This window comes from Dermacentor variabilis, chromosome 7, assembly GCF_050947875.1.
Source record: "Dermacentor variabilis isolate Ectoservices chromosome 7, ASM5094787v1, whole genome shotgun sequence".
Taxonomy (NCBI): Eukaryota; Metazoa; Arthropoda; class Arachnida; order Ixodida; family Ixodidae; genus Dermacentor; species Dermacentor variabilis.
In genome coordinates, this window is record NC_134574.1 from 70,608,621 (window position 1) to 70,680,709 (window position 72,089).

Sequence of the window (72,089 nt, forward strand, 5' to 3'; positions counted from 1 at the left end):
TTTTTCAAATGTGAATCCGATGTCCTTCATCAACCTCCACAATGTTGTTTTCTTGAAGTTCGGCAGGTCGTCGTCATTGACAGCCTTTAGCGTTGTCCAGTGTTGGGACTTCCGTTTTCGCATACATACTATGCACTTTCAGATGGATGTCATGGATTGTGAAGCTGTCATTCTTGACTGTTGGCGAGCTTGAAATCTTCACGTCGCAAGGTCTTTTCTTCGGAGATGCCAAAGGCCCACACAGATGCTCTGCCTTGGTTTTGGCAACGGCATGGGGAGGTACTCTGGTGTCCTCCCTCGCACCACTCAGTACTTCCTGAATAGACTTCTCCGGAAAACGGATCCTGGTACAGGAGCACACATTTGCGATTACTTGCTTGGCGTGCCTTGACAGCTTGGATGTAGGAACCTTGGAGAAAATACACACAGGAGAGGTGGCTGGGGCCGCTGAGCTGGGCGCCATTTTCTCAAAGGTGAAAGAGAGCCGGAAAGAGCAAACACGGCGGCCAGGGTTGCGGGGACAGCGAAAATGTGAAATGGAAAAAGACAACAAACGCAAAATACAATATCACAGATCTCGATCGATTCGCTCGCAATAAGAGTGTTTTTTGTCACGCTGATGACAAATGTATTATCCACGAAGCCTGCCGCCAAAACATTTGTTATTTTTCGCTCACCACAAGCAACGCACTACAGTGGAACCCCTTTCATACGTTTTTCACCGGACCGCGAAAAAAAAAACGTAACAGCCGGGAAACCGCAATAGTGAGGAAAGGTCCGAAAATTAATGAAAACAGTGCAGCTTTGCCTTGAAACAATTTATTTCGACATCAAGTGAGCTTAGGTCTTTAAAAAATCGAGAATGGTCGATTGCTGTTTTTTCCGCTCGCTGGAAAACACCACGCGTTTCTCGATGGCCTGGAAAGCCGCATTTCTCTCAGCGTCGCTTTGAGGCGCGACCTCCGAAGGAGGTGCATCTTTGAGGTGCGACCTGCAAAGGAGGTGCAGAGCCGCGACGGCTTCTCCAAAGCTCGGGTCCGCCAACTCCCCAGAATCATGCGGCTCGTGCTCCTCGTCGTCATCACAGTCTGAGGCTTCACTCGCGACCGAGTCTGCAACGATCTCGACGATACTCTGACACTCGTGGACGTCACGACAGCAGCATCCACGGCGACATAGTCGTCATACGTGACTCCCGTGGCACCCAGCGCATTCCAAGCTTCACTCAGCTCTTGATCATGAGAGGCTGCTTCCGTCTCTTCAGCTTCCGTGGCAGTTTCCTCTCCGCCGTCCATGCGAAAGCCACACCGCGCGAAGCAGTGCTGTGCAGTTGACGCGCTCACTGCAGTCCACACTGAAGCGACGTAGTGCATAGCGTTCAGAATTGAAACGATCGTAGGCTGCTGTCCGCGATCAATACACGCCAGACAGCGCTTTACGATGGACTTCCTGTACGAGTGCTTTAAGTTCTTTATGACGCCAGCATCCAACGGCTGCAAATGGCTTGTAGTGTTTGCAGGAAAAAAAACAAGCTTAACGTTCCGAAGAAACGACGGGTTTCTCGGGTGGGCAGCACAATTGTCCAGAAAAAGGACAACACTCCTGCACTGGGAGCCCATCTTGTTGTCGAAGTAACGAAGAAATTCTTCGAACAAAGAACCCGTCATCCATGCACGACTGTTGCTTCTATAGTGACATGGCAGCAAGCGAATGTTCTTTAAGCACCGTGGGTTTCGGTATTTTCCAATTACCCATGGCTTCAGCTTGTCCGAGCCATCCATGTTGCAGCAAAGGAGCACCGTCAATCGTTCTTTGCTGCATTTGCCTCCGTGGCATGCTTCGCCCTTCAGGCTTAACGACTTGGATGGCTGCACCCGAAAGAAAAGACCCGTTTTGTCGGCATTGTAAATGTCACGAGGCTCATACCCCTCAATTATGGCAGATAGTGTGGCCTTCCAATCGTCGATTGTTTCCAAGTTTACACTTTTTTTTGTTTATACCGTCTTATACGCGATGCCGTGCCGCTTCCGGAAATGGGCGATCCAGCCATTTGACACTGCAAAGTCACTGATGCCCAGTCGGTCGGCTATTTCCATCGCCTTCTCGCGCAAAATGCTGCCGTCGAAGTTAACACCGGCAGCGCGAGCTTGTTTAAACCAAGTAAGAAACGACTCGTCAAGGTTTTCCATACTTGGCGCCACGAGCCTGCTTAGCTTTCGGGCCGAAGAGCGCGGCATTCCCTTGTATCTCGGCATGCTTCGAGACGATGCTGTTAACTCTTTCCGTTACGGCAGAAAAGTGGCGAATTTAGAGTGCTTCCAGAAAAAAAATTTTTTCTCTTGAACAACGAAACGCATTTAACATTACTATGCAGCAAATCGTAGCTTATTGGTGTGGCTTTTTATATAAACAAGGACTGTGCTGTGAGATTTAGAATTGTTCACATTTTATTTGTCAAATAAATAATGTGCACATAAAAGTATAAACAAAGAGAAATCAGTGACTGCGCTTAGCCAGAAAATTATTTTGAGAATTCTGAAATATACAAACGGTTACTAGGCCCCTTAGCTATGCTTCCAATATATATCAATCCTGTACACCACGTATTGCATTTATCGGGGCCCATCAATCTAGCAGCCTTGACAGCCGTGCCACTCGGCGAAGCAGTCCCGTGAGGGCAAGAAGCAAAGGTATATTTCACAAGTGGAGCACATGACGTTTGTTCTGTTCTGTGTCTTTGTTTTTTGATAGCAGATTTTGCAATTTCTCCTCTTCTTCATTCTTTTTGGTTGGTGCCGAATGGGGTCCAAGGGCGAGAAGGGGGGTGAGAAAGGAGCATGACCTTCTGCGACTTCATCATAGTCAAATATTTGCTGAATCAGTTCTTCCCTAAATGCAAGCTGGTCAAAGTAGGTGCTTCGAGAAAGTTCTCCAACTGTTGGGTTGTCTTTTCGGTGCTGCTGGAACAGTATCAAACTGTTCACACACGCGATATCCACACAGTGAAAAAACAGCGTCTTCCACCAACGTACGCATTTTCTGAGGACGTTGCATGTGGCAATTATTTGGTCTGATTTGTCCACGCCTAACATCCTGGCATTGTAGTCGTGGACAAGGAGCGGCTTTCAGATGACTCTCAGAGCCCATTGGCGCCCCCTTTTCTCTCTTCTCGGCAGGCACATGCTCATTTGCTGTGTGCATCGTGCTCATCAAGTTTACAGCACGCCGGTCTTTCCACTGCATGTAAAGGATGTTGCCGTCGCGAATCCATCGGACATCTCCACGCTCTGCGCTTTTTTCCCATGATGAGTCTTTCAATTCAACTGGAAAACAGCGACGATCTTTGCGTGTTGTTCCGCATGCAAGAGTTTTGTGCTCGAGGAGGTGTTCAAAAAGTTTTTTTGAAGTGTAGAAGTTGTCCATATAAACTCTGTAGCCTTGATCAAGGTACTTTGTACAAATCTTGCTCACGACGTCAAAGGCTAAGCCATGCGATCCTGGTGCCTCACGCTTGCCAGTATACACCGAAAATTGAACGGTGTACCAGTTCTTGAATCTGCCAGCACCCACAGTTTATGTCCAAATTTCGTCACCTTGTCTCGAATGTATTGCCTTATACCTGATCGAGCCTTCGATTTCACCGTGCGTTCGTCAACGGCGAGGTCGCGCTGTGGTCGCGGCGCGCCGCGCGGACGGGATGCCATTCTCGCCGAACTCGAAACCACGTTCGGTTCAAATTTCACTTGCGGCGGCGCCTCCGCACGCAGACAACAAAAAAACAAAAACGAAACTGAAAGAGGAGTTCTAAATGAATCCGCCAGATGGAGTTAGTTGTCTGTAGCGCGGCGGTTTAAAATTTTGCGGGAGATTCAAAGTCATCGGAACTCTGTGTCCGATGGCCTATGGCGCCGTACTGAAAGAGTTAAGCATCGAGGGTGGTAGACCAAGATCCTTGGCGATGTCAACTCTTTTCCGCGCTGGCTGCCTGTCGACTGCGTTGAGAACATCCAGCTTTTCCTCGAGGGAAAGCGCCTTGCGCTTGCGCGACGCCATCAAAGGACGACAAATCGCTCGCGGTGTTAGCGAGGCCCGACGAGGCGTAGGCTGCGCAGGTGTTGAAGGGAGGACACGGACGACTCGGATGGGTTGAACCGCATAAACAAGAAAGACTGGATTGCTGCGGGCCCGCGGGTTTTACTCCCTTCGGCTGACGAAGCAGTGGCCATCTAGTGGCAATCTCTCCAACTCGAGTGTGGCTTTTTATGGCCTCCCGAGATTACCCACGCGCGTGCAAGGGGGTGATCTTGGAGGCCATGGTCTTGTAACCAATTCCGTAGCCAAGCCTGGCCAAGACTCGTCAAAATGGCGGTTGGTGCGCGTTGCCCGGCAGGGGTCGGGGTGCCAGGTTGTGACGTATCATGCGGGAACGTTTTCACAGCTACAACGTAACAGCGGGGTACCCAATACATTGGATCCTATGGGAGCTATGCCGGGACCGGACGAAAACGACGTAACAGCCGGGAAAACGCAGCAGTGAGGAACGTAACAGTGAGGTTCTACTGTATTTTGTTTCGTGGATGCGGGTTGCGCGAAAAAGAGCGCTACCTTTGCCAGCGTTGCATCTGATGTATGAAACGGAGTATAGCAGTAGGAGTGTGTGATCATGGAGCCATTCCTGGAGTGCAGAGGCACCACCCACATTACTCATTAATTCGTCTCTCTACGACCATCACCTTGTCTCTACACGTGCCATGAACAATGCTGACTGCAACAATGCTTCAGCATGACAACTGGTGTACAAACAATTACCAAGTGGGGCACCAAAAAGCTGTCACATGCATGAGCCAAGGAACCTACCTATATTTACTCCCCTTTTACTCAAACCATTCCACGAGGTTTGTAAAGAACTTTTAATGAATGCAGCTTGGTAGGTGCAAAGCCTCTTCAACATGCCGAGGGACTGGCAGTTGTGGGATCACAGAGAACACCTGCGAAAGAATTAAACAGGCTTTGAAGAGGCAAAAACAAGAGTGCAGCTTTCTTACAAAAGGAATAGGACAATTATCTTTTAGTGGTCTAGGCAGTAGGTGTGTGTTGGCTGGTCACAATAGGAAGCCATACAATCATTGCCCTGGAAGCTGTCTGCCAAGTGCCTCAGCCTGGTCAATTGAAGACTGCCTTCCGGCACAGGCACTTGTTCGTAGCTTGGGCTTGGTTGCTGCAGATGTTTGTTTACAACATGGGAAAACTCAAAGCGCAATTGCATGCTGGTTAACTCAAAAGAAGCAGCAGGTATTACACTCAGATGCAAGTGCAGATGGGTGTGACTGGCCTGGACACCTGTGTGCTGTTTGTATACAGCAAGGAAGAGTGTGTGCAAATTATCGATCCCTTTGAGAAGAGCCTTTTTTTTTTTTTTTTTGACGAGTTCGGGAAACATTGTGCATTTTTTACCACCATATACTTGCTGCTGCACATTGCCAGCAACTGTTGAAGTAAATCTAGAAAATATTTTCCATAGGTGCCTATGCGCTTATTTTGTCGTACCATAAGTGCTGATAGGCAGCAATAGAGCTTTGTGAGGTGAGGGTCAGCAATTTAAACCTCTTTTATACAGAAGTAGCCCAGCAGACTTGGAGCTGTGCTTGTGAAGTATCTTTTTTACCTGTGTACTGGAAGTTCCCACAAACACCATTCCAGCCTAGGCAGTGTTGCACCATTACGCTGCGCAAAAACAGGACTATGGGCATGCATATACTAGCAACCATTACCTAATAATTTAGCCGCAATGACACAATACTATGGATGTTGAAGCTATCAGGAATAATAATGTTCATAGCTGGATTGTGCGACAACACAGTATTAAACATGTGTCTAATGCATTATGGAGAAATTTGAGGCGGTCATCATAAAGCACTATGAATTCTTGCACTTTGGGTGCTGTTAAGTTCAATGCACTGGTCAGATCACAGCAGTCATGATCTGTGCCACCACTTCGGCAAAAAAAAAAGCATGAGATAGAATGTGGGACCAGGTCCAGCTTACATACGAAATGTCTACGATAACAATAATTGCCTAGTTATCACTTCTACTGTTGAACCTGGATATAATGAAGTTAACAAAAGTTCACAATTTTTCGTTACATGCAGGTTTCGCGTTAAGGCTCGCGTGAATGAAGCAGAAACGAAGCCAAAATGCTACATGTCAGTGAAGGTGAATTCGTCCTTCAAGTATTTATTTCACAGTGAAAAACTGCATGATTTGCGCATGCTGCTTCTGCATGAGCTTAGGCACTACACGGTGCTCCAAAGAAGTACAGTCATTTAGGGCTTCTTCATCATGCGAGTGGACAAAAAGGTGCAACACGTCCATTGCGTTCATCACCTCCTTCGCACTGGGCACGTTGCATGGGTCTGTCTTGCAGGGACAGTCATCAGAGACAATATATACTTGACAAAATATATACTTGGTACAAATGGAATTTGACATGGCCAGGAGACGTTAAGGAAGGGCAAACTGATGGAAGTCTTTTGGCCAGCATCATCCGTGCTTGTTCAGAGGTTGCAGGTGCATCTGAATACGAAAAATGTCTAGAAAGTATTTATTGAGGTACCTGGATGACTCGGCCACTACCCATGCTGGTGGAATGATGGATGAAGCTCTTTTACGTCGACACAGTTCACCGTAGACTCTTGGTATCTCACCCAAATACTCCTGCATATGCTTCTTTCTTCTGTACAAGCGTTGCAGATTCAGCTCCTGTCCCTTCCTGTTGGTGTAGATAGAGGCTGCTGTGATGACCAAGATGTGCTTGGTGCACACTGCTGGGGCAGAACAGTAACACAAGATATACAGCACAGATTAGCCAAACTCATGTAGTGTTTTCTTTTATGTTTTAACCAATTGTGCTGAACCATAAATATGAACAATCATATCATCTGCTACAAACAAATGACGTGTATCTCAAGACTAGCAAGCCAATACAGCATTTATCAAGCATACTTACTTTCTGAACCTGATGTAATTTACCCTGCAGGAGCAGCCAATGTTCACACATTGGCCTTGCAGTAGGCAGTAGCTTCTCTTTAGTGCATGGAGTGTGTTGCTTTACACTGGTGCCGTCCAAATTACTGCATGTCTGGACAGAAATTTCGGCTTCATCAGATTTTGAAAAAGCACAATTTTGCGATATGAAATGCAAGAACGTGTGAAATATTAGTACTGGTTTGTGACTACAATATGCATGCAGATGTACACTTTGTTCTAGGGCGCTTAAGCAGCATGTTAAATATTGCTTCTGTCTATAAAATTATGTCTGCGTAACTACAATGCATGTTAACACTTAAGTATTAAGGTCACAAATGAGAACATGTGTTTGCTCATTGATACACTAGAAGTGATCACACTGCTGGTTCCACAAGCAAATGCATGAAAGACGAAGGTATTAGAACTGATGCGTTCTTTTTCTGCATGAAAGTGACACTGCTTCGTGAATGCAAGAATAAATGCCCTATGGTAAACCAAACTGAACAAAGAGCATTTGGAACCAACAAGTGCGAAATATAGGTGAATTATCACACATGCAACTGTTTAATACATTAAATTGAGTACTTCCACTTCACTTTAGCATAGTATCATTCAGTTTTGTGGATGAAAGAAGTTGCTGGTGAAGTAAAAAAAGATATTGTAACGCGGTTTATTGAGCACTCAGAAATGCGACCGCCTCAGTCGAGCGTCAAACACCGAGAGCGCGAGCCCCTCTTCGTCGGCGGGCCGATGATGATAGTGCGTCCATAGGGCACGCCAGCCTTCTTCGCTACAATATATTGATAAGGCTATACAGTCTCCTATGGCAACAGCTACAATAAGATGAAAAATGTGAAACGCGTTCTGATATTGCTGTTTCATGATTGTGTGTATATAATGATGGCCTCGTTATAAATGTTTGTTTTGGAAACAGCAACGGAGGGTCCTGACTGCCCATATGGAATGCGAGATCTAGTCTGTTAACTTATTTCTGCCTGCAAATTAATGAGACACATGTTACATATCAGTTCAAGCAGCCAAGCTAAATGGCTGACTGATATTGCCGTCGTCAGTCGCAGCAGAATTTGGCTACTGTCCAGATTCCATTTCTATGTAGACTTATTCTGCAGGGTTCGTGACTGAAACATAGCTTTCAGGCTTACGTCTCCGCTCACGACTCGTCACTTTACCCCAAGTTAAATAATGCGAGATATCGAAGCGCAATAAACTAGTTTTAGCACAAAACAAGCAACCAGCTTAAGTGTACTGAACAATCAATCCGTGCCTGTCGTGCACGCGAACATGCCGGGAAAAATTTTAAATCCAGGCCACAGGTCATGTGGGAGGTTGATAATGCTGAATGCTATTTTGCACTTATAGAAGCAAAAAAACAACAGAGTTACTAATAAAAAGTAGAATGTATAATTAGGAATGATAATTTTGTGCTCTTTGTCATGTAATAAAAACCTTCAATAAGTGTGGGAGAAAGTTCGTAGGTTAACTCTTTCCGTACCACGCCCATTGGGCATCATTAGCCTACTAACTACGGTTTTAAACGTCGGTTTCGAGACTTCCCATGCCGCTCACGAACAGACTGCGCTATCAGACGTGAAAGAGGAGAACTATATTTTTGTTTTCTAAGCAGTTTGCTTTTTCTTTTCCCTACCAGGCGTTAATTTTTGAACATGCTCCGAAGTTTGGCAATCGTCAAAGCAGAAAGTAAAAATGGCCGCTTCCGGGAGCAGGGCGCGCGCTTCGAAAAATTGCAGATCTGGCAGTTCCGCTGCGTTTGCGGCTGATTTTATCCATGGATCGAGGAGCAGCAAGTCTGAAGATCTGCCTTTTCCTTGCCCAGTTGAAAAAAACAATTGGGCCCAATCGGAAAATTTCCACTTGTTTCTAATTCGTCCCGTTTTTGTATTAGTACACAATTGAGCCACTTGGAACAATTGGGCCAATTGGTTGTATACCATTTGCATCTAATGGTGCAGTTGGCATGGAACCAAATGGTCGAAATGGAAACGCTCGAGGGGTCAAATGGTTTGTACTGTGCACAGTTGGCCCTGTGTGAATCTGTCAAATTAGCACAGCAATAAGGAACAACCACATCACTACATGTTGCTTGGCTATTTGGTTCATATATATTCTGATCTAATATGATGCAAACAGTATGAACAGCACAGAAAGAGAATCTCTTTATTAACACTTTTTCCTGTGCTTTTCTTACTTCACATCATATTACGCAACTTAACAAGGAGCCACCATTGCCTTAAGATGATAACTACATGTGACATAGAGGCAACAAGTGAAAGATAGGATCAAAAGCTTTATTACTAACAAGCACATCATGCAGGGTACTGATCCATTGACCCTTTCTGGTCTAGTGACATCACAACCTGCAAAAATGGATAAAACAAGAAAGACAGGACTCCAGGAAAATCTGTTGCCCTCAAAAGTTGGCAACATTCTCAAGGTGAAATTGGATAAACAGGCACCCCAACTTTAATATTCAGTAATACACGCAAATTTAAGAGAGTCACAATTAAGTTTGCGGTTTACAGCTAAAGGTACGGACACACTGGTGGGAAAACGCGCGGCAGAGAGGCCACATCGGTTGTGCACGCGGTGGCAGCCGCGGAGTCGTGTGACAGTGCTGATCTCGCCTTGTCTCGCACTGCGCGAGCATAGGCGCGATTTCGTGGTTTTCGCGCACTTTTTCCTTGCTCGATTAGCAGACTGCATACCAGCTCCTCGTCCCTCATCATCTACCGCGCTGATCGCGTTGACTCCTGCAATGGCAGATGCAGACGACGATGAGCGTTTTGGTCATTGTGTGTTCTCTGCTGTTGCGACGGCGGCGCACACAAGAGGCACGCAGACGAAGGTTTTGGGTGCACCCCTGCTGGCGCTACCGAGTCCTACCACTCTTAAAAAAGAGTGGTAGGACAGGTGACAGTGGTGAAGTTATCAATGCCAGGCTTGAGTTGGCGCAGATGGCTACACAACTAAGTTGCCTTTTTTTTTTTTTCTTTTTACCTTTCCACATAATGTGGTGTGTTCCTCAGCATGCCATCCACGATGTCGAAAAGTGTCCACTTCGTGTGGACTTTTCTGGCCTCTCCTCTGGCGCCACTTTTCTGGGCCCCCTCTGACGCCGACACAATTTTAAGCCAACAATCTTTCACATTTTTAAATTTTGCGGCTGCTTGCAGTCCTACAGAAATGCCACTGTTTATCACCAAGAAAGGTTGCAAAATGAAAAGATGAGCAACTTGCTTGAGTGCTCAAGCAGCGCTGTACGAAGCGTGCAGCCTGATACGACATGCGAACTGCTCAGGCAAAATCACCATGCTCGTAGGAAACCGAGATTCCACATCATTTGCTCTGCAGCATACCGCTAGAGCACTCTAAATAAGTGTGCTCACCCCCGCACATTCCTGCCGACGTGAACATTCAGCGGAAGCTCAGATAAAGAATGAAAACAACTCACCAGTCAGATCGAATGTTCTGCCGATAATCGCCCACCGGTTCATTTTGGCGTCCTTATCTTTGTACTCCGGGTGAGTTTTATCATACAAAAAGGGGAACACGCGAAGAGTCTCCCGAAATTGTTCCATCATGTTCTCTCGGCTGAAATTAATTTTGCAATGTGGATGCACACGAGGAGAAAGCACTAGCGCTGTTTGTCGCGGCTGGCTCGGAGCGCTCGGTCGTCGATCGTGGTTCCGCCGCCGCCGCTGGAGGTTAACTTTGGCAGTAGCCAAGAGGTGGCGCTTAGGAGAAAGCCCGGGTGTCTCTCATTGGTTCGCGGCACGTGGCAAGTCGCCAAAAATGGCTCCTCGACCTATCCTCTGCGCGGTAGACCAAACCGCCTCCGCGGCAGGTTTTGCGGCACGCGGCGCGCTGGCGTGCCGCGCGTGTTTTGCCGCCAGTGTGTCCGTACCTTAAGGTTCAAGCAGCAAAACATGAACGCAAGAAAACTGTTCTAATCAGTATGCCTTTTGCTGTTCTATCAATGTCGGCAATTTTATCGCCCACATAGTGGTTGATCCGCTTCAATAGCATTGTCACCACGCTCTCAGGAAACCTTGCTTCTCCAAGCGACGCTTGAAGCAGCCTGTCAAAACATGCATTTAAATGATTAAAAACAAACAGAGGTAGTTAAAAATGTAATGCAGTAAAGATTAATTTCAAGGAATGAAACAAAAGAATGAATAAGAGTTTGCTTTGGGTACCTGCTGAGTAATGAAAATTTTACATTGCATTTTCAGTTGTGGAAAAGTCAATGGCTTCTTGTAGGAGCTCTTGTAGCAGAATAAACATTCTCAATTGTAGACATTTTAGCTTCCTTAGCAGGGTACTTTAAATGAGTAACTGACACAAAAACAACATGACACAAGCAATGGCACCCTTAAATCATTTCACAAAGCCATCGAGACAAATGGCATTTAGAAGAAATTATAAAGCGGAGTTTAAATAAACACATCTCCTACAAACTTCAGAAATTTACCATTTATGGAAGGAATTTCATCTTGCCAACTGTAACGTGTGACTGGTCTACTTAAATTTTTCAGGAAAAGGGCAATATGTAAGGAGGAGGGATGGGGTGCACCTTGTAGACTGACTGGAAAGTGGAAACCTGATTGTTTGTTTTATTACCATACCTTAAAGGCCCATTCCGGGCATTACATAGGGGGGTTACAGTTGCTGCTGTGTCAAAGCACCACACCATGCATAGGCACACTGAATAAATGGGGTATATGTTAATAGATGTGTAGTTGCCTTGCATGACAGACACCTTCTATGGTGTCAAAAGCTCCTTGGATGGTCTGGGAACTTAGGACAATGCATCCCTGGCAGAAAGTAGCATGTATTGAGAAAATTCAAACAGTACATTTAGGGCTGTGAAAAGTAAGTTGTGGCTACCCAGAAGAGATCAGCCTTGCAACTGGGCTGGCTCCCAGACTGCCGCAAGCAGGTCCTTCACAAACATGGAGTCTTTTTCACGGGCCTGTGTTCGCCACCACGTCTCTGCTGGCACACCCAGGCCCTGTCCAATGTCAATCTGGACAACAGAAAATGCACAGAAGTCATATTCACTTTGCACCAAATGCTCAGTACTCAATTCGAAGGTTTATAACTAAGCAAAAGATTAATTATTTTGTGAAGCTGTTCTCAAACACATATAATTGAAGCACTGAGGCTTGCTTAGGTTGGAAGCCTTGACGCATACGTTTCCTGAAATGCCTGTGAAAATGACTTGACCAGAAGCATTGATGTGTTGTTAATTGGTCTCTGGTGTATAGGCGTGGTCACACTATGTTGTGCAAGCTGCACATGGAACAAATTTAGATGTAAATGTTTTGTGAAAGCCAGCACAATGAAAGGGGAACATGCCTTTTTCTGGGAAAAAAAAAAACTAAATCGTAAACACCTCACCATGCTGGCACCTGACTCATTAGCTCGGAGCTGTGCTGCTGGCTGAACAGGTGGAAAGGCAACTGGCTGGTCCATTTTCATGTGGTCTTCAGTGGGCATTGCACAGAGCGGGCCATGCTTGGCTGCTGCCATTGTCTCCTAATGTAGAGAACAGTCACCGATGCATGAGAAACTGAACAGACCCCATCTAAGCTAAAAGTGTAGATATTGGCATAGTATATGAACTTGTTAAATCGTTCTTACACCAATATTTCTTCAAGATTTGTTCCACACTTACAGGCTTAGGTACGCAGATGCCTGCCATCACTTTATGATATACTGCAGGAAAACTTGTATACCTACCTTCTGTGAATTTCTTCAGCAGCTCTTGTTGTAGGCCTCTATTGAGAGCTCGAACCTCCACAAGCTCCTCTTCCTGTGCTGCTAGTTTAGTCTCCATTTTTGCAACTTTTCGTAGCAAAGCGTCGTGTTTTTCCTCATGAACATTACGCAATGGCAGGCTGCTCACTGCTTTATTCTTTTTTTGCAAGTATCTTCAAGAGATCCTCGTGCTTATCTGCATATCTTGTTTTTGTTCCTAGACAAGACAAGTAGCAAAACACTGGTCAAACATTTTCAGTTAGATTTGATCAATCACTTGCTAGAATAGGTAAATTGCCTCTGAAGGAACATTGCAGTCACTGACCTCTTCACTTAGTGTTGCACACACACTTTACTCTGAGTCTACGCTTCTTAAGTCATGACTTGACGTCACCTTCAGACTCTGCAAAATAATATATTGCAGGGCTGGTGGTCAGCTAGCAACATAAGTTGACATATTCATGATTACTAATAGTAATCAAAATTGGCCTATGGTGCACTGGAATGAATTAGACCAGCGGCATAAAGTGCCTACCAAAAAAACTTCCTTGATTGCCTAGTTGGAGCTTAATTATAGTTTACTGCCTACAAGACAATGCAAAACAGAAAAGTTTATGAATGGTACATTTGCAGTGAAGAAAAGGTGCAATGAATCATATTCCGATACAGGGTGATTGATCTATAAAAATATGTTAATGAATACACAATCGCAATCTTAGATTCTAAATTGTTAAGTAAAAAAGAACTTTCATGCAATTCACTTGAAACCTTTTTGTCGAAATGAGTTCAGAGCATCGTGCATACTTTCCACATTACACAAAAAGGCTTATATATATATATACAGTGGAACTCCAATTATACGACTTTCTTGGGACCGCGAAAAAGCATAAGATCTGAACATAAATTATGCTTACAAAAATACTACTTATCTCGCGCGACAGCTTTACGAGAAACTTCAACGTAAACTATTAGCATACTCTGCAGGGCTTGGAAACCAAAATTATGAGAAAAGTAAATGCGATAAGAATTAATGCTGCAGTACAGGTACCAATCGTGCGTTATTCAAACGAACCTTTACTGCACTCCACTGCCCACTACTGCGATTCCCGCCAGCTAACGCAAACTTTTAAAAAAAGGCGGTAAGTTTCTTTTAAGCCTTGTTTGATCCGTGAATCAAGAGCTTTCGCTCGAGTTGGGCAACATCCAAAGGGAGGTCCTGTGCGGCGTCGCATAAACAGGAAGTTCCGGATGCCATCTACGTGCCGTAGCACTTCGGCGAATGTGGTGCGCACAGGCATGGCATCTGTGTTGTTGTCGTTGTCCTTGTCCGATGTCGCAGCAGTGTCGGCACTAGCCAAAGCCTCCTCGATGGCATCATCCAGCGACACCTTGCCACAGATCGCAACATTCTCGTCGGCGAAGTCTGCATCGTTCTCGAGTGGCATCTATGTTGTTGCATCCCCAGCAGAGAAGGCAGTCTCTCGCTAAAGCCACAGTGCTTGAACGAGTTAGCGATTGTGCTTTGCGACACTGCGTTCCGCGATCTAGCAATAAAATGCATGGCATCAAGCAGAGTGTTCTTTTTTCCTGACTCACTGCGCTCCATAGCCGCCAGCTCATGCTGCACTAACGACAATTCATTCTGCACACACGGCCCAACGTAATGCTTTATTTGTGTAACAAAAATCGCTTATGTTGGCCTGCTTGTTCACCTTAGAAATGAAATTAAAGACGCTGACATCAATCTTATCAAGGTTGTTCAGGTGCGACAGCCCGGTTCCTTTCATGTTGCCGCAACAGCAGCGAATCAAGCTGAACCCTGCCGCCACTTCAGCGGCGGAGTACGAGTGTGTAGCCGCCCCCTCGTCCGGACGGTCTTCATTGCCACTCGAGCTGCCAGCCTGGGTCCCTGCTACTGCAGCTACAATGTCCTCGCCAGTGAGGCTCGCAATAGCCTGAACATTGCTGTCAATGTTCACAAAATCATCAGCAGACACTTCGGCTGGAACGGCAGCCGGGAAAAGGGACAACTCGTCGCCATCTTTGCAGGTTTCGGAAAGCTAGGCTGTCACGAAGCCTGCCTTCTAGAAGCAGTTGGCCACGCTATCCGGCTTCACGTCTCTCCAGGCGTCCGTGATAATTTGAATGGCCCCCAGCAGGTCAACCTTCAGCTCGGTGCCCATGCAGAGGTTCACCAAAGGCCTATCAATATACCGTGACCACGTTGTCCTTCTTGAAGTCATCTCTACTTTGTGGTTGGAAATCTCTGATAAGTTCCACATGCAGCACTGCTTGTTCCTTGTCTTCCTTGTACTGTATGCAAGCAAACATTGCTTCGTACTTGCCACAGATCATCGTGCAGGCGCAGAAGTTTGGAGGCACATGAGGAACGCTCATTTACAACGAACGACAAACTTTCAGCTCAAATCACGGACCCCACGGATATAATTATAGTGTGCTATAGATATAATATAGATATAATAAAATAGCTACTAGTAAAATTACTATTATGACTACAGCATCTACCATAAAGCTACCACGCATAGATATAGACCTAGTCTAAAGGCCAGGGCCGCCCGTGATGGTCGGTAAGTTTAGATGGTGCTAGTAATGAGTTTTTCTCCTGGATGTTTGTTGTTTATGGTGGTAAGGTTAATGTTGCAGATGTTTAGCTCACATACAAAGTGATAAGTGTAGCCACGGCAATTTCAGTTTTCTATTTTTTGTTCATCGGTTTCATTCTTGTGCTATGTCCACGACCGTTGTGCACATCACAAGGGGAAGAAAATGTATCTGTATGCTGTGCTACAAATAAAACAAACGGCTTCTGTTTATAGTATTATGTATTCCTTTACAAAACTCCGGCACGGGCGTCTGCGTCAGCAGGCGTTTGGTGCTTGCGACACCACGTACCCGAGCACACAAGGGTTGGACCCTCCCGCGTGTAGCCATGGGCGGCTTAGCCGTGTCCGGGGAAAGGGGGATCCTGGGTGTCGAGCCGATGCCGGGTGCTTAGACCGTTAAGGCCCCCCGGTGGAGGCAACACACCTCTTTGGCCTCTGCTTCACGTAGACAGCACCTCCAGGCTGACCCACTGGGGGAAATCGGCAGTCGCCTTTTCCTGTCCCCCTCTTCAGTCTGTTTCTTCAGTCTCTTTTCTTCCATCACTTTGTAATTTTCCTAGGCAGCTTGGGTTAACCTTGTGATAGCCAACCTAGAAAATTTAAAATATTTCACTACAAGATATTTGCATCTTGAATTGGGCCGATATTCTCATGCCTGCCAGTTCACTGATATGTTCTCACCTTGATTAAAGCTTTGAAGAGAGCCTTTAATTTCAAACTTCTGCATGACAATCTGTGGTGAGAAGAAATCGGAGGCAACTGACAGGCGCCACAATGTTGGCCCCATTCGAGATGCAGAACATTTTGAATCATGACACAGTGATAGATTTTATAGGTTAGCTATAAAAATGCAGCGCAATCACAATAAAGACATCTGAATAAATAGCTGACGTAACCCCCAAATTTAACATAGCCTTTGGGGTACAATTGCTGCTTGACTGCCAATATAACTCAGCTGTAGGTTTCTAGCACGTACTGCCTCTGAGTTAATGTCCCTCCAAAATATGTGGAAGCCAAAAATACCTCCAGTTCATAGAGTATTACTTGGGCAGAAAAGCCGCCATTTATTAAAAATCAATCTTCCAAAGGCACAAAATTACCTCAAGTACACACTCAATGAAGAAAGACACTTGGGGAAGCAACATATGCATGATTATTGTAGGTTGGCTACAATAATTTAGTTCAGGTGACCAAAAGCATACTTCAAAGCACTGCTGGCAATAATATGGTGACAATGAGTTGTTTTAACGTATTTGAAGGCAATGTCATTATTTCGCTTCCTAACTATGTGCCTGGCCTTCGTAATAAGCTGTTCTGTTTAATATTCTGTGAACATTCTCAAGAAATAAGTTGGAGTACTCTCAGGTACGAAATTCTTTATTACAAGTTTTTTGTTCAACAAGATCTGATACAAAAATAACATCCATGAGACCTCCCATATAGTCATCGAAGCACAACTGTGTGAAATGACAAACATATCACAATTGATGCTATTTAATAACTGCAATACTAGATTTCTGCTCAGGTGTAGATATATATACCGATCTGCTAGCACTGAGCAAAGAAGGGCGAATAGAGTGCATTACTTTTTGCAAAACAGAACCATCTATGTGGGTGAATTAAATGCTTAAACTATGTTTATATGAAATTTTGAGGCCTATAAATACACAACAAAATTAACCAGCCTTCACCACAAGGGAGAGGAACAAACGACTAGAGCAAGTTAATGTACTGCTTGTGACTAAAAGTAAACAATGTATGATGTGAAAAAAAAAGCTGCTTTTGGGATAAGCCTCTCTCACCTTTGGAGCTAACCAACAGCATTGAAGTAAATCACATACTATGTTGTTTTTTTCTCTCACTTCACAGTTGGTGAAAAAAATGGAAAGCAGCAAGAAGAGCACTACTCCCTAGCTTACGTTTTTCTTGCTTAGGAGCGCAAAGAGACGCTTCAGACGGGCAAAACGCAGTCCTTTCACTAGCTTGTCTCCTGGCAGCACAACTGCTGCCAGGAGACGGCTCAGAGGCGATGGAGAGCTCTCCGTCGCCTCTGAGCCATCTTTTTCTACTTCTTTCTGGAAAGTTCGGCGGCCAGTCTGACCTACTTTCTCCGTTAAGCGCGCGCGAGGGTGCACAGCCACTAGGCAGGAATGGGCCCTGGAGACAGGCCTTTGTGTCCAGCTTTCCAACTTCCCCTTTCACTCTTCCACAACCCTAGCCCGAACAGTAAACATTCCATACCCCATGAAACGTAGACAAAAGCACGTGTGATGTCTTCTTTCCTTTCCTGCCTGGACTCTGCCATCAGACTCATCCTCCCCCGTACAAATTACCATCACGCTAAAGAAAAGTCAAGTGGGAGGCACTGTTGGGTACTGCAGCACATCCTTTTTATGCGAAGGACAGCGGCGGAACTATTGGAGAGGTGGAGGGTGGCGTGGTGGTGACGAGGGGCAAGGGAGATTTAGGTCCTCATCCCACATTACATGTTTTAGGTGTTTCCCCCTTGCCCCTTCTCTACAGACAGCACTGGACAGACGAACTGACAGGAAACCATGAAAACTCTTCCAAGCAAACGCACCTCGCTTTGCAAGAAAGAAGGATCCGTGGCGCCCTAAGGATGCGCCACGGACTCGATCGGGCGCACGCTCTTTCCAGCGACCAGCTGGTGTTGCAGCGCCGCTTTGCATGGCGATGGCATACCGCGTCGAGCCGGTTGTAGACCGTCCAATGCTCGCGCTTGCCAGGGCGCAGCGCTATCCGCTCGGTTCTGCAACGCGCAGCACAGACGTTCAGCTGCTTCATGTCGGGCACGGGCGTCCCGGCCGGCACTACACAACGAGTTGACGCAGCACGCGCACACCGTGCGATGTGCTCGAAAAACAGGCCGCACTCCGAGACTGGCACTAGCACACAGTTCCCGGAATCGCGGCCAATTCACTACACTGTAAGCACGCGTCGGCAGGTGGGCGGCATGGCGGGGCTCGAGATGGATTGGGTAGTGGTAGATCCTCGCATGTCGGAGCTGCAGCGTCAGACGTAATGGCAGCGCTCCGACACTAGCGAGAGGTCCAACACACTTCCCTCGTTGCTGCGACGGGCGAAAGTAACACAGCCCGTGTTGGCTATAAGCAGTCCCGGCTGTTGGATGGCGTCTAGCAGGTCCCGGCCGCTGCTGTCGGTATGGCTCCATCCCCACGCCCTCCCCAAATCCCCGCACACAACGCGGCCGCCGCAGCACGCGTAAACACTCGTGACGCACGTGTCGGTTGTTCCGACTCGCACGGTCACCGCCACGCTAACCACGGCCTGAGGGAGCCCAGCGCGTACGTAAAGTGATGCGCGAGATCGCATGGAATGGACGATCGCATCGCCGAGCCGGGTGAGCAGGATCAGTATATGGAATGGCCGTGCATGATGCCTGCTCGCAGCTAGTAGCACTGTGGTAGCAGACGAAGCCTGGCAGATTGAGCTCTCCCGGGTGGACATGGGTTTCTTCGAAAGCAAGCACGTCGCATCCGTCCGAAAGAGCCCCATCCGCGAGCTCTGGATATCGGCGGCGCATTGAACGAACGTTCCATTGAACGATGCGTGGCCGTTGCTCCACTGGTGTGCTAACCATGCTGGATCAGGGCGTCATGCATTTCCAGAGCTGCCACACACATGTGACGCGCTTGTGAGTCGGCAGGTACCGATTCTCATAGTGCACACAATGCCGACGCGAGCGTCGTTATGACGAGGTCACGTGCATCGGGTGTTGTTGCGCTGCGGGGCTGGGTGAACTGCTCTCGGCGACTGGCTGTGTTGCCGGTCAGCACGTCGCAGAAGGATCGACACGGCTGAACCGACTGCAGTGGTCGTGGCTCGGGAACGTGCTGTCCAGTGGTGGTGACAGGCTGCTGGCTCCGTGCTGTAGGGGCACTGCTCCTCGCGAGAACCAGGGCTTGTCGGCGCATAATGCACGGAACGGTTCTCGTGAGTATGCTTGCCACCCGTCGCTCGAGCTGCCAGTTGGGGCAGCGTGGCTCTGTTGACGCGTGCGGTCCCCAGCAATTGATGCAGCGGGTCCGCTTTGATGTGCAGGCGCTCGTCGGGTGCTACCCTGCGCACTGGAGACAGCGTGGGTCGCGGAAGCAGGTCAGTGTGGCGTGGCCGAAGAGCCCACATCGACCGCACTGCAACGGCCGGAGCAACTGCGGGCGTACGTTGCGGCGCTGCTTGAAGAGGTAGGCCTCGTCCGGCACATCGCTGCCAGCAAATCGAATGGTTGCCACGTCGCCGCTCCTTGTGACAGCGAGTACGGGCACCCGGGACTCGAGCCCCTCAATGATGGCAGGCCCATCGATCGCCGGGTCGACGTTGAACAGCGTGCCCGTGCAGGAGTCGGCGATGAGTGCCTTCACCCTGACGGGTACATCGCAAATCACCCGGACGGAGAGCAGCGCTGAGAGGTCCGTGCCGGGCAGCGCGTCGACGGCCACAACGTTTCGCCGAAGATTGGGCCGCACCCGATGCGTCCCTGGTACTCCGGCAAGGAAGGCGGCAATCGCGTCACGCAATGCTGTGAGGAAGTGTGCCTTCCTTGCCAAGGGCCTGTACAGGACGGTCTCTCGTCCTTCCGCGGCTGGTCCGGTGCCTTTTGCAGCAGCAGGAGCGCTTGACGGTACGCCAGTTGGGGGTTGGGTCTCCCCAGCGTGGGTAGCCCCGTGCGCGACCGACTCCGCCGCTGTCCTCTGAACCGGTGGTTGCAGCGATGGTGGTCGTCGCCGAGCGCGTAGTGTTGCGCTTTCCTTTTTTTTTTTCTTGCCCGGCTGCTTCGCGGAGGATGGGTTGCGAGGCTGGAGGCGGGGCGGCGTCCCGCGCATGCGTCGTGGCGCTGTTGGTCGGCGCATGCGTAATCTTCGATTCAATCTTCAATATTGTCCTCTGTCCTCTTCCTCCTTCTGCAAAATGATGAAAACTGCATTGTCTCACGCCATTTTTTAAATCTCTCTTATGTTGGGAAGCATGAAACTTGCAAGTACATACCGAAGGTGGCCCTCGGGAAGGTGTTCCTTTGGACTGCCTTGAGAAGAAAAAGCACAAAAACAAGTCCAGAAATGACTACATGGCAAAGTTTGCTTGCTTGTCTACCTGGCCGGCGGTGTGTATTGCCCAAGTAGATCAGTCTCAGCTGGTGCAAGGCTAAGAGGCGATGGCCGCCGGTTTTGAGCAGGTGCTGGGCTGTGTGACAAACAATGCACTTCCGAACTTTCTGATATATATCACTTACTGTAAATGTCAGTAAAAGGGATGGTAGATGCTTAACTGCTGTTGCCATCTGAGTTGACAACTGTGTCGTCGTACAATGCGAGAAGAGCTTCTGCAGGGCTCTGGCTGTTTATGTCAGTACTGCATCAAATAAATGCATTGAAACATAATATTATTTGTACTCTCCTTGTACCAACACTGCCTGAAAACATACTGAGAAACACAAATGTACGGTTTATCATCTCAAAGGTACAAAAATATCCGAATCTGTAGTGTATAACTGTTCACACGTGCTTATTGAGTGTGTACTTACATTTCCAGAAGCTCCATGTCTAGATAGTTCTGGCTTGTGTCAGTACTGCATGAAACAATGAAATGCCCTCTCACCTTGCCTCAACGCTGCTCAAAATACAATCAGAAGCTCGACATAAGTGCATACGTTTGCCAGCCAAACAGACAGACAATAATGCCTACTTTTCTGGGGTAGCAAACCTGCTGCAACTTGGCTGACTCGGCCCTGGTGATTGTCTGCATAACAGACGCCAGGCTAGAACATTTTAGTGCTCAAGCATGCATGTAAATCTCAGCTGCAGTTCATAACCATACATACCCGGTTTTATTTGGTATGTTTGTCATGGTCCTGAGGTGAAAAAAAAAGCACAAGTGTTTACAGCACTCAGTGAGGCAACATTGTCTGGGATAGAAGCCTTAAACTTTCAGATTACGCGAACTGAGAACATGGAATTTGCAATATTCCGCAGCAGGTATCAAAGAATGTTAAAAATCGCACCTCGCATTATGTTCAGGAACATGTTATATAAACTGCCATACGCATATAAACATACATATAATACATATAAACTGCCATACATATAAACTGCCATACATATAAACTGCCATACGCGGACGCGTATCGAAGCAAAGTGCCGCAAGCACAAAGGGACCCGGAGGCGGTGCTCAATTGCACCCAATTCTAGCTAGCTTTTCAATGATATTGGGGCTAAGCACGCGTTGCTAAAGTGCAGGCGAAAAGGTGCGCATGTAAGGAAGCGGTACGGGACGTTGAGAAATAACTATGGCACTGAAAAAGTTCGGGTAGGGCAAGCAAAGGAAACATGCATCACTGCTTCTGCTTCCCACTGCGAAAAGGGTAGCAGAGGCACTTTTGGAGCACTGTGGCTAGGCACCAAGTCAGGAAAAGATTCACACTGAAAAGGTAAAACATGCCAGCAAAGGTGTGAGTATACTAACCTGCGGGTGTAGTGCGGCGTGCTTCGCAGCATGCCGTCGATCAGGGGGAAGAGCGCCCACTTTTTCGCGGCGTTGCCGCCGTTGCCAGGTGCCCCACTCCGACATGTGGCATCAGTGGCGCTGACGAGCTTAAGCCAATGGTCCCTGGCATTCCTAAATTTTGATGATGCCTCGGAAGCTGCAGAAAATATTTTCCTCATGCTGACAGACACTTGGGTCGACACCGTATACTAGACACTCCACAACGAAATAAACTTACCAGTTAGGCCGAACTCCAATCCTATTAATTCCCATCGGTTGGTCTTGCCATCCGTGTCGTTATAATCACAATGCGTCTTGTCATAGAGAAAAGAGTAGGACCGAGTACATTCCCAGCATCCTCTCAAAATCCTCAAGGCGCATGTTCATGCTGGCAAAGCAACCGCCGAGTGCCCTGCAGCACGCGCACAGCCTCCGTCAACGGGGTCACTGAACTGGGACCGACGTCATGGTTCATGGTCGGCCCCCATTGGGTGTTCAAGTCAGTGGCTCGGGAAAAATAGTTACCGGACCCATCGCTCTGCCGGACGGCACAGCAGCGTGTCTGCGGGAGAAAAACCGGTTTGTGCGGGAGGCGGCACGCGAAAAACGCTCTGCGTTACGCGTTTGGACTAATGCCTTTCTAGGACAGTTCCTCCACCGACTGAGCTAACCAGAAGACAAGATGAGGAAGAATTAATTGACAATTCAAAGCACCAGGATACTGATAGAGTAAATGAGTTCTGCGGAAACATACGAAATGGCGCCCATTGTATGAGCACATTAACAATGTCTTCCTCAAGACAACAGGTAACAGATTACTTGAAGAAACGAGTACAAGCGGTACTATTTTACTGAGCTTTTATCATATGCACTGAGAATAAGGTACTTTTACATACATACGACAACATGGCTCAGGCGACGCAGGCCATCCACTTGAGGCCCACCTGCCAGGATCGTCGGGCTCCTCTTCTGGCTCCTGTTCGAACACCTGCACGTCGCTGTTCTCCCCTACAGATAGAAAAGAGCATAAAATTTCATAAAATTTAAAACAAAACCAGTAGCTTTGCTAACACTCAATGCAGGTTCCTTGTACTGGTTCCCAACAGTTCAATCATAGGGAGGCGCGTGGTGAAATGTTTGCCTAAAGAAATTGTGAGAGAAAACTGCACTTTCAAGAGGAAGCAGCAGCACAGTTCTACATGATTTACACATTTTAAAATGCAGTCCCATAAAAAATAGCAGGCTTGGGGCATTTAGATTACAGTAATTACTTGGCTCTCATGATTCAAAACTGCAGCTACACGGCTAAATAAAATGAACATAGTATGTATACTTGAATGCAATCTTTCAGGAAGCCATATAGCGACCAATCTTAGGTGTGAAATGAATAAAGATAGCAATACATATATATGGTATGGCACAAGGGCATGCAGCATTGTATTTAGCAATCGAGTTGAGTGCTAACATCTCAGCTCATGCACGTCACCGCCCCCCCTCTCCCCAAAGAAGAATAAAAGAAAAAGTGAAGTAACAAGTCTCCTACCACAATCAGTAGAAGAGGCAGCGAAGCACTCTATGGCAGCTGTTTTGCGGGTGCTGGGCTGGGGCTGCTTTGCCCGTGCGGCGCTCGCAGCAGCGCAGACAGGCCTGCCCTTATTGCCGCGGTGGCTCCGCACCGCTGATCTTGGCGGGCGGTAGCTGCACTCACGTGCCATGTCTGCTACCTGCTGTAGCAGCCTGTGCACCACCTCATAATCTTCCTCCGTCCCTGATCTAGTAAATCAAACAGGCGCATTTAGAAAATTTTTCCGAAACGTGTTAGCTTAGGATATCGACATGTAATAAACGTCTAGAACACTTACTTCTTCCTGATTTTTATGTCCTCCCGCAAGAACTGCGCCAGGAGGAGGTCCAGCCTTTCTCACGCTTCGTACATTACGAACCACTTGTGTGAGGTCACAAAGTTTCTCGGTGATCTTCCCCCATATCGCGGGATCGTCGAACGGGTTTTTGCAAGCACTTTTTCTATAATAATGTCGTCGCTCGACATGAATCGCCTGCGTGAACGAACGACGGGAGGGGCAGCCATTTTGTAGTTCTTTTTTTTTTTTTGGCTTGTCTTGACTCGGCTTATTTGGTCGTCGGTGTAGACGCGGTAATCTGGCCACCTGGGTCGGAGCGGACGGTACCGGGATCCGGCAATCCAGTAACGCAATACGGTATCCGGTAAAGTCATGCGCATGCGCAGTTCGCACCCGGTAAAACGCCCCAACGCTAATGGGGCGGCTTTCCGGACAAGCTAAAGCTCTCTACCACAGCCGCTCAATGGAACGCACTTGGTGCGGCCCGTCGCGTCGGCCAGGAGAGGCGTGACGCGCCTAGTTCCCATCACCACCACCGCAGCGCCACTGCTCCGGGACAGTTGCGGGGGGAGAGCTGTGCTCAGCCCGCCGCGGCCGCGTGGTCAGCGCTTGATTTGTTCCGATACAGAGCTATGTAGCGGCGTTTCACATAATATGAATGGTAATGTCAACTGGCGATTTGCTACTGATAGTAGTACGTCAGCATCGCTGCAGTTGTCAGCGACAGTTTGTGTCGGAACTCACCTATGTTAGGTGTGCTTCTTCGAGGGTTCGACTCACACGAAGCCGGTTATCCGCTATATTAACTTGTTGCATATAATTAGTTGGTTAGCATAAAAATGCTTGTTTTAAGTCCGGACTCTGATCAGTCTGGTCCACAATTAGAGCCGATGACTAACGCTGTTTTACGTTTCTGGACATGCAGAAATGTACTGCATTATAGTTCAGCCGGTTCACGGGTATATGCGGGAAATATTTTGCAAATGGGCACTACTAGCCTACATCAATGGTCGGAAAGAAAACAATGAAGCCAGAAGGTCGAGTCCAGTTTTTCTTTTCATTTCAAAGGTCATGTGCACAGAATCTGAAAGCGTTACAAGCGCAGAACTTTCCTCAAGAGAGGTTTATGTGTAAGCAAAATTTTTTCCACTGTCGAATTCAGGCTGCTAGCCCAGTTCGTCAACAATGGTCTTATGAGCTTGCTCAAAAATACATTGCAGAGGTCCTCAGCGTGGTTGCGATCCTCTTTTTCACAAGTCAGCGCCGGAAATTGTGTGAAATGAGGAAGTAGTGCTGACATCAAGGTGTTAATAGCCTGCTGGTTCGTCTCACGTCTGAGCACTTCATGACCTTGGTGACGAAGGTGCATACAAGCTTACACAGGCCAACTGCTTCTATTGTTGGGTACCTTAGCCATCCATCATCAACGTTACAGATCAATCTATAAATTGCTTCAGCTAGTCTCGCTGCTTGAAAAAGGAGTTTGCAGGAATTACAAGCCACCTGAAGACAAGCATAAAAATTTAGCTTGAAAAACGGTACTAAAAGAACATAATCTGATATATTCGTAATGAAATCAGCCACAGACATATCTCAACATATATATATATATATATATATATATATATATATATATATATATATATATATATATATATATATATATATATATATGTGTGTGTGTGTGTGAATTAGTCGCTTAAACAAAGGACAAAAGAATGCATGGCTAATCCAATTTTTTTAACTTGTAGAACTGCACCTTTTTCTCACATGCACGTGCAACGTAGCCGGCCAGGTATACGCAATTGGTGCTAACTCTGTCAGCTACTAGCTCACTCCACATAGGTGAATTCAAGCTCACTCGAGAGCTCACTGGCTGCAGATGAGATGGCAGCTGGCAAGACAAGTTTCACCATCCTGAATGGGAAGTTTAACGGCTGTTTTCGCCAAACATGGCGAAACCATGTTCTTCAACCATGCTGCCCGCCGTTGAGGATCGCACGGAAATTCATAATATCGTATCGTCGGATCTTGCGTTGGTGTTGCACAGCGGCACACAGTAGTTGCGCGGCATGGCACTGTCTGTGCTAACGTCTGTTCACACCGTACATGATCACACACGTGCGCAGATCCAGTAGGGCAGTCGTATATCATAAAGAAACCCGCTGCGACGCGTGAGACCCACTGGCTCTGCGGCGCTTGGGCACTCTTCCTCCTGCAAAGCGTCCCGGAGCAGTGGCGCCCCGACGGCGGAAACTCTCGCATCACGCCCTCGCCCAGTAAAACCGGCGCGACGCGACGGGCCGCACCAAGTGCGTTTCCATTGAGGGCCGATTTACGCTCGAGCCGCCCATCGCCGCAAGCCGCACCGCACGCGTGTGGTCGCGCGAAAGATTGCACGTATCAAACACTTGTGCACAAATTTCGGCTTACAATATGTAAGGTATACACTGTGCACACAGTGTAAATGGTAATTTGTGCACAAGTGCTGGATACGTGCAATCTTTCGCGCGACCGCAAGCGTGCGGTGGGGCTTGCGGCGGTGGGCGGCTCGAGCGTAAATCGACCCTGAGCGGCCGTGTCTCTACTGTGAGCACGCCTTTCCGAGTTGATATTGCTGCGCTTGCGCCTGTTGTTTTTTTTTTTCTTGCCCGGCTGCTTCACGCCGGGGAGAAGAGGCTGTGCGGCTGGAGGCGGGGCGTCTTTCCGCGCATGCGTCGTGGCGCTGTTGGTCGGTGCCTGCGTGCTGGGGCTGCTCTCCGGAGCATCGTTCGCCGCCGCGTGCATGCTCGCCTCGGCCTCGATGCGGGCGAGATGGGGTGCCGGGTGCTCGTCCGCCACGCTTGTAGGCTCGGCCGCCACGGTGTCAACGCTTCGCTCGGGTTCAGCGGAGTCGCCGGCGCTCTCTCCTCGTGGGCTGGGCGACAGGGAACGGCTTGGCGTTGACTCCGTGGCCAGGGTCAGCTGGCTGTCCTTGCTGCTGCTGTCGTCGGCCGACGAGTAGGAGCAGGAAGGCGGGCATCTGCTGGAGCGGCGCGAGCTAGCAGTCTCGTCGTCACTCTCTGTGCTGGTGGTGTCTCCGCAGGCGTCCGCATTGTCTGGGGCAGCGCGGCCGCGTCGTCAACGCTGTGCTGCCGCTGGTGCAGTGTCCCTGCAAGTGCCCGACCGCAGGAACCCCGGGGATGGGACAGCCTCGGAAGGCTGGTCCTCATTGGCGGCTGGGGCGCAAAACTGGCTTCTCGCTTCTGCGAGAAGCAGCTTGAGCGCCGGCGAGTGCACTGAGGTAGGGCCGCGTGGCCCCGGCCTTGGGTTGTAGGAGTCGGACATCCTCAGCGGCTGGAAGAAAGCCCTGGACGCTGGGGCCTCCGACTGTGTCTGCTCCCTTGGGAGCCCTAAAAAGGGCTACGCTCGAGAGCGCTGTCGTGGGAGCAGATCACGGGCGGCGTGGAGGTTCGATTATGTTCAGGATAGCTCGATCGCGGGAATCTGAAAAGACTGGCTTCATACTGGAGTGGCACTGCTCCTCGTGAGAACCAGGGCTTGTCGGCGCGTAATGCGCGGACTGGTTCTCTCGAGTATGCTCGCCACCTGTCGCTCTAGCTGCCAGTTAGGCCAGCGTGGCTCCGTCGATGCGTGCGGGCCCCGGCAATTGATGCAGCGGGTCCGCTCCGACGTGCAGGCACTCGTTGTGTGCGACCCTGCGCATTGGAGGCAGTGCGGGTCGCGCGAGCAGGTCCGCGTGACCGAAAAGCCCGCATCGACCGCACTGCAGTGGCCGGGAAAGCTGCGGGCGTACGATTCGGCGCTGCCGAAAGAGGTAAACCTCCTCCGGCACGTCGCTGCCCGTGAAGCAGAGGGTCGCAACGTCGCCGAACCTGGCGACCACGAGCACAGGCGCCCTCAACTCGAGCCCCTCAATGATGGCCAGGTCCATGTTGAACAATGTGCCCGTGCAGGAGTCGATGATGTGTGCCTTCGCCTTGACGGGAACGTTGCAGATCATCCAGACCGCGAGCAGCGCCGAGAGGTCCGTGCCGGGCAGCGCGTCGACGGCCACGACGTTCCGCCGAAGGTTCGGCCGCACACGATGAGTCCCTGGTACCCCGGCAAGGAAGGCGGCAATCGCGTCACGTGATGCTGCGAGGAAGTGTGCCTTCCTTGCCAAGGGCGTGTACAGGACGGTCTTGTCCTTCCGCGGCTGCGCATTGACGAAATTAATGAAAAATTTACTAACTGTATTATTTCTGCAGCTGAAAAGGCCATTCCGCAATCTTCCGGCATTGTTTGGAAAAAGCTTAATCCTTGGTGGTCATGTGAATGCACCGTAGCAAAAAAGGAGCAAAATAAGACCTGGAGAATCTTACGCAGCTACCAAACATATAACAACCTTCTAAATTTTAAACAAGCCAAAGCGAAAGCACCATATATATCCGGAGACAGGCAGAAAGATCTTCCTGGCAAAAATATGTTTCTACAATTAATAGCACCGTCACATCCAAAAGGATGTGGGAACAGGTCAGGAAGTTTAAGGGGGACTACTCATCATACACGATACCCATACTTACACCTTCAGGCACTCAGACAACACTACAAGAACAAGCTAATATACTTGGGGAACATTTTTATAACATCTCTAGCTCGGCTAATTATTCAAACACGTTCTTAAAATACAAACTGTCAGCAGAAAAGGAGAAGCTACCAACTGCCTGTATGTCAAGGGATGAATACAACTCTCCATTCACGGTACAAGAACTTAACAGGGTTCTCTGTGCTGGCAAAAAAACTGCAGTAGGTCCTGACCGGATCCATTATTCTATGCTCGCACACCTGTCCCAAGCATCTGTAGATGCTCTCCTTAAATTTTTTAACAAAGTATTTAAATCCGGAAGCATGCCAAAAAGTTGGAAAAACGCAATAGTTGTGCCTTTTTTAAAAATGGGAAAATCCCCGACATCCCCAAGTAGCTTTCGACCCATTGCCCTGACAAGCTGTTTGGCGAAATCGTACGAAAGTGTCGTAAATGCGAGGTTAACCTTCACACTTGATAAACGGAACTCCATTGATTTTCACCAGTGCGGATATAAAAAAGGATGTTCAACGACAGACCACCTTGTCCGACTTGAACACGAAATAGGTGAAGCATTTAACACAAACAGCACTGCCTGGCAGTGTTCTTCGACCTAGAAAAAGCGTACGACACCATGTGGAGATTTGGAATCTTACTTGACCTCGCCGCGTTAGGAATCCATGGCAAAATGCTAAACTGTCTCGCTGATTTTATGTCCAACAGAACATTCTAAATCCGTCTAGGCAATGTGTTCTCGTGCACATTTATTCAGGAAAACAGCGTCCCACAAGGTTGCATACTTAGCACAACACTCTTTATAGTGAAAATGAACTCTGTCAACAAAGTCATTCCCACCTCTGTTATGCACTCCATATATGTCGATGATCTGCAAATAGCGTGCCGCGCCTCAAACTTACAGGCATGTGAAAGGCAGCTCCAGATAACAATAAATAAACTAATGGAGTGGGCTGAGAAAAATGGCTTCCGCTTCTCTACTCAGAAAACTGTTACAGTCCTTTTTTCGCAAAAGTTAGGGTTGTACTTCGACCCGGATGTAAAATTGAATGATGTCGCGCTGCCGGTATAACAAGAATATGAATTCTTGGGAGTAATCTTTGACGAAAAACTAAACTTCCTAGCCCACATTAAAACGCTAAAAATTAAGGCAAATAAAGCATTGAATATCCTGAAAGTTTTATCTCATGAGCACTGGGGTTCCGACCGAACGTGTCTTTCACGTATCTACCGGTCTCTTGTTCGTAGCCTTTTAGACTACGGCTCCACTGTTTACGGCCCAGCCAGACAGTCCCACATCAGACTTGATCCAGTACATAACCTTGGACTGCGACTGGGAAGTGGTGCCTACAGAACTTCACCTTTTCAAAGTTTATACGTTGAGTGTAATGAACCCTCCTTACAGCAGCGCAGAGCATTGCTCACTTTTTCCTACGTACTAAGAATTCAGTCATCAACGCAACACATATGCTGCAACATTCTCACACAATGGAACTCACGCCTACACTATAAAAATAAACCGAACATGATTAAACCGCTTGTCCTGCGATATGAGAAATACGTTCGGGATTATGACATTCCTTGCGAAGTCCTCCGGGTTGCCAGAAAGCCACAGCGTTTGCCCCTGTGGAACGATTTTGAACCGTTATGTGACTGGACATTGACACATTTAAAGAAGAAAGACACCCCATGCGAACACATTCCACAAGAATTCTGTGCACTTCGGGACAAATATCAAAATAACATGCAATATTACACTGATGGCTCTAAAACGAAAGAACACGTGGGTGTGGGGGTCGTAACGGAAAATTGGGAAAAAAAGTATTCGATTGCCACAACACACCTCTGTTTTCACGGCCGAAGTTTTCGCTATATGGGTTGTTAAAAAGATTATCGCTGATAAACACAAAAATGCAGTCATATACACAGTTTCTTCTCATATACACACTGAAGGCTCTACATCTGAAATCTGAGTGTGAACCCCTGATTGGAGACATTTTAAACATGGCGGCTCTTAACGAATACGGGAGGTCAATTCATTTCTCCTGGGTCCCAAGCCACGTTGGGATACCGGGTAATGAAGCAGCTGATAGATATGCATTGGTGGCAGCGCACAAAGACATTACAAACACAACCCTCCCATATAAAGATAGCATCCGTTCAATTAGAAATGCCTTAACAGTAAAATGGCAACGCGAATGGGATCGTTGTGCCGACAACAAGCTACATCTCGCGAAACCCATAGTTGGCGAGTGGAAGTCATGCTATCATCAGGAGCCGTTCATCGAAGTAGTTTTATGCCGACTACGCATTGGGCACACACACCTCACACACAATTACTTACGAAAGAAGACACACCAACATTTATGCACATATTATTGACATGTACGCATATTGAAACACACAGACGAGCACTTTTGCACAAGTTACATCAACTACTCATACCTTTACACCCTGCTCTAATTTTATGTGATGATCCGCTAGTACCATTATGTGACATCCGTAAATTTCTAGATGACACTGGCTTTTTACATAAAATATAGATTTTTAACAAAGCCTTTCCCTTCATAAACTGGATTTTAAGACATCTCGTGTTTGGCGCAGCATAGCCTTAGCCGCTTTTGCGCCATTAAACCCCATTTAACTAATTAAAATTCAAAATGTGCACCTCCTCCACCCTGGTTTATTGCTTCAAGTGACATGAAACCAACAATTTGACATAGTAAACCGACATCTGAGAGTAAGCGCGCATCAGGCCAGTGTGTGCCCCATCTCGAATGTAACCTCCTTGAGGCCCCATGGATATCGGTGACCAGCCAGCGTAACACCATTTTAAACAGTATTCGTAATTTATAACGCTGGTTGGTTCTCTGGTGAACTCCCCTCACAATCTTTACCCAAGTGAAATTCAAAAGAATGAGGTCAGGACGAGGGTCTGTGATAGTAGGCAATGCAAGGGTTGCCATGGAGGCAGACAGAGCAGTGACAATAAATCATGACTTGTTCCACACATTTATGACTTTGAGCTACGTCCCATTTTTGAAAGATGTTGCATACCTCCTCCACAAGCCAAAACAGGAAGCAGAAGCACAAATTCTTTTGGCAGCACCTTGGGATATTTCATGGCTATCAAAGCAGAACCAGTTTTGTCAAAACAAAGTGAGACTTCATAGTCGGCACGAAGTGGCCTGTCCGCCAAAAAGCACTATCCAGAAGAATAAGTTGGTCAACTACTTACAACTGGCGCTAACCGTTCAACAGGCCCGACTTCAATATATTTCTTCTACACCGTGCAGCACTCTTTATGTATGTCCTCATTCTTTCTGCCATCCATGTTTTTATCTGAGCTTTACTTAAGATGTTCAAGCAGGATAATGGAATCCTTAAAGGGACACTAAAGGCAAAGAACAATTAACAATATAGTTGAGGCATTTGATAAGGCTATTCAATAGGAAGGGCTGGGGCAAATGGTATGACTTGTTTAGAGTGAAAATCACAAATAAGCAAGCACTGCCACATACTAGAGGGTTGACGGCAAGGTCGATTATTTGAAGCATCCCCAAAAGAAAGTGCATAACGGCATGACCCACTAATGCTATTATCATTTTCTGGTAATGCTTAGTTAATTCCATGCACTTTACTATTCATGAAGCATAGCTCAGTATCCTTAACCAAAGTTACAATTCAAGTCAAATGACAATGCAATATGCTATTGCATGACTAACACTTCTTGGTATGGCTGCAGCACAGCAAGAGTAGTTTGTATGCCCTCTGCAGGCCCTGGATGCTGCCTGTTCAAACATTCATGAATGCTCCCCACTCTGGTGGTCAGTGCCTAGTTCCATGGGACTTTGCATGGGGCACACCACTCTTCACGCTTAAGTGCAGGGCATGTGCACGCTTTGTTTTTTGATGTTTGGAGGGGTGACCCTCTCGCACTCTGCCTGAGCCTCTACCCACACCCAGCCGACGTCTAGCTATTCCAATCGGCTGAACTTTGATGGTGCGGCCACGCCTTCTGGGCAAGATTAGAGGCAGTCACTTAAGGCTCCTTGTGCGCTTTCTTCATTTCTGCCAGCACCTGTTGAAGTACGGTGACATAATGGGGGTTGTCAGCAGCCAAGGAGTAGCAGCGCCATTCCTCCTGATGGATTTGTTTGAGCACCTCGGCAGCATTCTGGACAAAAAAATAAATAAAACAAAACACAAAAACTAAATACACAGTCCCACTGTTTGCTAAATTATAATACCCTTTCCATCCTCATTTATGCCACATAAGCCTCTCCCATGTGGAATCTTCCCTATGCTTGCTGCTTAGTTGATGTATCGTGACCACATATTTCAAGTAAGGTCTGAGCTCACGCGCAAGCTGTAAAGATTCTACACACACTCACAGTGTGAGCACTGAGACCATCATGACCTGCCAGTCGGAGCAATTAGAGCACTTCGCCACAGGACAAGCAACTCATACTCTGGCGTGCCTTTTACTGCACATACTTTACGTACCCAGGACTGCACAGTCATCCTTATTATTAACACCTCTGTTGCATTTATAACCAACTGTTCATGACAATTATGTGGAACAGTTCAAATATATTTTCCCTCTCTTTCAATTCTTGCTACACTAGTATGTGGTGACACCAAGTTTAGCAGGCTTATCTAGGATGAAAAAAATCGCATGCAGTACTGTATGTAATGCTATGAGGCTAACTAAAACTGCTGCAGTTCACCAACATAGGGTTCAGAGGAAGTAATATGAAAATACTTGGCTTTGCAGAAAAATAATGTACTGCAGCTCATTAACAACACTGCTGAAATTGTTATAACACTGACAGAATACTGAGTTTTCCAAAGAAGCATGGCATAAAATAAGTGGTGGCATGGTAAATCCATGTTAATGTAACTCACTGCTTCATAACCAGAAATTCACTGTTGCCTGGTAATATCAACAACCTAGTTTCGGTTATAGTATGCATGCAGAAGCAGTAAGAAAAGATAAATTGCAGGCAACACACGTTTGAGAGTATTCCTGTACTAACGAAAGCTTTGCAATCATACCAAGTGCCTAGATTGCAGTACTTGATCATGAAATGGGGGGGGGGATGAAACTTTGGCAAATTTCTGATTGCAAAGTTCATACCTTAAAAGCAAGCAGTTTCCTTGTTAAATACCTTGAGAAGCTTTTTGTGCAAACAATGACATGAGAATTTAGGAGATAGCATTCACATTGCTCACGCTTAAAGCTTCTATGAAAAATCCCCTATGAAGACAGTGTGGCCCACACCTGGTGACGTTCGTTGGAATTTGGGCACTCCAAGCGGTGTTGGTCAAGCTGTATTGGCTCGTCCTGAGGCTCAGGTGCATGTTGGCTGTGTGCTTCCCGAGCAGTGCTGGTGGACGGGAGCTCTGGCAGCACCTCACGGAAGCTTCCAAAGAAACTTTTGTCAGGGCAAGGACACCTAATTTATGCCGCTTGTCGGGTTTCAGTATTGGGGCATTTGGAAATCCTCCCCCATAGGTGCTATGAACCATTGATTGGTGCTTGCAGAATGTCCCTTGTTGGCCATTTCTACAAGTGCAAGTGCCGAAGTCTTGCCAAACATGATAAATCTTACCATTTTCCTGCCCACTGGGCACCTGGTACATGCTATCCACCAAGAGCACAGACCGACTGTGCAACACTTTCAGGCATCCTGTGCACAAGGTTGTCATAGAAGATTTGGTGAGCTGGCACACAATTGTATACATGATTAAGCAGTCTTCTTGAAAAGTAGTCCTACCAGACTGTTGCCACAAGGTATACAAGGGCAACTACATTATATGCCTTTTGCCTACCAAGCACCACATCCTTCAGTACACGAATAGTGGCTTCAGCATAATTTGTGTTGTGGCCTCTCGTTATAAGGCCCAAGCGAAAAGAGAGCACCCACCCAGTTAAAAAAACAATTGGACCCAATTGGAAAATTTCCACTTGTTTCCAATTGGTTCCATTTGTGTATTAGTACACAATTGGGCCACTTGGAACAATTGGGCCAATTGGTTCTATACCATTTGGATCAAATGGTGCAGTCGGCATAGAACCAATTGGTTGTTGCCAATTGGGTCACATGGTGCAGTTGGCATAGAACCAATTGGGCTAATTGGCATGGAACCAAATGGTCCAAATGGAGCCGCTCGACGGGTCAAATGGTTTTGACTGTGCACAGCCTGCGCTGTGTGAATCTGGCAAACTAGCACAGCAAAAAGGAACCACATCGTTACATGTTGGTCGGCAAGTTGGTTCATATATATTGTTATCTAATATGATGCAATACAATATGAACAGCACAAAAAGCGAATCTCTTCATTAATGCTCTTTACCATGCTTTTCTTGCTTCACGTCATATCACACAACAAGGAGCCACTACTTCCTTATGATAACTACATGTGACAATGAGGCAACAAGTCAAAAGTAGGATTTAAAGCTTTATTACTAAGAAAAGTGCAATGCGGGATACTGTTCATGGTCCCTTTCAGGTCTAGTCGCGCCACAACCTGCAGAAATGGATAAAAGAGAAAGACAGCATTGTGTATGGAATCCTGAAAAACCCGTTGCCCTCAAAAGCTGGCAAGACAGGCAAGCTGATATTGGATAAAAAGGCACCTCAATTTTAATATTCAGCAATCCAACCAGGTTTAAGATAGTCACAATTTGCGGTTTATGTAGCTAAGGTTCAAGCAGCAAATGCAAGAAAATTTTTCTAATCAGTATACCTTTTCGCTGTTCTGTCAATGTCAGCAATGTTCTCCCCCACATAGTGAATCATACGTTTCACCAGTGCTGTCACGACGCTCTCGGGGAAACCTTGCTTTTAAAAAAACGCTCATGCAATACACTTGAAACCTTTTTGTCGAAATTAGTTCAGTGCATCATGCATATTTGCTACATTACACAAAAGCGTATAGATATATATCTGTGCAATCATTTAACTCAAACGAGTGTGCGTGACCCATGCACTCGTGAGTGCAGTAATGCAAAATGATTACAAGAGCTTTGGAAACGCGGAAACTTATCTCCGATCTGCAAAATTCTGGCAAGGTAGTGGGCACACGTGCCGGCCGCGTGCGTCCACTTCACCATATAAAAAGCCGCCGAAAAGTCGTCGTCAGGCTTGAAGTTCTTTATGTCTGTCACTGGCACAATTGGCAAATGTTTGTCGATTTCGTACCGCACGTATGCGTGGGTGATCATAGTGCTGTCAGACGGTCGCACGAAGCCCGCAAGGCGATCAGGACAAAGCGCAGAATACAGTGCAGCACGCATGCACGACTGCCAGCGACTGTTTTTGTTGCTGCCATGGTTGCTAATGTTGATCTCGATTATGCTGTCCCGTTCGGTCGCCAAGGAAAAATGACGCTGACACAAAATTTAAGGGAAGAATTATTTCATAGATGTGAAATATAAAATTTAAACAATATTACTAAATTACAAATTGTTTTATGCCTAAAAGTTGTTTGAGTCTTGTGTTTAAGAAACACATAAAACAGTGCAAGTTTTTTTTTTTTTTTTTACTGTTTAACATGATCAATATAGAGCGACCACTTCTTTTTTTACGGTTCTTCCACATTTACTTGCCCTCCAAATGCCAAATAGTGTCTTCCAATCTCACGAATCCAATCTCGAATCTCGCGTCGAAATCTCAAAAGAGAAATCTCAAAAGGAAAAGAGAAATCTGCAAATTTTGTATACAAAAGACATTAACATTTTCTCACTTAAATTTTGTCCAAATGGTTTTGATAACTCCATTTGGACCATGTGGCAATTCAGATTTACCCAAATGGTCCTGCTGGAGACTCCATCTGGCCCAATTGGAAGTGAGGGTTTCCATATGAACCAATTGGCCGTTCTAACTGGTCCAAATGGTCCTGTTGGCGATAACACTTGGTCCAATTGGAAATTGCCGTTTCCAGTTGGACCCATTGATATTTCCAAATGGTTTCAATTGTTTTTTTTTGACTGAACACTCTTCCTTCCGTTCAAGGAATGCGCATACTCATGTCACATTAGCACGATGAGGCTTCTGGAGCAATTCTTCAGTGGCAGCAGCCAACTTTTCCGCTGATGACGCACACATCACCTGCAGGGGACAGAATAAATGGCTTGTACGCTTAAAGCCACACATCAGTTGTTCATGTCACATGACTAGACACAATATAGTGAGAATAAGCAAACTTCGAGCATTTGTAAAGTTCACAGCTTATTACCACTTACTTGTCTCAGAGCACTTCCCATATGTAACACAAAATTCAGGCCTCCGCGGTGTACCGTAAGTCTGAATAAGTGAGCATGTAACCAGGCATGCTAAATTAAAAATAAATAAATTGGGAAAACAAGTGCATGCTGAACACAAACAACTTCTGCTATTAAATTCATATTTTTGTGAAGAATGCGGCACTTCATATTGTTGCAAGAGCAAGGCAGGTGCAAAAGTAATCAAAACAAAATCGATTGTATATATGCAAAGTTGAGAGTGTCAATTCTCGTGTTGAAAATGCCGTATGCCAACAGGTGTCATAGACGAACAACAGAGCAGCAACTTCATCAACTTTGGCATCAGGCTCTACTGTCACCAATGCGACAATGTTTTTGAGCATTCATCGATAATCAAGAACATGAGCATGGAATTTCTTATGCCTGAATGATGTAGAACGGGTGGAAGCAGTGAATCCCACAAATGGCTGATTTACATCAACAGGCTCAAAATGTTTTTCTGGCGCTGTAGCCTGTTAGACAAATAATATTCAAGTTTACAAAAGGCACAGAGAGATAGGTTACTAAAAATGCACATAAATTAAATAATTTTACAGCAACAAAAATAGTCATCAGAATGTCTCACATTTGCACTCTGAAAATGCCTTCCTTGAATTATCACAAACCAAGTTTACACTTTTCACACAACGCTATATATGTTTCCATCAAAGAAGCAAGCTGTACGACATTTTAACACAAGAAGAATCGCCACTCTCAACTTTGCATATATATATATACCGGGTGTCCCAGCTAACTTGAACCAAGGGTTTAAAAATGAAATATTGGGGTCAGGAGAGTGAAACTACCTGCATATTGGTGACAGGCATTTGGCGCACCACAGGAAATTTTTTGTATTGCAATTACTTAACTAGTAATTAAAATAATTTTTTTTAAATTTTTAATATTGACTTTAGACACTAAGTGTGATTCGCAAAGTTGGAGAGCACTTTCAGAAACCCCCATTCCATTATTCGCCATAAAGAAAACCTTACGTGTACCTCTTTTTTCGAGCTCGAAAGAAAGCCCGCGAAATACAAAAAAAACCACGTGACGAGCGCATTCGCGCGCCGCGATCGTGCTGCTCTCAACCGTGCTTTCAGTGAACGAAATCAGCTCCGGTATTCATTCGGCGGCCCCGTTTCAGAGGCAGGCCGATATCTTGGTGGTGGTTTCTTCGGCCGTGTCAGCCAGTTCGCGCGTGACGGTGTAAATTGCAGCGAGTGCGCTGCGCTTTGCAGTCGCGATAAAGACTGCCAAGCTCGAAGTTTTCAAATGAGAGGAGTTTTATTTGCCAGTTGCAAAGAAAATAAAAGTGGCGGTTTATGGCTTGGCTGTGCGGCGATGACAGCCGTGGCATGCGGTTGTCCTGACTCCATTTCATTTCGGTTTCTTACCAATTATAAAAAGTGCTCGAATAGGTCACCTTGTGCGACGATACAGCTATGGCATCTTGTAACCAAATCAGCCGTTGCATTTCGTATGACAGCCTCAGGCATGTTTAAACAGACTTCCGTTATTTTGTCTTTAAGGTCTTGCGGTGTGGAAGTTGGTGTGCTGTACACCTTGTCCTTGATATGACCCCACAAAAAGTAGTCCAGAGGTGTCATATCAGGAGACCTGGCTGGCCAGTTCACGGGACCTAGTCGTCCTATCCATTTCTGCGGGAACGCTGCGTCGAGCCAGGTCCGAGCCTTGGCGCTGCTGTGCGCGGGGGCGCCATCGTGTTGAAACCACACATTTGTGGCCCTGGCGAGCGGTAGATCCGAAAGGAAGTCGTCAACGGGTCCTCTGAGGATATCATTGGTGTAGCGATCTGCTGTCAGCGTCTGGTCGAAAAACACAGGCCCGATCAAACTACCGTCGAAAAGTCCACACCAAACACTAAATGACCACTGGTACTGGTGCTGCGTCTGTAAAACCCAGTAGGGATTTGAATCGCTCCAGTAATGAGCATTGTGCAGGTTCACCTGTGAATTGCGCGAAAAACTAGCTTCGTCACTCCATATCACTTTGTTCAAAAAATCCGGGTCGTCCTGCATCTTTATCAGAATCCAATTAGCAAAATCGGTCCTGTTTTGGAAGTCCCGTGGCAACAGATTTTGATGAAGCTGTACGTGGTACGGATGCAGGCGGTGTTTGCGCAGTATTCGCCAAACTGATGACCTGGAGACTCCGGTATCCTCGCTCACGCTGCGCACGCTTGCTTGGGGTTCCAGAGCGAACAGCGATAAAATATGCGTCTCGAAGTCCTCGTCAAAAACAGGTGCTCTGTGTCGTGTGGACGTAAAACTGCCCATCCGTCGCAGCGTCTCGAAGGCACGCAGGATCGTTACTGAACTTGGCCGCCTGCCTGGGTGCCATTGTTGCATAAGGTCTGCAGCGCGCCTTCTGTTCCCATGACATGCACCTAGAGCCAGAACCATGTCTGCTTTCTCTTCATTTGTAAACGGCATGTCTGCAGTGCTAGTAATCACTACACCAAAGATTCAGTCTCGCATGAGAGTGGCATAAGAAGAGCACACGACAAACTGTGCTTCACCGCTGCTTCCAGCTTTCAAAATCCTCATTAGGAAACTGCAACACACAGCCGCCAACACCTCGCGGCGAAACATTATTCCCTGTATTTCTCTTTTGCTTCTGAGTGACAAAGCAGACTCGCCATCTCAGTATCTTATCAGATTGGGACTAAGTCGTCGTCGCCGGGTGCCAACTAGCTGACGCGGACGAAAAACCCCCGCCAAGATATCGGCCTGCCGCTGCAACGGGGCCGTCGAATAAAGGCCGGAGCTGATTTCGTTCACTGAAAGCACGGTTGAGAGCAGCACGATCGCGACGCGCAAATGTGCTCGTCACGTGATTTTTTTTGTATTTCGCGGGCTTTCTTTCGAGCTCGGAAAAAGAGGTACACGTAAGGTTTTCTTTATGGCGAATAATGGAATGCGGGTTTCTGAAAGTGCTCTCCAACTTTGCGAATCACATTTAGTGTCTAAAGTCAATATTAAAAAATTTAAAAAAATTATCTTAATTACTAGTTAAGTAATTGCGATACAAAAAATTTCCCGTGGTGCGCCAAATGCCTATCACCAATATGCAGTTAGTTTCACTCTCCTGACTCCAATATTTCATTTTTAAACCCTTGGTTCAAGTTAGCTGGGACACCCGGTATAATCGATATTATGTTCAGACGTAGGGGCCTGCGCATGCGCCTACTGTCGCTGCTAGTTCTTGCTTACGCAAACCACTTGCATGCCCTAAACTAAAACTGTCTAATGCTGCAGTGGGAGTGTTAAGTAATGAAGTTATGACATTCTGCAAGAATTCATTACCAACTTCTTTCTGTTAACATCTTTCATGACTAGATTATAAATAAATAAATATTTCAGCAAGAAAAAAGTTAAATCATGAACTGCATTTACCTCAACTTCCCATAATATTGATGCCACAGACGTCCTTGAACACTATTACTTTAGCTTGACTTCATATTTGCTTTAGGATCCCTTTAAGCATACTGGCTGCATATTCAACGCACTGACACTCCCCTTAAGGCCCCGCACATTTACTCTGTAAATAAATAACAAAAAGCCTATATTTAGCTGCAGTACAACAAAGCTGTTTAGTGATGGCTATTTGTTACTCCTTTTTCTTCACATCGTTCTTTCCCCTTATTTAACAATTCACTGTGTAATGCATTTAGCCTTTTCTTCTTCATTGAAATAAAGAAACACCAATGAAAAATTAAGCTAGTCTTCTGCAGATTCTCTTACTAGTTCGAGCATTTTTATTTTAAGTGCTAACTGCCTTTCTTTAGGCACACGCTCCATGTACTAGGCCAGACACAGCCCAAATGCCCATTGCGTGGCTCTGTTTTCTTCAGAGCTTTGCAAAGGTTGCCAAAATGTGTCTGTTTCGCTATTGTCATTGTGCTGTCTTTTGCTGCCTTTGCGCTGGGGGGTAAAAGCATTTTTCTGAAGATCCCCAAGCGCAGCAGTTGGAACTGCATGCGTTTGCAGCTGGCAAAGTGGTGGCCAGAAGGGTGTTTGCAAGATTATGTCCGAGTGCACAGAGCCTTCTAGGAAAACATCTCTATCTATATCTTCAAATTGCACAATGTTGCAAAGAAGCTCCTGTGCACTCGGCTGGCAGCTAGCAGTTGAGCTTGCTGGCCTCACTGGTTGGCTTGCAGGCCTTGGCGCATGGCTTGCTGGGCTCACTGCCTGGCTTCCAGGGCTTACGGACTGACTTGCCTGATACGATGTGTAAATGCCCGGCGTCCTATACAAACAGAAAGGCCAAACATATCTATCAATATTGTAGAAATATTTGTCTTGTAAACTCTTTCCACTCAATGACATAAAATAAAGATTCGAACGGGCATTCCAGAGTTATCTTGTATACTATTTCTGTTGTTAGCATATTGTTATGTTGTGATAGATAATAATGCCACCACCAACTTGTTTGCAGCACTGCTGCAATCATGAAACAGAAACCTCGAAGTCATAACCAAGTTTACAGATATGCGATTGGCTGAGGCCGTTTTTGAGCAACTCTGCCCTAGCAAAAATGACCAATAGAAAAACTAATAGGCAATGGGATTATTGAACATATTGGTCTATAGGTATTGTATAAGCCTATTGGTGACTTACTGGTATATATTGGTGCTCTATTGGCCTATTAGTAGTGTATTTGTCTATTGGCACTCTCTTGGCCTATTAGTAGTGTTGCCTACTGGTCTAAGCACATTGTTCATGTATCAAAACAATGGTGCTATGCTATGCTATACAGCAGTGAGGACTGCAATGTGGCAACCAGTCTATAAAAAGAACAAATTTCATTTGAAAGTAGGCATGTATTTATTTACAAATAATATTTACAAAATTACTTCTTCTTCATCAGATCAGCAATCTTTCCAGCAACAAGCTTTCCGAGCATGTTGTGCCTCCTTGTTATGTCATCTTCACTGCTGCACCGCTTCTCAAGGTATTGCCTGAAAAAAACTGAAATGGGAAAGGTCAGCAAGTGAGAACAAAGATTTAGAAGTACTACTGAAAGGACAAGTATATATGGCATATTAACATGAAAAAAATGTGCTGTTTCCACAAGCAAAATTTGATGAGCCAGCAATAACAAAGAGCTAAACATGGTAAGAAATCCAGAGTGGTCTTATATAAGACCTATGCAGAGATGTGACATATGTCACATCTCTGCATGCAGTGAATTCAGTGACGAATGTATCTTGCAGTCACCCTTAGTCACAACAGCATACCTTGCAGACATTTGTGGAGAAACACAACAGTGTTATCACCAAATGGATAACAGCATCTATACCTTCATACATCAGAAAGAAAGCTTCACCAAACAGCCTTCTTACTGCAGCCAGTCTTGTCACACACACCAACTTTAGTGGGATTCAGCAAAAATGGTTGCGAATTATGGCATGGCTTCATGGGGTTTTTTGGGCACTTGCTCCACTACCACAGTGCAATGTTTAAATTTCAAAAGTAAATTGTATGCAATATGGCATATATGCCATGTGTTTCAAAGTGCTAAATTGCAAGAGGGAAATGAGGGGTAAGGTTGCTATACTGCAGTTCTTTGTGCGTCTATGGCCTAATGAACAGTGCATCTGATGCTGCACTGGAGTAGCGAGGTTCAAATCCCACCACAAGACCCATAATTTTTTAACTGACTGACAGCTTGTGCCGAGTCATTGAGGCAATAAATTGGCCAATTCATACAACCACGGCAAGCTTTGGGAGGTAGGCAAAGAAAGCTTTGAATTGAAAAAAGTATTGTTAAAAAGTGGCGTAAATCTCGAACACACAAGCCCTGAGCAGCTACAATTGGAATAATACATTGAGAAAATTGCAAAGGAACATGTCGCTGACTTTTGAAAGAACAGACTTAGGGCTAAGGGGTGTATAAAAAAAAAAATGCCTTCTTTGGGGCCAATCAAGGAACATGACTGGATTAAAGCATACCTTTTAGCGCATCATACTTGAATGCATCCAGAGCAGGCATACTTGTAAAGCCAAGAAAAGTTTCCTATGAAATTTGTTAAATATGCAAAACAGTAGCACTGAGGTTTACAGGTTAGGAATATATGAATCAGCTCCACGTGCGTTATGAGCGATTTCTTTCAACAAACAATGAAATTCATCTACGCCACCATTATACATACGTGAACAATTAACCTATGCAAATTGCTAAGCTTAAGGCCTTTTCCCTACAGTTTCTTACAAGTTAGGGCGATGTCATTGAGGGAGAGAGAGCTTTAACAAAAATGAAGACATTTTGTTTTCCACACAACAATGTAATAACAGTATTTTCCTTCTCTGCTGTCAAAGACGCTGCATGTTGCATGTTGAGCTCTATACTGTTCGATATCTGTAGATGGTGGGCACGTGCAGCGCCACAAAAGGCAAAGCAAAACTCATGCGGCCAGACGTAAGAGTGAAATTTCATTACCTTGTCCAATGAGCACTGGACATTGACATCTCGCTGTCCTCACTGTCCGACGGGCGTGGAGGAAGTGGGACCTGCCTTGTCGGTTGATGTGCAGCCTCTTTTCTCTCTGCGCAAAATCAGAGCACAGCAAAATCAAACGCAGCCTAAATATAAGCAAATTTTATAGAACAACAAATGTATATATTAGAATTTAACTTAACAAACAACCGCAAAACCTGCGCTCGAAAAAAAGCCACTTTGATGGTCGTCCTTCCAGTGCACTTTGTACCACCTGTTGCTTTGGTAGTCTGAAATGCTTTGAGAGCTGAAATTTTTTATATCTCTGATGCTAACGACTTCTCGCGCGTCGTCGCCGCGAAATCTGACCGACGCGTACATTGCAGCACAAGCACACGCGACGAATACTCTCAATTACTAGAGCTACAGATGCAAGCCAACGCCGCTGCCGCTACCGTCCAAGACCACGTGACCACGTTGTGTCATGGCAGCACGAACGTGGGCTAGCAATGGCTCTCGTCGGCTCGCATTTTCTTTCCCCCGTGGCTTTAAAAATGAGAAAATGAGCAATATACTTTTTTTTACTTTGCTATTTTTTATTTCCTGCTTTGTTTGCTATGCTTAAAACGTTTTAGCATTAGGTGCATGAAGACAGTATTGTGAGAAAGCAAAATAATGTAAAACATACAGCGTCACCACGCGACGACTCATCGTCAAATTTTCTGTGCCCCTACACCTTTTTAAATTCTGTCTTTGTATGCTGCTCTGTGATTGTCTACCTTAATTGCCATAATTCTGTGTCTGTTAAATTGGGTTCCTGTAGTAGTGGTCAGGTTTTATGAGAGTCCTTGCTTGGTGACGATCTCCGCGGCATTCCTCGCCTTCCGAACGTCCGTTTTTCTGCGAGCGATGAAAAATCGGGGCATCGCCGGTAGCAGTGCACGTGAACCCGAAGATGAAGCGCAAGTGCTATTTGAAGCCTGGAGCGAATTTCACGGTTCCACGAAGCACTTTTTTATCAGCGTGTGCAGGGAAGCTCTAATCCTGGCACCAATTTGAGCTGCGAGCGATCTCCGACTGTGGAGCCAGCGAACTCGCTTGCCAACTCGCCAACTCACTTGGACGACAGCGTGCAACCAGACTACAATTGTTTGCTGGCTGAAGTGGACGACGTCGCCGAAAACACAAGAAATGACGATCGCAGCCGGAGATCACTGCAACATATCGTCAATGACCGTGCAAGCGAAGAACCGACAGGGTCTGTCTGCACATGCGGATGCGGGCAATGAAAGCAACTGCGCTCACACGGCGGACGGCGAGGAAGACTTCATGAAATTGTTCTCAGGGGAACGTCTGCCAAATTGTGACCTGAGTGTTGTTGATGCAATGGTTACATTGATGGCGTACTCAACGTGAGCAGGGCTCAACTGGAGCAACATGGAAAAGCTAGTACATGTGGTGAACCTTTTGCTGGGAGCCGAGGTGCTGCCTTCATCTCAATATTTGTTGAGGAAGGCGTGGAAGAATTGGCAGAGGCAATTAGTGAAGCGCTACTACTGTTGTACGACCTGCAGTACGCCTGCTGCCAATGCTGAAGGACACAGTTTTGTTTGTTCAAACTGCAATGCCCGGAATTCGGCGCACAATTTTTATGCAGTTATGAATTTGCAGGAATAAATTGACGTTTTACTTTCGAGTAAGGTGGTGGCTGCGGCACTCCTCGACTCACTTGAGAAGAAGAATCTGCGCGAGGTTTCAAACAAAAATACAGTGCTTACTGACATCACAGATGGAGCACTGTATCGCAAGCATATGGAGGGAAGTGAGTGGAGCGACATCACTCTCACATTCAATACTGGTGGTGCCAGAGTGTTTAACTGTAACAAAACTTCCTTGTGGCCCATTCAATGTGTGATCAATGAGTTGCCGGTAGCATTGCGCTGCTGGCACTAGGAACTAGATTTTGGTCGTTCTCATGTCTGATCATATAAACTTAAGATATTTTTGTCTTTTATAAATGTTCAAGGAGATAACTGTTAATTACAAGTTCCCACAACACTCTTGCTCATTTCTTTTTTTTTTTTCAATGTGTATGTATGCTTCACATTTAAAATAAATGTTTGTTGGAAACCAGCAATTTGTTCATGTCTGCACTTTCACTATACCTGTATTGTGCTGGTGTGCACGAATGCCTAAACGTTGAAGTGACACGGAAAGACAGAGCTAATTATAAAATCTGTGCACGAAAACTATTAACTGCACACATTGAATTTGGGGTTTAAAAAGAAACATTTCTTTCCACACTGAGAAAGGAGACAAGAGCTACATCTAAAAGAATGCAATGAAGGTTGATTCTAGAGGTAACAGGAAACAGTCTGCTTAAGGCACGGTGCCAAAGCACTGTCCAAGTTCTTGGGAAGATTTATAAGGATGAAAAAGGAAACTACAAAAACCGCAGCCATTAAAAAAGCCTGGTAATGTGTAAACGCACGTATTTGTAGCATGTTTATAGCATGTCTTTAATGCCACAAGCCTTAGCAGTGATTTAACAAGGAATGTCATTTTCAGTGATTTTGACAAGACATACTGTCGGGCAGCAACTGCTTTCTTAGCAGCATTTAGGCATGAGTAAATCGCCCTGTACCCTCAATGGGTGAGAAAGAGATTAAGCTGGTGCATAAAGTAAGCTTGGGTAATCAAAGTGTAAAAAAGAAAGTGGCAGGTGTTAAGCGTTATAGGGGGAACAGTTGGTAGTGCTGCTGTTGGCTCTTTTTGAGGTGGCAATAATTCAATACGAAGCAAACATCGATAATCTTTAATTTTGCCTTATACTTTGACTTACCTTGCCCTACTCATGCACCACCTTCTCCTACTGCATTGAGGGTGAGTAGGCTATGTGCACATGAAAGGTGCCAAGAAAAGCATTTCCTGCCCTGATGAACACAATTCCATTGTTTATATGCTCCAGTGACATTCTTTGATCAACCACTAGATCACTTGAAGCCTTTCACATCCTGTGAATTTTGATCTTGTTCAACTTTATACTAGTTTATAGCATAAGCATAATTTTGAGCAGAATATCTGCACAAGTTAAATTAATAGAGAATTGTTACTGAGCGACTAAGGCATCAAGTATTAGTAAAATTGCTGCCACATTTTGAAAAATCCTCATTCATATATATTTCATGCAGTTTCTATTGAATGAATCAAAACTGCCATCTTATTAAGGTTGATCCAAATAAAACTCTCGGTTCTACAGGGAATAATGTTCTACTGACTAAATTTGAACCAAGTAACTCAAAACTCCTAGCAGTATCCTGCTGGTACCAATAGCAACCACATTAGTCTTTAGGTCGCTGATAACATCTGCCACTTATTGATGCCCATTGGTACCAATACAAACTCTGCTGGCTCTATAGGACAAGTAGCAGTTGCCATCTATTTCACCCTATTGGTGCCAATGCAAGCTCTACTGGCCCCTATCGGTACCAATACAACTTCTGCTGGTCCTATAAGTGACAAATAGCTGGCATCTATTTGACCCTATTGGTGCCAATACAAATCTATTGGTTCTATAAGTGACAAATAGCTGTCCCCTATTGGTGCCAATACAAATCTATTGGTTCTATAAGTGACAAATAGCTGTCCCCTATTGGTACCAATGCAAAGTCTATCGGACCTATAGGCAAGAAATAGATGTCACCTATTGGAACCTATGGGTACCAATAGAATTCCAATAAAACCGATAAGAGTTCCAATCAGTTACCTATAGAACCCATAGCACAGCTCTATTGGACCAATAGAAAATTCTATTGGCATTCTTGCTAGGGTATAGAGCAGCCAAAAGTGCGTATCGGAGCATCTAAAGGCTTACATCAGCAGAAAGATTTGTTTTGAGGGAAAGACAGCTTACAAAACGAGAAAGTCCCATTTGAGGCAAAACATAGGTGTGCTCCAAAATGCATCTTATGGCACCAGCCCCCACAACTTCATTGCGAAAATGCAGTAGCGAGACCAGGCTTTCCCAACATGTGTAATACGACCATAATTTCCATCCGTTGCCACAACTCCTCTGTGACTGCTCATGGGTCATATGCCCTCAATTAGCACTATGGCAATAGCGTATTTCTTCAAAAAGACAAGGATGTATATCATTTTCATAACATGTCTACTGGTGCGTCCTGCATTACTCTTTTCACTGGGCACTAGCTGTGCCCTTTCTCATTTTCTTCCTCTTGATGTGGTTATGTAAGCAACGAGCAATACAAAAGTACACATTTACCTTTCAGCATGTTGACCTTGTCAATGCATCACACATGTCCCAAAGCAAGAAACTTTACAGTGGCAATTGTGTAACCACAAGAGATTGCCTTAAATAACAAACTTGAAAACTTGAACTTTGTCATTAGGCAGGTCACTAAGGGTAAAGAAGCACTGTGCTCTAGCTTCGAAGATCCTATAAGGTACCACTTCTGTATTGCAGAATAATGAAGTAAGTGTGGAACTTAATTTCAAGATGACTGGATATGCAAATAATAAAAAAGTCTGTAAAGCACGAAACACTAGTTACAATTTGCAGTGTAAACATGCATGTAAAATGTTACACATGAAATGAGGAGACAAATTAATGGCATGGTGACCCGTCATGAATCAGGCGAATTTGCCCTCTGCCCATTCTGTGGGGAGCAGTGCTCAAGCTTTTTTTTTTTTTCAATTATGAATACTGACTTGTTAAAGCTAATCACATTTTCTCTAGACTAACAGATGCCTTGTCTTGGTTTCAGAAAGCCTAGCGTGCCCACTTGGCACCAATATGTTTGGTCTTTTCACATCATTAACCTAAATCGCCATCACAGTTTCTACTTCCTGCTGGACCATGTTATCTCATGTGGTAGTTAAGGCACCTCGAACTGAAGAGATTTGTTTCGTTTTCAAAAGTAGCATACAGAGTTCATTATAGTAAGTGGGGTATGTTAAAGCACCATAAAGTTACCTGCAGCTTTGCATGACCGCACTGCTGATTAGAAGCAATGTGGTCATCTTACTGCAACTGAAATACTGTTGCGCTCAATGTAAGCTACATGAGAATACATGGCAAAGCGCTCACACATTGCAGGTAGCACTAAATGTGAGAGTACATTGCAAGATGTGCCCACAACTAACTTCTCGTTGTGTGCTGTTCAGTTTTCATCTCCAGATAACCATTTCAGAAGCCCGAATTTGCAGAAGCAGGACACCTGTATTCGGTAATGACGTACTCAAGGGAGGTAACTGTGATGCAAAAGTAGCTGCCCAAGAGGACAGAAAAAAATCGTCCTTGCATTCCACAACAAAAGTGAGCAAAGGAACAGCACGTTAACATGTATCTGCAAAAGATGGCATTGCTCAAGTCTTTGCACACCTGTGTGCATATTCAACAACATCAGCTAGGGAATTGTATAAAATACGATTCCCTAGCTATCCCCGTTTTAGAGTGGTATATGTTATGAAGAAATTTTAATCAGATTTCGACGATGGTGTTCAAGAAGATGCCAGTTTAATGCTTTTTTGCTTTCTGTCATGCTAAGCATCCTGTCATAATTGCCAAGGATCAAGCGAACTGCCCTGTCCTGCACTTTTTCTAGTTTATTTACAAGTTCTATAGTATATGGATCCCAGCAAATATGCATACTCCAGTGTACTGCAGACATGTGTGAAATACAGTTGCTCCCTAAGTTTCTGTGGCAAGCTACTTCAAGAAACCTAATGCTCCGACAGCCTTGTTCCTAACATGAGTAACATGTCTGTTCCACCTTAGGTGTATTTTTTACTGCTGAGCTAAGTATTTATATTCCGACACTTGTTCAAGAGTAGCATTATTTATAGTGTAATGATTGCTGTTGTATGAGCGCTTCCTGGTAAAGGTGACGTGGACACTCTTTTTCTCATTCAGTAACATTTTCCATTTTTCACACCATGTGGCAATGAAATCCAAATCATGTTGTAGTGCTTGTTGGTCAGATTCGCTGTTGATTACCCTACATGCTATACTGTCATCTGCAACCATTCTAAATGATGATGTAATGCCCGAATTGATGTCATTAATCAACAACAAAAATAAAAGTCCTAAAACTGATTCCTGGGGTACCCCAGAAATCACAGGTACATATTGAGAGGAACATCCGTTGAGAGCCACAGACTTGAGCGAAGATACTCAGCAATCCATGCGATAACCTTCTCATCCAATTTGTAATGTCGAAGTTTAGCTATCAGTAGACTATGCGTAACGTCAAAAGCTTTTTCGAAATCCAGAAATATACAATCAACAATTTGTTTCTTGTTGACTGCTGAGTGACTGCTCATGTGTGAATGCAACCAATTGTGTCGTACACGAAAAACCCTGCCGAAACCCATGTTGACTAGGATGAAGAAAGTTATTGTTATCAAGATGAGACATGATGCAGGTATACACATGTTCCATAACCTTACATACAATGCTAGTTAAGGATACTGGTCTGTAATTCTCAACTCTGTCCACTCTTATGAATTGGCACCACTCGCGCTAGTTTCCAATCACCAGAAACAACGCTTTTATTTAAGGAATTTTGAAATAAGCAACAGAAGTACAAACATAATATGCCCGAGCAATTTATAAAGAATGATGTAGGGATATCATCCGGGCCACACGCTTTTGTTGGTTTCAAACACTGTAATAATCGCTCGATGCCCGTCGCACTAAATACAACCTCAGACATTTCGTCGGCTTCGACCGGAAAATCAACTCTATTAACCCCACTAATGTTTGAATGAGTAGACTGAAATACTGGCACAAGTCCTTAAGAAATTTCCTCTGAAGAAGCACTTTATGTGGCATATGCATGCACTTTTAGACGCAGTGCACAAGAAGAATCCACACTTTGAACAACGAAGACTGGTAAGCAAAACATTCTCTCTAGATTGCGCGAACTTTTTCAGGGACCTTACAGTTGCCCGTTTTGGCTGCTTCAAGTACTGCACCGAAAAACTTTGTCAAAGGTAATTCCCGCCATATACGGCATCTTACAAAGCCACAAGCAGACGGTGCAAGAGCCACCCCAATTTTTTCGCATTGTTGCGTAATGTCATTGTACAATAAAATGGCCGCATCGGCAGGTGTGCAGGTTCTACGACGTATGTCGCCTGCTAATACCGTGTGTGCACAGGTAATCTAACGAGTAATATTTATGAAACGGTACTATCAGAAGTAGTGCAGTACCATAAATCAGCTAACTGCTGTAAGAAACACTAAGCATTTTCATTCACTGAGGAATGCCTTCCGCATATAGAGTGAAATCATGAGACTGATAACCTAGTTGGAATGCTTACGTTGTTGTGCTGTTGCGCGAGTGCGACTCAGCATAGTTGCCAGCGACAGAGGACAGCAGGTCGTCCACTTTCGGTTCTGACCTTCTGCTCCTCCCTGCCTGCCGTGGCTCTAAAAGTAGGGCAAAAGGGGCACCATTACTAATTTCCTCACATGCAATGCAAAACTTGTTTTTGTGTGTTATTGCAAGTTGTTTACCACCGCTCATTGCAACTACTGTTTGTATCAGAGATCACATATACCAAAGTGTCTTCTTTAAGGAAAATCAAGGAAATGCAGTGTTAATAAGTGAGGCATTTCACATGGGGCCACTATTCTTCAAAGCAATCCCAAGGATTATTGCGCCTTTTGGCACCAAACAAAACCACACTGTTTGCGGCATTGCATAATTTCCTTTTTTAAGTAGCACCACAAATGTAGTGATATTTGTTGCCTAGCCACTCTGTTCGTTCTCACAACCCTCCTTGCGTAACGATTAGAAATACTTTTTCCCCTCTGTGCAACTTCTTTATTACCAAAGTTACTTGAAGTACGTAACATACGACAGCGAGCCCATTCACTAATCATACAGCAAATACATACATATACTAACACATTCATTGTTCCCCTTGTCCATCGGCAAGCATGATCAAATTAAGTTCTTGTAGTCAATGTGTAATACAGCTCATTTACATGTTCAACACGACTTGTGTTTGTGCTCCTAAATCTTTTCTTTTTTATTCTGGGGAATTCTGAACTTGTTTACGTGTTTGCTCTTTAGTTTTGTGAATTTATTACGCTACTTATGGCTATGATTCTACAACCCACATTCTGTAATGACAATGTTTCTTGAAAAGTATGTGTTCACAATAAGTAAGTAAAAAGTTGTGAAGACGTCTGTTGTACACTTAAGTGTCTGACTGCTATGGTCACTTGCGTCCTCGCGACGCCTCTCCGCTGTTGCGGGCTGGAGTGGTCTCGCTAAGAATGAATATGACGCATAAGGAAAATAAGTACATGTCATACGTTTGGGAAAAGACTAGAGATGTGTATAACAAGTTCCAACTTACCTCTTAAGCCGCTTGTTCCAGGTGCTGTGCCGACAGACACATGGGATTCAGCACTTGCCGCGTCGCCAGCACCGCGGTCAACATCGCTTTCCTCCTGCACATAGGCAATTAGCATGATTAATGATAACAGTTTTGTTCTGATACCTGTCATGTACAGGAAATATTGTAGTTATATTTCAATGGCATCCCAAACTGTTGCATTTCGAAAGGGCTACACTAATAAAAAGCCTGTGCTATGTCGTTTTATATGACCATCAATGACGAATGGTTGGTGCACGTCTGCTCAATATATAAAGCTCTTTTGTTCCTGTTGCAAACCATTCCAAGTGTTTGCTTACCTATTGAGTAAAAAAGGTGGCATGCTATTGGTGTTTCTACACTAAGAAGTTATCTATTATGTCACCTTTATAAATCTGCATCGGCTCAACCCCAATTATTTACAAAACAGAACAGCATATCACTGAATGCAGACATGCATAAGCTAACTATAGAATGATTAAACGGACTACACCAACATGGCTTATATGCCTCAATAAAAAAGCAGAGAACATTGCCTTTACATAAAAAACACAGGCACTGAGCAAGCATTTGTGTGCATGTTTCTTATCGATAGCTTGTCAAATAGCTTGTCGATTTCCGCTCAAGCTCGGGCCATCTTCTGAGCGGCAACACTAGTGCGCGACCACACATCAGCCATAACGGCGGTGACTGAGCGAATTGCGACAGCGCGTCGACTTGGCGTTGACCTTTTGAAACCCTTGCGCCTGTTCACCTCGTCGTCGGGCTCAAAGAACGGTGCGCAGACGCCGATGGCGCTCGCCCTTCCAACTAATGAGAGGATGCGCCCTCGCGGTCCGGGCAGGCTGCCTCCTCCGGTTCCTCTGTGATTAACATGTTTGTTAGAATATGGTGCGCAAAAGCTCCGTCAACGAGTGTGCTTACCTGCTTTCGGCGTGCAAGGCGGCTGCATCGCGGGGGCGTTAAACATCCTTTTTCCCCCGCAGGGGCGTCTGCGTCAGCAGGCGTTTGGTGTGTTGCGACACCACGTACCCGAGCACACGAGGGTTGGACCCTCCCGCGTGTAGCCGTGCGCGGCTTAGCCGTGTCCGGGGAAAGGGGGATCCTGGGGGTTGAGCCGATGCCGGGTGTTTGGACCTTTAAGGCCCTCCGGCGGAGGCAACACACCTCTTTGGCCTCTGCTTCACGTAGACGGCACCCCCGGACTGACCCACCCGGGGGAAATCGGTAGTTGCCTTTTCCTGTCTCTCTCTCCCTATTACCTTCGTCTTTCCCTTACTTTCCGCCTTTCCTGTCTCCTTCTCATTTCTTTATTACTTCCGACCTTCCTGGCAGCAAGGGTTAACCTTGTGTGAGTAGCCAACCTTGGTTATGTCATATTGGGTTATAGTGGCAACGTACAGCTGGTGTTTGCAGGCCCTGTTTTTCAGGCCCTGCAGCGTCCCCTTGTTGGACTCCATGGTGGGTGGCTGGCGTTGCTGCCGAAAACTACGCGTCCACACATGGCTACTTCCTTCCCTTCACTACCTGATCGCCCTCAGAAAAGAGGGCGCACCGATGAAGTCTTTCAATTTTTTGGCCGCCAAAAAGAATCGTTTCCGCGTTTCCATGTTATCCATTCTGCAAAACCAGATAAACCAGTAAGAACTATCTCACCCTTCCTTGTTTCGAAGTCATTGACTGAAGCCTTTGGTCCTGGATATAAGGCGTCGAGGATGGCAAGCGGGGATCTCCTCTTGGAGCTCCGCGATCAAAAACAATATGAAAAATTGTCAACACTAGTGTCATTTGGGGAAACCCAGATAATTATAACCCCGCACCGCACGATGAACACCACCCGTGGTGTTGTCTCTGACGATGACTTGATCGAGCTCACTGAGGCTGAACTCTTGGAGGGCTTCAGTGACCAGAATGTTATAAATGTTAAACGAATTAAGATAAGGCGAGATGGAAAAGAGATCAAGACGAAACACCTGATACTCACTTTCGGCTCTAGTGTCCTTCCCGAGTCCATCGAGGCTGGATATATCAAACTTCGTGTTCGACCATACGTTCCCAATCCTCTCAGATGCTTTAAGTGCCAACGTTTCGGCCACAGTTCACAGAACTGTCGAGGCCGGCTGACTTGTGCCAAGTGCAGTGACAATGAACATTCTTCCGAAACGTGCCAGAACACCCCACACTGTGTCAACTGTGATGGCGAGCATGCCGCATACTCGCGCGCCTGCCCGTCCTGGAAAAAAGAAAAAGAAATTGTGACCATAAAAGTAAAAGAAAATATCACTTTCAAAGAGGCACGGAGGCGGGTGTCATACCTGTCTAAGAGCAGCTTTGCCGATGTGGCGCGTAAGGGGGCAGCGTCACAACGGCCTCCGGCGGCTGTCCGACCCACAAGCAGTGAGTCGGCAGTTACGCCATCTGCCCCCGCGGCGGTCGCAGCTAGCGCTGCTCCGTCAACAGAGCAGGGGGGACCATCGACCCCGAAGGTAGGCGCAGCAGAGGGTGCCCCAATCTCCCCGGCCCCTCCCAGCGCTGGCAACAGCCGGCGCAGCCAAATCCCGCAGGGTGCCCCATCGACCTCCGGGCTGGTGGGCGCAGGGGTCTTGCTCTCCAAGGCGGGACCCTCTCGGGAAACTTCTCGCTCGCAAGAGCAGGTGTCCGGCGCCTCACAAGAGGCAATGGACACTACACCTATTCTCAAGGCGCACCAAGCGCCTAAGGAGCGGCGAGGCTCCCTCGAACGCTCCAGAAAGGGCAGAACCCCCGTTACAGGGCCTCGAAAGAGCTCTGTAACCTAAGCGGCATCACCTCAATTTCCGTAAACACAGCACAAATTTTTCTTTAAATATGGATACACAAATCATTCAATGGAATGTCAGAGGTCTTCTTAGGAATCTCGATGACGTGCAAGAACTTATCCATAAACACAATCCGAAAGTGCTGTGTTTACAGGAAACACACTTAAAACCAAAACACACAAATTTTCTTCGACAACACGTTACTATTCGCAAAGATCGCGATGATGCTCTCGCATCATCGGGCGGTGTTGCAATTATAATTCAAAAAGCATAGCCTGTCAACGTTTGCAGCTACGAACGGCCCTTGAGGCAGTGGCGGTTCGAGTCATTCTGCTAAACAAGCTTATCACTATTTGCTCACTTTATATACCCCCACATTATAAACTAAGCAAACATGAATTTCAGTCCTTTATTGATGAATTGCCAGAACCCTACGTTGTTCTTGGCGATTTCAATGCACATAACTACCTGTGGGGCGACCCTCGTATAGATGCGCGAGGACGTCTTCTCGAACAGTTCCTCTTTTCTTCTGGTGCTTGTCTGTTGAATAAAAAGGAACACACATATTACTCTCTTGCAAATAGAACCTATTCTTCCATAGACCTAAGCATAGTCTCCCCGTCTGTACTGCCTGAACTTGAATGGGAAGTTACCGACAACCCTTACGGCAGCGACCACTTCCCTATACTGCTAAGATCACCGAAAGAAAATGAATATCCACCACACGCTCCTAGATGGAAGGTTGAGACAGCTGATTGGGAGAAATTTCGATCTCTGTCTAGTATCTCATGGGCTGACTTGTCTCCGTTAGGAATTGATGCTGCAGTCGAGTTCTTTACAGCATTCATAATAGATGTCACATCTAAATGCATATCCGAAGTGAGTGGTCTGGCATGCAAACGACGTGTGCCGTGGTGGAACAGCGAATGTAGGATCGCCCGTAAGAATCAGAACAAGGCGTGGGGGTTGCTACGCGCTTCTCCCACTGCAGAGAATCTTATGAACTTTAAAAAAATAAAGTCCCAAGGCAGGCGAACCCGCCGACAGGCCAGAAGAGAAAGCTGGCACAAGTTTTTATCGAGTATTAACTCGTTTAGGGATGAGGCCAAAGCCTGGAACAGAGTAAATAGGATTAGAGGGCGGCAAACACATTCACTCCCCCTGGTAAACACACAGGGAGATACACTGCAAGACCAGGCCGACTCACTTGGGGAATATTTTGAGAGCGTGTCAAGTCCAACAAATTACACACAATCCTTTCTCAAACACAAAGAAATAGAAGAACGTAAGCCATTACCAAGAAAAGGTCGAGAGAATGAGCCTTACAACCGTCCCTTTAGCATTGCCGAGCTAAGAGCTGCCTTGATGACATGCAAGAGCTCTGCACCAGGACCTGACAGAATTATGTACGACATAATTAAGAACGTACACACTGATACACAATTGACTTTACTTGCACTTTTTAACACTATTTGGGCTGCTGGATATCTTCCACTTGCATGGAGAGAAGCGATTGTGATTCCCATTCTGAAGCAAGGTAAAGATCCTTCGTTGGCGTCAAGTTACCGCCCGATAGCCCTCACAAGTTGCATTTGTAAGCTGTTTGAGAAAATGGTTAATCGGCGACTCATACATTTCCTGGAATTAAACCAAATGCTTGATCCCTTTCAGTGTGGCTTCAGGGAAGGGCGGGCTACAATTGATCACCTTGTGCGCATTGAGGGAAACATTCGCGACGCCTTTCTACATAAGCAATATTTCCTATCCGTGTTCCTCGATATGGAGAAGGCGTACGACACAGCGTGGCGCTACGGAATCTTGAGAGACTTGTCGGGAATGGGCATCCGTGGCAATATGCTCGCCCTAATAGAAAGCTATTTGTCCAACCGTACCTTCCGAGTAAAAGTCGGTAATGCACTGTCACGTCCTTTTACGCAGGAAACTGGTGTACCCAGGGAGGTGTGCTCAGCTGCACTCTTTTCATTGTTAAGATGAACACACTACGTGCTTCACTGCCACCGGCCATTTTTTATTCCGTATACGTCGATGATATACAAATAGGCTTTAAATCCTGCAACCTCGCAGTATGCGAGAGACAGGTACAGCAGGGCCTGAACAAGGTTTGCAAGTGGGCTGACGAAAACGGATTTAAGATCAACCCCCACAAAAGCTCTTGTGTTCTTTTTACTAGAAAGAGAGGCCTGGTTCCAGATCCTTGTGTTCAACTGAGTAGACATCAAATACCTATCAACAAAGAACACAAATTTTTAGGTATTATACTTGACTCCAAGCTCACTTTTATACAGCACATTAAATATCTTAAAGAAAAATGTCTAAGTACAATGAACTTACTTAAAATTCTATCCCACTCAACATGGGGTAGCGACAGGAAGTGTCTGATGAATGTTTATAAGAGCCTAATTCGATCACGATTGGACTATGGTGCCGTCGTATATAACTCTGCCGCTCCGAGCGCACTAAAGATCCTAGATCCTATCCACCATCTAGGTATCCGCTTAGCCACTGGTGCTTTCAGAACAAGCCCGATTGAAAGCTTATACGCGGAATCAAATGAATGGTCGCTCCATCTACAGAGAACTTACATCAGCCTTACATATTTCCTAAAAATACACTGCAATCATCAACATCCATGTTTTAACACTGTTAACGATATGACCTGCACTACACTATTCAATAATCGTCCTTCTGTAAGAAAGCCTTTCTCGCTTCGAGTGAGGGAGCTTAGTGATGAGATACATGTCCCACTCCCCGAGCTTCGCCTAATGCATCCAGCCAAGCTGCTACCTCCTTGGGAGTGGCAGCTGATACAATGCGACACATCTTTCATTCAAGTTACAAAGCACGCTCCGGAGGCCGAAATCAGAATGCATTTCCTAGAACTCCAGCACAAGCATTCCTGTGCAGAGTTCTACACAGATGCTTCGAAGTCAAATGCCGGGGTATCCTATGCAGCCGTCGGCCCATCCTTCTCGGAATCCGACGTACTGCATCCGGAAACAAGCATATTTACGGCTGAGGCCTACGCATTACTTTCTGCTGTGAAGCATATAAGAAAATCAAAACTTCCAAAAGCAGCGATCTATACAGACTCTCTAAGCGTCGTGAAGGCCTTGATGTCAGTCTATACACACAAAAATCCTGTACTTAGTGAACTCTACACCGTCTTGTGTAAAGCGTACATATCTAAACAGCGTATCATTATATGCTGGGTGCCTGGCCACAGGAGCATTGAGGGTAACGTTCTGGCGGACGAGATGGCCACATCCATCGCATCGCGAGCCGCTAATCCTACCGCTGAGGTGCCTGTCACAGATCTGAGGCCTTTCTTGCGAAGGAAGCTGCGAGCCCACTGGCAACACATATGGGACGCGGAAACAAATAATAAGCTGCACCTGATAAAACCGCAGTTAGGATTCTGGCCCTCTACTATAAAATCGCGCCGAACAGATGTCCTATTCTGTCGTCTCAGAATAGGACACACGTTTGGCACCCATAATTTTCTACTCACCGGAAGTGAGCCTCCTACTTGTGGTAGATGCGGAGAGAGGCTGACCGTACTCCACGTCCTCCTGGAGTGTCGGGAAGCCGAATCTGAAAGAATGAAACATTTTTCCTTAGCTTACAGACAGCACATCCCTCTTCATCCAGTAATGTTCCTCGGCCCAGACCCGCTTTTTAACACAGACACAGTCCTAGGTTTTCTGAGAGATGTGGTCCTACATGTTATTAGCCCCATGCATTCCTAGCGCTTCCTCTCTTTAGAGGATGCCGCTGGGATAGTTGTACGGTATAGCACATGCCTCCAGACCCTTGTGTTTCAAGGGCTCTAAGGAGGCAGTAGTGCTCTGGCATTTCTCATAATCTGATATATTTTACCTATCATATTTTTTTATATGCATCTAAATGTTCATAGTACAAGTCATACGTCATCGCCATAATTTTATTACACAGATTTTACGCATTTTAGAGCGTATATTTTAAGGCCCCTTTACAGCCACGACACACCAATTCATAGTAATCATAGTTACACTGCACACCCACTACCACAGACATGGCGCTCTTTGGCCATTCCTGGCCCTTGCGCCATGAAACCCCATACATCATCATCATCAAACATCCTTTTTCCATACGTCACGCCATTGTGCTGCAGTTTTCACCGCCGGACCCTCAGCGTTCAGCAAAGCCGTCACTTGCTGCCAGAGCTCCTACTTGCGCGCCGCCGTCAGCTGCTGGCCCAACACACACGACACCTTTGCTAGGTAGGGGTGCTCCTCAATAAACGCAACGAGTCTTTCGCGCTGCCTCGCTGAAACATGAGGCCCCAGCCGCCTGTCCTTGTGCAACGACATCGTTTCGGTTTCGGCGCGTGAACAAGTCCAAAACGTAAACAAAGCGAGGCAAGTTGTTTGCATAACGTATGGCACACCACCTAACTACTAAATAAGAAAACAACTAAAATAAAATTACAACTCCCAGTAGCCGTCTGCGCCGCAAGCTCATATTTATTACTGAAAATTATATTTGCAAGTGGTTCTATACAAACCAATGTTTTTTTTATCAAACCAGCAACATCCTTCAATTGCTATACCGTCCCCCAAGTACAAACAAAAATGATGACATGATCTTCCGGCAGACCGCCGCTCGTTGATTGGTTCCCCTCACGCCGCCCCATTCCACTCTTTCTCCGAGTGACGTAATCCAGATGTAACAGCCAGACTGAACCGGTTCCTAAGCGAACCGCTACAGAATATGGCCCCAGGTTGGATTAGTCGGCGTCGTTCGAAGTCGCTTCGGATCCACATCGCACTGCCACAACCCACGGTCGGCGGTCTTGTCGTCGTCGGCCTGCTATTACAACACTGTCTTTCAGGAACACTGTCGCGCGCGTCATACGGCCAAGAAACTCGGACAATCGTTGGTGCCGGCGCCTTCGCACGAGCGGCCATCATAGGCATAGCAGCCGGAGGCTTCGCAGCCTCCAATAGGTTGACGCCTGCGACGCGTCGCAGCCTCTCATTGGTGCCCGCCAGCGCAGCTTTGCCTCGCGTCGGCAAACTTCTAGCATCGGCAGTAGACTTAATCGCTGCACGTCGTCATGCTTCGCCGTGTTCCCGACTGACACTTTCGACACTTCGGCGCTTGCCGAAGTTTTCCGACGCATGCCTCTGGTTGGGGCATAAGAGCTCGCCAGAGGCTAGCTTTGGCTGGCGCTTCCACGAACCCCCACACCTGCAGTTGCGGCGGCGGTGCCAGAGCGCTGACGATGATGCCTGGCGTGGTTTGAGCGGCGATTCTTTGTGGGGGCTTCTCATTTTCGCTTGATCGTCGCAGGCTGCGGTGGCGGGCGAGCCTCCTTTGGATGCCAGGACTCGAATGCTCTGCCAGAAGCTGCGGGGTGGCTGTGAAGAGGAACTCCATGTTCCGCGAGCCGCCTGGGGTGCTGCCAGGCGCGAAGGAGTCGTCCTCCATGATGTCACCCATATTGTGGGCGCGTGATCATGGGGTTACATTGCGTAGCGAGTGCGCCTACGTTGCTAATTAAATAGAAATCACTAAATAAAAAAGACTGAAGGAAACTGAGCTAAGAAAAAACTAATGAGAACAAGTACCTAACTAACTAAACTACGCAAAAAAATACTGTCGAGTGGCAGACGGAGCTGCTGCGTGACCTGCTTGTCTTTGCATCCATTGACTTCAAGTCCTTAGACTTTCCTACAGCCAGTAAAAAAAAATATTACTCAGCTTCGACCTCTTCGATGCCGTAATATTTACAAATGGTACATAAAAAACTGTTAGTTTACCTCTAGAGCCTCTTTTCATGCCAATCCCATCGGCCAACTTGATATTGTCAGAGTAAATTAACATCACAATTAAATTTTAATCATGGAAACTGCCAACGGGATGTGTCGGAAATCTCGTGCCATCAGTGAAATCCTTGAGGAGGTCACTGCTTGAGATGTCCAATTCGGACTTGAAGCAATGGAAAAAATGGGGTGGTGCAGCAGATTTTCAAGCAGGCTTTTAAGAGGAATAATATAGCCGTTACTCCCACAATCAAGAATTACCTCTACTGGAGCCACATATATTCCTTCAGAACAATAAAGTGCCTTCCTTGCACTGGAATTGCGAAGAGCTGAAACATCAAACGCAATGCCGGCAGCTGCCAAGATATTTGCAACTCCTTGTATTACTGCGTCTACAGCTACTTTTGTACAGCGATGCGACTCCAGTTGCCGAGCCAAGCATGACAGTTTGGTAATCAGTCAACTGATTAACTGAACTAGTTCCCGCATCCATCATGTACGAGGCACACAAAGACTGGCTACTAGCCTGAATACTAGACATTTCCAAGCCAAGCACATCTACAGGCATTAATCTGTTATGAGCAGCAGATGATGAGCAAGATTTTTCTGTGATCCTTGTAATGCTTCACGTGGGCGTACCGCATGCGACATATGGTACATTTTAGTGCGACTTTGTTCATGTGGACATCTTTCGTGTGACGTAGAAAGCCATAAAGGTATCTTGTGGTGAATTGGCACGCACTGCAGACGTGCTTCCTAACCTGGCTTTTTGTAGGTAGCAGTGGCAGATCATTGGTGCTTCTCATACACAAAAATAATTTACACCCCTAAGGGTTTTTTTGAGCATATATAACTAACCCCCTAGCACCCTTGAAAAAACCGGGTTTTGTAGGGAAGTACACCCTTATGATGGTTGTTCTATTTTCCAATAACACCCTATCCCTAGAGGGTGTTTTGAACAACATATTACCCTTTGACCCATGGGGTGTAAGGGTGTGATCAGGAATATATTACCCCTTCACCTATTGGGCTTCATGAGCAATAGCCCTTGCTATAAGGGTGTTGAAGTACAGCATGTTGAAGCGGGTACATATGCACTTCATTGTATGTTTCATAAGTTTACAGTCACGCTAGCACAGAAATGTTATGTATGGTGTGAATACAATAGGTAACATGTTTCCAAATGCGCGGCATAGCAACTTTGAGAGAAAACGCATAATCACATGCAAGTGTTCTGTGTGAAATGGACCCATCTACCACAGATACAGAAAGAGTGACTGCATAGAGGGTTATTTATTCTAGCCTCCCGTACAATATTTAGAGCTTGCACTGCGGTTTGTATGTGGTGACAAGTCTTGTGGCCATTCTACATTGAAGAACAGTCTCATTCAAACCAATGTCCCAGGGCACAGGCAAGGCTGGTGATGCCTTTGTGTAGCTCCATTCCAATGTCCTAAGGCGAGCCATCATAGATGAAGCCATTTCTTCACTGATAGCTGTAGCCATCTGCTTCTTTCTTACCTGCAAAATTATATGTTGCAATTTAATGTCGGGAAAAGTACACGAAACATGACAAGCAGCGCTTCCCTGAATTATTCAACGCAACATCTGTTGTTCGTGTAGTATGTTGCTTGAACAGACGAAGTAAAGCCTAGAGAAATAATAAAACACAAACCAAATATCTGCATGTTTTTGTTTCACTTTGCACTGCAGCAAGAGAGATGTACTTCCGTTTCGTCTGCTTGTTCCCAAGTAGTGCAGTCGTGCACGCAGACACCAAGACTACGTCATTTTCTACCATGTTCATGTGCGGGATCATGCACTGTGATCCGTTTGTGTCTACGTCAGTATTCGTGTAGCACTAGCTTATATCACTAGTCAGGTGTCCTCATGCACAGCGCGCAAAACGGTGTGCTGCACGAAAGGAGACATTCATAACAGCTTGTGCGGGACGCCGTGAGAAGTGCACCGTGCCACAAAAAAGTGAAGAAAATTAAGGCGGGGCTTGTGACATGCATCACACAATCCTCGAGGCACGGTATGGGAGAACGCAGGGAAGGAATTTCGCTCTGGAGGCTAGACGAGGTGAGTGGAGAGAGTGTCTCGCCTTCTGAAATCATGGGGATATCATGAGCCGATTTGAAAAATTTTTGTGGCAGAATGCTCCCTAGAGGACACGTAACAACTTCCAGTGTATAACAAAAATTTTCTATGGGGCCTGGTAAGGGGCCCTTTAAGCATCTACACTGCAGTAAAATTTAGTGCTATCAGTTTCACGCAACAGACCAGAATAACATGCTGCTTTCAACGGAAAATTTTCATGGGGTAGCCCATGTACCTATAAAGGATTCATGCATAATAGGTACACACACAGCACCCAAGTGAGCACTTCACCATGACACAGAGCAATAGCAACACAACACTATCACGTTCTGAGCCCATATATTTAAAAATATTGTGCGAATTTCACGCACTGTGGAAATCCTTGTTATGCAAAGCATTCTCCAGAATAACCAATGTATAAATGAGCACTTCAAAGACCATCTGTGGTCATTATTGACCAGAACTATCTCCTAACTTCCTCACCGCAGCAGAAAAGAGTATGTGAAAGGCAGTTTTCTAGGAAACTAAGAACAAGCCGTTGGCACTACTGTCTATAGAATGCAATAACTACACAAGAAGGTAGGGCTTAGACTGCCATTGCTGCTTTTGTTACCTTCGGCTTTAGTAATCTTAGGCTTCTAAATTCGCCTCACCGGTGTGCTCTCGACACTTGGTTGTCATGGTGGTTGCTCTGTAAATGCTTATCAAGCATGGTTGTTTTAAAATATTCGACACAATTATTTGTAACATATTCAATGAACATTTAAAAATGTTAGTTGAGAGCATTACTTGTTTTGTTTTTCTGTTCTCTTTATACTAAGCATCACTAAGCTGACCTTTATTTTTTTCTTAATTTCTGACCTTCACAGTGGCTGGTAACAACCCCTCTGTCAGAATTATTTGGCATCTCTACTACAAAGAAGCCCAACCTACACCTTGACGTCATCTTAGGCATCATCACTAAGCAAGCACATAATCCTGCTGGTATTTTTATTACATAGGTTTTCACTAAAGACCTTCAAAAAAGAACTATTCAGCATCTGATCATTTAGATGCGTTTAACTGGAACAACACAGTGAAGCCATCATGCTTAACAGAAATTTAGCTATTTTAATCAAAGCACAGTTAAAGCCTTTCATGTATGAAGTTTGTCATCTGCTTTCACTTGATCTTGCTGGTTATCTGATAGTGAGTTATACTCAGATCAAACATTCTAATGGCCTACATCTTTCATCTGTGAAGCGCAGAAAACTAGTGCACTTGTCAGTGTTGTTACGGCATTCTTAAATGTAATGATTAGGCTGCTGGCTGTTTCGCACTGTAGTAACATTGTACAGGGTGATCATTTTTAAGTTTTATGAAATTTTTGACAATTTCCTGTGGCAGATCGCATAACTCTTGTCCTTGAGCTAGATTATTTGAAGAGGTGGACATTACTAGCATGAGAAGTCGAAACACGTGTTCAACTAAAAAATATTCACTAATTAACTAATTATTTTACTGCACATATTGCAATTTACGAATTGTAGCCAGTGAGCTTGGAAGACGTATGCATTTGAATTTCCAGGATCACACCAGTTTAGGAATATTTCCCTGATAAAGAACAATACACAAGGGTGTTTCAGTTACTTTTGTGCATCAGTGCATAAAAGCACATTTTGTTAAGAAAGTAAGTGGAACAACAGTGCATTTTTACGGCAAGTTTGATGGTACATATTTCCAAACTGGCGTCATTCTGGAAATCAATTCCAAGTGGATACACCTTGTAATCTCACTGGCTATGATTCGTAAATTACAATTTGTACCTCATATATATGGTGGCGCAGGCAAACACTCCCAGGGTTCTACTAGGAAACATAAATACCCAAGAAAGTGTTTGGGGAAACCGCGCTGCGGTAGCTCAATTGGTAAAGCATCGCATGCATAATGCAAAGACGTGAGTTCGTTCTCCACCTGCGGCAAGTTGTTTTTTCATCCACTTTCAATTCCATTAACTATTCACAAGTAATTTACCCTAAGTTGTCCTTGGTGTCAGTGTTTGCTGGCTTCTTAGGTTATGATTAATAAACATCAGGCCCCTCAGTTAAGCCCCTTTCTTTTTGTTTATATGTGCTGTAAAGTAATCCATTCTAAAGATAATTAATAAATGTTCGGTAATTAGTTGAATATGTGTTTCGATTTCTCATGCAAGATGTGCCTGCCTGTTTGATTATTCCTGCTCAAGGACTAGAATTATGCTATATGCAAGAGGCTATATTTAAAAATTCCACAAAACTTCAAATCATCACCCTCTATAATGACACTGTGAATTTAAAAACAAGCTTCAGTGAACCATATTGAATTAATAAGCAAATGGCCAGTGTAACAAGCCTGATCATCCTGGAAATCTTTTGTAGCTTATAAGCATAGTGCATTTCAGTTCCACATTTTTCTTGAAATCAGCCCTTTCTTTTTAACAGCTAGCATCCCTGCCAGTTTGCTTAAACATAATGTTGCATGACTTCAATAGTACTGCACAATAAGGCTTTTTTCTGCTCACAATGTCTAGTGATGTGTCTTTAGCAGCTGAGATAATTCATGCAGGTAACCATCAGAAAACATTGCGATAACTGCCAAGAAAATGCAATCATGCGTTTTGTTTGCAATACAGCATGTGCTCTACCTTCTGCCAGGTTTGTTCTCCTTGTCAGGCCAGCACGGAACTTGCACAAGAGGCACCTTTTGCATCCATGAAGATATTTTATGAGGCTATAGTGATGTCAAAACATGACATCAACCATAACGCTTTAAACTATTTTATGAAACACTTATTTGTACAAAGATAGAGAAGGCACCAATTTTGAATTTACCACATTTGGTTTACAGTACTTTAGTAGAAATGGCTCAACTAGTGCAGGTACGCAAACGGGCTAGTTGGTATTAGCGGCGTTTATCTCCACTTTTCGTCACTTTCGACGTCCTTTGTACAAGTCCGCGCTGTCAAACATCATGGATCAACTTAGTAGAGCCTGAAAAAAATATGTCATGAAAGAAAACTTGGCTTTCAACCTCGACACTTCTGCCTGTCAGGTGTTATGGTTTCTTCAGGACTTGTTTCTTCATACAAACTCAGACCCATCAGGTAAAGCTTACTGAGAAAGAAATGAAGAACAACATGAACACCTCTCAAGGCACATGCATCAAAGGAGTCAGAGCGTCGTACACATTACTTTTAAGTGCAAGAGTATTCTGTTTCTTAAACAAACTGCACTCATAGTTTCCTAAAGCCTATATATTCATTTGTCAGAGCTATGGGAAAATCACAAGGTGGAAAAGGATGTGTTGGTACAATTTCAACTATTACGTAAAATGACAAATGAAACTGAATGTTACTTAGAAAGAGAAGCAGTCAGACTTTTTGTGCTTTACCTTTTGTTATGTCCACTCCCATCCTGATGGCAGCAGAAACAGGAAGACAGCAGCGTGGTTCAGAAAGCAAACGAAGGAGCTGATATCTTAGCTGACATAAAGAGTAAAAAAAGGGGGCTGGTCAGGCCATGTAGTGCAGACGTGAGACATCATTAACTAGCGCGAAAAAGAACGGACGACAACTAGACGCACACAGGACACAACTCTAGGCTTCAACTGAAATTTTGGCTACACAGAAACATAGGATTCAGGGGTTGCGACCTCCACGCATGGAAGCAACATTCACCTTTCCCTGTTGTTTGACACAGGAGGTATCGGAGCAAATCGATGGACAGGTTCATTTCGAGATTTGAACAATCTTTTTTGGCGAGAACCAGGGAAGGGGTGCTTACACACCTATCACCCGCTTTTTGATGCAAAGTGCTTCGAATATTTTCATGTTGACCTGCCTCTAGAGCCGCCTGAGCAGACGACTGCTTTGAGACTGCTCACTGCATGAGCACCTACAGCAATGATTGGCCACATGGCCACCAGCCACTGACAGCTGCCCTATCTTTGTTCCCCCAAGCGGTCGTTTGAACACCGACCTGTTTAGCTTGAAGGAACATAGGACAGCTTTCGGTGCCTTAGTGGCTGGTGGCCACCTGGCCAATCATCGCCATAGGTATTCATGCACCGAGCAGTTTCAAAGCAATCGTGTACTCAGGCGGCTCCAGAAGCAGGTTCATAGGGAAATGTACAAACCACTTTGCATCAAAAAAGCGGGGAATAGACCGTGTGTAAGCACCTGTCTCTGGGTCTTAACAAGAGTGTTCGTATGGGAAATTAACCTGTTCATCAATTTGTTGTGATAGGTCCTGTGCTGTTTCCGTCCATCAACATTCTGTGCATCCCATGTTTCTGTGTAGCAAAAATGTCAGTTGAAGTCTAGAGTTCCGTCTTATGTGCTTCTTGATGTTGTCGTCTTTCTCACACTAGGTAATGATGTTTCAAGTCTGCAATGAGCGCCAACTAGCCCAAGTGCGTTCTTCAACCATGTAATGCATAGGGCAAATAACCGGTGGCACATTCGAGTTACAGAATGGATGCCAAGGGAAGAGAAGGGTAGTTGAGAACGGTAGAGAATTAGACTATGATGAAATCAGGAAATTTGCAAGCTTCACTTCGAATGAGCTAGCGCAAGACAGACGTAATTGGAGCTCACTGGGAGAAGTCTTCATCCTCCAGTGGAAAAAATATGTAGGCCAATTGTCATGAAAAAAGTATACCTGTAGGCCCAAGACAGTCAGTCGGTTCCCATGCAATTGCTTCATGCTGACTGTAACTACATGGGCACAAGAAAACAACTCACCATTAATACCACCCGAGATTGACCACTAAAAGAACCTCTCAAAACTGCAAATGCACACATATATATAGGCTAAGAATAGTTACAATAACCATACATGTTATAACTAGACCTTAGAATAAGGTAGTAAAACGTACAATAGCCGTAGGGTGTTCAGTGCAATTCATTTTAGAAATATTCTCGACCACTGACAGCATGCCTTAGGCATACAACAAGGAAACATAAATAGTAGTAGTAATAAATAAGCATGGTTGCGTGAAACCAAGAAACGAGTTCAGGGACGAGAAAAAATTGATTAGGCTCAGTGTACTTATTTATACAAAAAGATAAATTTATAAACAATTGGTGCAGCCACGCGTTCATCCGCAATAGCACGAGAGCTTCTAGAACAAACGAGCACAACTGAATACGAAAGATAAGTACATAGCCGGGATGGTTGTGGTTCTTTTGTTTTGTATTAGTTCTAGCGATGAAAGCACAAGCATTGCAGGCTATCTGCGCTATTACCAACCGCGTGACCTCCGACAAAAAAAAAACAAATTGAGTGCAAGTACCCAAGCGACATCTAATACGGTTGTCACACTGCAAATTTTGGCCACGATCGATCCTGAATGGGATCGAATTCTGGTCGCCTTTGGCTTCCTTGCTGAATCTGCGGACTGGAGCCAATCGTAATCAAAAATGGCCGCATGACACCGGTATAGGGTGTATGCACGAAAACAGATGATGCGGTGCATTGTGGGTGAGCGGCCATCTTGTAGTACTCCTTAGCAGATGCCTGCTGTAGCCTCCACACCCGCTAGTGCAGCATGCTGCGACAATAAATGGTATAACCGCTCCAGTGACGCGCTACAAGTTGCCTGTTCACAAAGACAATTACTTCAGTTGTTGAAGACTATGCAGCAACATTATCTGAACGTGACAGACAACGTTACGAGATCAAAACAAAAGCGATTGGCATGGCCCTTTGATGCAGTCGCATGCACGCATCGTAAAAGACATTGGCTAGTGGCCGTGCGCGGATAGCTCAGACATCTACGAATTCTCGGTTCTGAGGACCAGTTTCATGACGCGTAAACAGTTGAAGTGGCGGAAGGCCCACAATTTTGTGACAAGCGGCTAGGTGCACGAGCCGTCTGTGAAGGTGGTGTCTGCCGATATCGTAATCATCATAACAAAAGTAAGGCGTCTTCTTTTGCACCATAACATGTGCTGATGGCGCGTTTTATTCGCAGGTAAACCACTCGCAGAGCCTCAACCAGGCTCCGCAAACAGTGTGGGTGTTGGCCAAGAGCGACGGCGACATAAGTGCTGCGCACTGCACTAGCACGGCAGGGAACGGCGAGGCCTGAGCTCATGTTGCCGCTGTTCTTTTTTCCCTCGAGTAAGGTGTGCGTGGGCGGCAAGAGCATTCTTGCACTGACAGCACGAATGCCTGGCTTCCAGCCCACATACGAAAAGTGGAAGTGCGGCCCGTTGCTGCCATGGATTTCGCGTCGAGTGCCCGGAGGAAACGTCGGCTCGATTGTGAAGGAACTTCAGTTTGTGCGGCCAGTGTGACCGCGTGTACTAAGGCCCCTGCTCCAACGAAAGAAGAGTGGAACAGCTTCTTTGGCGATCTTTTAAACTCCGGACATCGGCCAGTCGTGATGAGTACGGACCCTACGTACAGCGACATGTATGTGCCTGCGGCAAGAGCCTGCAATGGTGCAGACCTGCGTCGAATGTACGACAGGGCTTGTCTTATTACCAGCTGGCACAACACTGCAGCGTTGTTTACAGTAAGCTGCAGATTAGTGACGATGCAGTCAGCAGCATAGAGGCAAGGACTAGACAACAGACGATGAGTACTTGATGGTTTGCATACAGGGCTGGCCATATCACAGCGTCTACATTGTAAGACGTCTGTCGTACAAGACTGAAGGTGCCTTCAATAAGCTTACTGAAGCGCATTTGCTACCCGCACGAAAATAAGGCATCATCGCCTGCTCTTAGGTACGGCAGGCAAAACGAATCAAATACACTCGGCGAATACAAACTGACTGCCACAAAGTTACACCAGCAAGAACAGTTTAAGGAGGCAGGGCTGCTAGTTTCACAAGCCCACATTTACCTTGGTGCCACTCCCGACATGCTGGTAGAATGTGCATGCTGTGGTGAGAGCCTAGTTGAAGTGAAGTGTCCCTGGAAAGTCAGGGATGGGAATATAAGTGACCTCCTGTGTGACGCTAACAGCTGTGTCGTCCAATCTGATTGCGCACTTGAGCTGAAAAGTAATCACCGGTACTATTACCAAGTTCAGCTCCAAATGTATATGGCAGAGAACTTACTGTGACTTTGCACGTTCATTCCATTCTTGTTCCACAACACAAAGAGTGAAGGCGGATTTTTCTTTTGTTGTACCTTTATTGACGGCAGCGGAGAAATTTTTCTGCAAGGTGCTGCTTGAGCTGGTAGGCCGTTGGTACACAAGGCAAGAAGAAAATCGACCTCCGACACTGGGTCAGTCCGCTGCAGCCTCAACTGCTAACACGCCTCAGGCCACACAAAACCAAAATTTGTCAAAGAGGACTGACGGCAGTGATAGTACAGAGTACTGCATATATGCAAGGGACCAGAGAAAGGCAAAATGATTGCCTGCGATGGCTCGAACTGCCCTATTACATGGTTTCATTTTAAGTCCATAGGTATGACAAGAGCACCAAAGGCTGACCAATGGTTTTGTCAGTTTTGCAAGCAGTGAGGCTTGTTTCAGTTTTGGGAAGTGCAATGATGCATATGCGAGTTATGTACCTCAATAATCATGTAAAGTGACTACATGATTCAGTCTTGTAAAGTGACTACAATTGACTTGGATTTTAAAAGCCTACTTTTGGCAACTGTGTCAGACACAACTCACACATTCTTTGCCAGGGCCACCTTTGACTTCTGAGGTTCAGGTTACAGCAACGTACACTGCAGGAGCGTAGCCACCCTTTAATCAAATGGCACTACAGAGTTGGAAAGATTTGTAAGGGCACAACGCCTGCAAGCAATTTTGTCTATTTGGCATTCCCCGTGCCCATTTGCTTTCAGGGCTTCAACAGGGAGGTTCCCTTTCAGTACGGTGAACTTGTTTCTCACCATTCCTATTACTCTCTCCACGTGGATTCTTACATTTGCTATCTCTCTTGTCCGCTCAATGTCACTGCTACTCAATTGTCTTTTTCCTTTAGTGAAAGCAGGTGTAGCCAGTGATGCATGGCACAAACCCACACTTTCCGCTATCAGGAAACCCCTGTCGGCTAGCACATCCCCGTATTCAAGCAGGTTCAGTACCCCACATTCCTCTGTTATGACTTTGTCACTGGCTCGACCACCCAATGCCTGTGACAAAAACATAACTGAACCCTGTGGACATATTCCCAACAGAAATTTCACAGTATTATTGTGTTTGTATGCCGACCATGTCTCTGCTCGAGGCAGGTATGAGCTTGGTTGATCAATGAACACTTCAAAGCAGTCCAATATCATGCGTACTTTCAGGCCAAAGTTCTCCACAAAGGCCACTGGCATTGTTTTCATGAGTTCCTCCTTTTCCGGCCAACGCACCAGTGGTTCAAGTCTGTCAAAACATACATCCAACCACCTGTCAAATATTCTTGAAGCTGTCGACTGTGCAATGTCAAAGCGATAGGCAAGGTCCTGGAATGGGCAGCCTAGCCGCATTTGCATTTGAAATAACACCATTTCTTGGAACTGGGTCAGTGAGTGCTCCCCCGAGTATGAAATGTGGTCTTTCAAAAGATAAAATACACGGAGCAACACTACAAATGTAGCAAGCCCGGTGTAGAAGGCAACCTTTCCATCGTTTCCCTAAAGACCATCCTCGGTGAAAGTCTGTGACCGAAGAACACCCTGGCATTCATCCAGTTGGCAGGTTCAGAGTTTTTCCTCTAGTTCGGCGACATCTGTTACTGCGATATCTGTCTGTCGATTCCATTAATGTCAAAGAAGACAATTAACATTGCCTTGAATTTTGATTTTGACATGCGTGCTTTTTTGGGCCTTGGGGATCCTGGAGACTTCCACTGCATTGACTGGCACTTACTTTCTGGGTCATAGGTAAAAACCCATGTCTCATCACATGTTACAACAGATTCCAACAAATTTGGCTAGTTTGCAATGCGTTCTAACATGTCCACACACGTCCTTACAGCACTGTTTTTGGTCATTGGACAGAACTTTTGGAACAACCTTCACATAAATCTTCCTCATTTCTAATTCGTCCGTTAAAATGCGCCGAACAGCTTCCCTATCCAAGTTAACCAACTGCGCCACTGCACGAACACTTAATCTTCGGTCACCACAAATCACATCACGAACTTTGGCAATGTTTTGGTCACAGACACCTGCGCACTTTTAGGTGCTTCATCCTTTGACGCCTTGCATCATTTGATTTGTTTAATCCCTTAATCGGGAAGTGGAGCCGTGTTACAATATAAAACTTCACAACCTTGCACTTTACTTCGCCTTCATGGACTGTGCATCCAATCGTTTTTGTTCTGGTCCTGAGCAGTGACAGCACATCCAGAATGCTGTCAGCATGTAATTGATTCATGCTGAAGCAGCCCGTAAAGGCACTCTCTAAGTAGTTAATGAACTCAAAGAGCTCTTTAGATGGATACAGCAGTCCACCTGTGTCAGCGAAGCTGGTAAAACCAGAGTGCAGGTCTGACCTCCCCTCTGCATTGCTCACAAGCAAAAGAGTGCGATATGCATCACATCCAGTTTTTTTCACAAATTTCCTGGCGACATATCCTGCCATGTGGTAGATAAGGCGCGAGTCACTTCTTTCTTGAACTAGACTTTTGTGCTCACTGGGAACACCGTTGCCTTTCTGGCTGGCAGCATCCTCTAGGGAATCAAGGTCCCCCCTTGAAATATAGCTGTCAATTGTGTCTTCCAAGGTTGTGGAATTTGACAGGTCTGTGTTTCCTGTGTCAAGTAGCGCTGTGAGGACTAGTGGCTCAACACTGGCACCATCAACAG

The 72,089-nt window shown here is 45.7% G+C and overlaps 1 protein-coding gene across 1 annotated transcript; it reads right to left on the minus strand.

Moving 5' to 3' along the window:
• Positions 1-32,020: 32,020 nt before the first annotated feature.
• LOC142588151 (uncharacterized) lies at positions 32,021-58,036 on the minus strand. The gene is made up of 8 exons (XM_075699647.1): positions 57,904-58,036; positions 54,843-54,914; positions 53,745-53,809; positions 51,559-51,652; positions 50,512-50,620; positions 44,897-44,910; positions 33,700-34,108; positions 32,021-32,433 (listed from the first exon to the last, which is right to left on the minus strand). Exons 1-8 carry the CDS (start codon positions 58,001-58,003, stop codon positions 32,244-32,246), a joined length of 1,053 nt encoding a protein of 350 aa, XP_075555762.1. The 5' UTR covers positions 58,004-58,036; the 3' UTR covers positions 32,021-32,243.
• Positions 58,037-72,089: the final 14,053 nt, after the last annotated feature.

Bases quoted from the DNA above. Each gene is read 5' to 3' on its own strand.
- LOC142588151 (XM_075699647.1), bottom strand. From the start codon at position 58,003: ATGTTTCATTCTTTCAGATTCGGCTTCCCGACACTCCAGGAGGACGTG. The intron at 54,915-57,903 runs GTGAGTAGAAAA...TTTATTCAACAG, and splicing joins AAGTAGGAGGCTCACTTCCG to ACAAGCACCAGAAGAAAAGA. The intron at 51,653-53,744 runs GCACGTTTCGGA...GCCTATGTGCAG, and splicing joins ACACAGTGTGGGGTGTTCTG to GAGGAAAGCGATGTTGACCG.